Raw genomic sequence first — 72,089 nt, forward strand, 5'->3', positions numbered from 1 at the left:
GAGATGTGCTGTGAGCATAAAAGAGACACCAGACTTTGAAGACTTAGTCCAAGAAATGAATATATAATATCTCATTAACAGTCATTTTACATGGATTTACTGTAGAAATGACAAGACTAGGGAGACATTGAGTTCAGTGAAACATATTATTGTTGTTCATTTCACCTGTTTCTTCGTACCTTTTTAATATGGCTCCTGGAAATTTTTAAATTTCATATGCTGCTTGCATTATACTTCTGTTGGGGAGCCCTGTACTAGAGGTTTATAAGCTAGTATTAAATAAATATGTGTATTAATATGATATCTTGTATTGATGAGTGCTTTGAGTGAAAATGTATCAGGGCAAGAAAATGGAGTAAGCTGGGAGGAAGGACCTCTGGCAGTATTTCCTAGAGGTTGTTCATGGAAGACCTTTCTGAAGAAGTAATATTTGATTTTCCAAAGAAGTACATAAATTCTGATTTCTCGAACAACTGCTTACAGCCCATTCTTTCATTGTATTTTCAGCCAAAGAACTGAATGAATACTCATAGGGAAACTGAAAGAACAAAAACGGTTGAACTAGTGTGTACCTTCTTCTGTGATAGATTTCTAGACTTAGGAGCCAGGAATAATGATTTCCCCTTGCTAAACAGTCAGCACAGATGAGAGTACAATCTTATTTAAGCACAAGTAATAAAGATCTTACAAATAGATTTTCCCTTCCCTGTAGCTATTTGCAATCACATCATCCATTGTTATTTAATTCTGATAAAACAAAATCCATGTCTGCTGATGAAGGTGGGGGACAGGCAACCAAAGCGTCATGTCCCTCAAGGGCCTAGTTCAATTCCAAACAATCATTGTTTCCTGTATCTACAGAATAAATGCAGAACAGTGGAAATTCTGTTGAAAGAGGGCAGAGACACCTTTAAAATCTCCCGTAGTAAGAGTGTTGCTATTACTGGAAAAGGGTAATTTGAGCAGCTTTCAATTGTATAGTATAAAAACTGAAGCCCAGATTAGAGAGCTTTGCCCAGGGGAAATGAAAGTAAACAAAAATGCTAGCAGTGGAACTGCTAAAACTATAAAATGTGGTTGAACTTTGATCATTAGGAAGCCCTTAAAATGTCAGGTGTGCACAGTCCGAGAGAGCTGTTTATTAGTTGATGAATTCCATCATACACAGTTGCCACGGGTTCACTGCATTTTAATTAAACTTGACAATGGACGCTACATTGGATTGATATTAGAACAATGAGATTTTGTACAGGACTCAAGGGCTGTATTTAGTGGATTCAAATCCAATAAAATAAATCATTTCAATGTTTTTGTTTTCATAGTGAGGGAACCCTAGGTATACCACAGATCATATTGTGTTGTGGACACCAAACCCCACACACTAAAACCTTGATGGAGACCAGATCCCTCAACTGTGGGAATTAAGACTGTGCCTACCACTTAAGAAAGAGTTCTACTGTGTTTGTTTTATTTCTAGATTTTGGCTGTACATGAATCAAAGGCTCTGTCTGTTCTTATCCCCCCAAAGAAAAGAAAACAAAAAGGAAAGAGAGGACAAAGAGTGTTTCCTTTGTTTTCTAAAATGATTTCCAGTTTTTCCAAGTGATTTTTAAAAATAGAAGCGTGGCCGGTGGCTTCATGGTCAGCTTCTGAGACTGACTCATGTGTATGACACGTTATTTGGGGAGCCATTATCTGAGGGAGCCCTGGGAAAGAATTTTGTTCTAGTCACTAATATGTTATGCTTTTAAAAATGAGGTTGTAGCCAGAGTTCTCAGATATCCTTGAGTAAGAAGGATGATTTGGGTTATTATTTCTGTTTGTTGGCACTTCAAAACTGAAAAGCAGTTGGAATGACCCGTGGCGGGACAGCTCTGTGTGTCTGAGGACATGTTTGGAAAAGCAGAAGTGACTCCTTCCGTCTCCCACACCACACACTCACATCCATCTCCTCTCCACTCCCCCATGATTTTGTGTCTGCAGAAGTGCACAGATAGGAGATCAGCTTGCCCGTCGAAATAACAATACCAGTGAAGAAAACCCCAAAGGGCCCAGAAACTAACATTCAAACAAGAAGGTCATATCAAAATTTCATTAGAAAGGAAATAGGTCCTTATGACAAACAAAACAGAAACTGTTGGAAGATGCAGAGGATAATGTGCTGAGCAAGAACGCGATTCACCAGGCTCCTTGCTTCCTTAATTTCCAGCTGTAGAAATATGCCAAGGGAAAAAAAACAAACAAAAATCTCCCCTTGTCCTAGTAAGTGTAGGAAAGAGGGCTATTTTGAATCCAAAGCCAAGGCTGTAGGGGCTGGGGGGGTCGGGTGGGGGGGAATGTGGGCACTCCCTAACAACAGAAAGACTTTTGCAGTATCCGGTCCCAGACTATAAACATTCAGAACCTCCTCGCCAAACACATAATAAAATTTTCCTCTCTCTCTCTCTCTCTCTCTCTCTCTCTCTCTCTCTCTCTCTCTCTCTCTCTCTCCCTGTAGTTTGTACTATTCACATGTAAATCACGAGGAATATTAGCATGGTCTTCGACTTAAAGAATGTTGAATTTTTTCCAGAAGTATCCACAGCTTTGCTCTGAGAAGAAAGTATCTTTTAGGAGATATTGTAGTAATCAGGAAATGCATGAGTTCATTTCAGCAACTGTTAGACTTGACACAAGAATGTGAAAAGCGATCCACTGGTAGGGATCCCAAGAACTATCACCCAGGAAAAGCCTGTTTCAACAAAGAGAAAAGGAACAAGCGCAGCGTTCTTAACCAAAAACGCGCAAAAGGGTCTTGCGTAATAAATCATGAATCTATTCCAAAAGTCAAACAATGTTTGCTCCAAAAGGTGACACGCTGAAATTTTCCTCCAACTGGTTTAGATCAAGAAGCAAATTTTCTCTCTTTCACTTGTTAAGTAAACACCGACTATAAATCTCTTTTAAGAGATGAATCATTTAGCCTCTGCTTCTGACACGGATTAGGTCATTTGTTTGTTTCTGGGATATAGTCTACCCTTGACTACAACTGGGCTCCACAATTTGTTCAAACGTTTTCTGGCAATTTCTGATTTGTTCAGACAAAGACCAGAAGCTTAAATCCCACTGAATTAACCGGTTGGGTTATTACCAAGGTGGAACAGAGCCAGGAGGCTGAGAACATACACATTATGTGCTGTTGGGACATAACGTCTGTTTTCCTAAGGACAGTATCATTTCTAGAACTCTCACCCACCAGTTAATGCAATGAACTGGAAATGTTCTTTTCCTGGTGTTGTTGTTGTTTGTTTGTTTGTTTGTTTGTGTTTAACAGCAGGAACAGAAGAGATTGGTAATTAACGTGAGCCATTCTTTTGCCTCTTGGAACATACCAGGAAACAAAAAATAACCATCCTCTTTCTTACAACATTGGCATCTCTTACAGTAACCAATAAGCCGAAAAGAAAAGAAAGAGAGAGAGGGAGGGAGGGAGGGAAAGAGGGAGGAGGGGAACAACAAGAAAACCAATATGATGCTCCACATTTACAGAATAAAAAATGCAGAGACAACATCTGGCTGGATCATTCTAAAAAATCCGAAGTCACCCAAATGGCTTCCATATTCAATTAAGAAGAGGACACTTAAATTATACCTCTGGTTTGCATGACAATTACAGTTTACCTAGGACTTTCACATATATTATTAATTGGTTTGTCTGATATCATTAATCATCTTCTGTATTGGAGGAAGCCCAGGATTAAAGAGATGAAGTCATTTAAGAAAGAGCAGACAAGAATGCACCAAAATAAAAAAATTTAAAAATTAAAACAAAAAAAGAATGCACCAAAATAGACCTTGGTATTTCAGTCTTAGTTTACAGGTTTTATCATGACACCAGAAGGTTTTCATCTTTTCTGGTTCTGCTGTGACATTCATAGAGAGCGCAGTTTCACAGGCGTCTCCTAATTTTTATGAACCCTGTCACAAAATTATTTTGTGAGAATTAAAGCAAAGCACTAAATCGTAACCATTACAGTGGTCCGTGATACAGGAATGAATCCTAACTGTTGGTCCATCTCCTTCTATTCTGCTCAGAAAACACGTGGGAATGGGTGGTAGGCCTGTTTGCCCACCCAACTTCCCTTCCCATAGATAGCTACTCTCGCTCCATAGAATGGTTTTCAGTGGGGGCCATTCTGTCTGCCAGCGGACATTTGGCAACATCTGGAGACATTCTTGGTTGTCACAATGGGTGGAGAGGAGAGTTAGTACTGGAACCTAATGGGAAGAGACCAGGAATATTGCTCAACATCTTACAAAGCACAGGACACCTCCACTGCAAAGATTATACAGCCTAGAATATTAGTGCTGCCGAGGATGAGAAATCCTGCTCCATCGGAATCCTGCTCAAGTTACATGGCCCTGTGGGCCCGACCTTCTCCTGACCCACATCAAGGATGGGCATGGGAGCCAAGCCTGGCCGACTGGAATCCCCTCCCCACAATGCTTTTGCCAGAGATATTGGGAAAGTGTTCTCCATTTCTCTCTGAGATCAAAACCTTAAGGCCAACAAAAACTTGATCCTGCCAAGCTGAGAATGAAGACAGGGAGAGGCAAGCAGACTAAGAGGGAGAGAGAAAAAGAGGGGGGGGGGGGGGGGAGAGAGAGAGAGAGAGAGAGAGAGAGAGAGAGAGAGACTCTCTGAAGACTTTGAATCAGGTCCTGCCTCCCTACATCTTAAGCTTTGAGCCAAGTGAGCCTATAAATTCCATTTATGTAAGGGGATTTGTTTTAAGGGTTTTGCTTAAGCTCCTTTGAGTTGGACTTCCACAATTTGCACACAAGCGTATTGGCTAATACAGAAGCTGGTGGGTGAGGGCGATATTATTACAAGAATACCTTAAATACTTTCCAACTAATATTTTTTGAAGAAAATCATTCATGAATGCCAGTAATTTAGCTGCTATTAGTAACAAATAACACAGTGGCCTATTAGTCAAAAGTAAAGTCTCTTCCGTGTATTTTTAAAATAAGGGATTACCGGAATCACCAATTTACTGTTTTTAGCTGAACAGGGAAGAGACAAAGCTAAGGTATGGAAACTCAGGGACCAAATCAAAGATCTACTACTTGAAATAATGAGTTACACATGCCAATGGTAGATCTCAAATGTCAAGGCATTCACTTGACAGGTAATGTTACTTGCCATAGGAGATCCATCTGAGTCTGTGACTCACCTTGAATATTAGCAGTTCAGATGTTAGCAGGGAACTCTTCCAGGCAGTATCTCAAGGACTCTTCTCTGGGATGGGTAAGAGGCATCGCAAACTCAACAGGTGTGTGTGGGGAGGTGGGAGAGGGGCGGAGAACCCAGGAGAAGCAGGACTGACTGTCTGAGTTGATGCAATGGAGCTGAGAGGCCAGGGAGACTGAGACATCTAGAGTTCAGGGGCTGGGTACCCGAGAGAAGAGTGCTGCAGAGAGAACTCCGGCAAAGGGCCCAGGTGAGTATTCATTGGCACACACACACACAGAAGAACCTTACTGAGGCTGTGGAAAGAAACATCACTGAGTTAGAGTGAAACTCACTGGAGCTCACACAGCCAGACTGGGCAACCTCACAATTCCTGGGGCACTGAGCCCAGCATGCAGGAGGGTTTTGCCTCAGTAGTAGCGAATAATTAGCCCTAGATGCTAAATGCTGCTCTCATCCCACCTAACAGATCTTAAAAGCAAGACCTGAAAGGATCAAACTGTTTCTGGGTAATTTAACTGTATCCCAGAACAAAGCTTGAGCATATTCATAGAAACATAAAAACATCCTGCACCCAATAAGGGAAAACACACATGTGACAAACAATTAAAAAAAAAAAAAAATTACTCGGCATGAAAAGATGGAGGAAAGTACGACGCAGCCGAGACCTATTTAGCGGAACTGCCCAGGCAGCCCACAGAACTATGAGAAATAATAAACCATTGATGTTTTAAACCACAAGTTTGGGGTGGTTTGTTAAACAATAACTAACTGGGGTGGGGGGGTGGGGGGAAACATCATTTCTCACTTGGATGTTGTATTAGCCTCCAAACTGGTTTTCCTGATTCCATTCTTACCCCCATAATTATCTCAATAGTAGAGTAAGTTTTGTAGTCTAAGGCCAGTCGTGCAAATCCTGTGCTCCCAATCTTGCTGTGGCGCCCCGTTTCCCTCCCAGTAAATGCAAAGCCCCGCCGACAACCTACAAGGTCCTCTGTGACCTGCCTCTCCACGTGCCCACACCCCCTACCCCACAGCCACCTGTCTAACCTCATCTCCCCACTCCTCCTCTTGACCCTTTGGCTCCCACCTTTTGGGTTTCATTCCCATTCCTCAAACATGACCCCCACAGGCCCGAGCCTCAGGGCCTTTGCCCTCGCTGAGGTCTCTTCCTGGGAATCTCTTCCCACACGTGGCTAGCCACTCCCCTCTAAAAGTCTCCCTTCTTTGGAAACCTCCTCCAACTGCCTGTAGAAAAGAGGGCCTCCCACCGCCACTTGCTGGCGCTCCCTGCCCGCTTACCCACCTCATTGCGTTAGGTAGCACCATACCCATCTGATAGGCAATATGCTTTTCTTATTCATTTGTTTGTCCCCGAGGGCAGGGGCTTTATTGATTTTGATTCCTGCTATCTCCCCAGCACCCACAATAGTCTGTGACTTGTAGCAGGTCGTCCATCAAAATATTTGTTGAATGGAATGAATGAAGAATGACGATGAAATGAATGTACGGTTGATTACTAAGTACAGACCAAGATAATGCCAAGTGTAAGTGTTCTTCCATGGAGGTCTGTACTAAGAGAAGTTAGAAGGATGATATTCTTGTAAACGTTCTTAGCCTCCAACTACATCTCATCGGCTCTTGGAAATGTTTGAATTTCTTGTTGTTAGAATTGTGTCTTCTTGCATCTGTATCAATAACCCTCCTTAACTGCTCAGAGCTACTTTTACCAGCAGCTGATGACTAGGAGGGCTGCTGTCCCAAGGCTATAGGTGAGGTTCCATTTGCTAAGTTTGAATCTGAAAAAGAAAAAAAAGGAAGGAAGGGAGGGAGGGAGGAAGGAAGGAAGGAAGGAAGGAAGGAAGGAAAATACAATGCCCACAAAATAAAACAAAACAAAACAGAAACTTGAGACTGAACTACAAGGGAGTATGAAAGGAGTTTCTGGGGTGTTGGAATATTCTATGTCTACCTGGTCGTTGGTCGCTCAGGCTTGTTCATGGTGTGAAAATCCATTGAACTAGTATACGTTTATGATATACACACATTTTCAAATGTATATATGCATAATAGAAAGTTAAAATAATATAAAAGTAGTTATCTCAATCACCTACTTCTTAATTAAAAAGACTAGAGACTGTGATTGGTGTTTTTAAGAGGCTATAGCAATGGGCTGGCTAGTACCCATCACTGAATACCTGAATCTCATCTCTCCCATGGAGTGTCCACCATGCGCTCGGTGTTGTGGTGGGGTCAGGGAGCCTCAAGGCAGGAATCAGCAACTGTCTTCACCCTCCAAGCAGTTCCCATGGGGTCAGGGCCAAGCGAGCAACACACTCGAGGGAGCCAGAGATGACACTGAAAATAACAAAAAATTAAAAACTTGAATTTTCACAAAGCTTGTCCCCAAACACTGTTTCCTTTGGTAAATAGATGTTTTTAAATGCCAAACTGAACTGCGATGAATAGCGACAAATGGAAATATTCCATCTAAATATTCCACCATGGAGAAATAAGATAGCCCCACCGTAAACTAGAATACTAGATAGCCCTGAGAACTGGGGTAGGATACGTCTGTTTAATAGCATAAAAGATGATCAGAATGTATTTGACCAAAATGGTGGGGAAATGGTGTGTACAACATGGTGCCATCCACATGCAGAGAACCATTCTAAAGAATATGGACCACCGTGTTACTAGGATTACCTCTGGGTGATGACAACAGTATGGCTTTTCTTTTCCAGAGCTCAGCTCTGAAGTCGGCATCTTCCTTACCCCCTTCAGTAGGTTTTACTCTTGAGCACATTTGCTCATTCACCCATTCAAAGATGGAAACACCACTGACGCCCATGGAAGATGCTGGGATCCTCCAAGCCAGGATTGTGCTTGGATCCTCACCCCTTCTTCGGTGCGTGCACACACATCCACTCAACCATTTCGGGTCCCTTTGCTCATCCTGGCCCACGCACTGTCACATATGCACGCGTGAGCCCTCCTCCACTTCCACAAGACTTTCTTGATGTCTGCCTACTGAGTCCCTGGGTACCAATTTCAGTATCCCACAGCACATCAAATATTTGAAAAGGAAAATAAGGCACCTGTTTGCACACCTTTTAAAATAAAAATGGTGATGAGAGCTTCAGAAGACATCTGTGGGCTGAGCGGGCATCGTGGTTGAAACTCTGAATTCTGTGCGCTGGCAACTGCGTGAAACACTTGTAGGATCTGGGTACCATATGGGGAGACCAAGTGCACTATGAACCAGTAATATCCTTCCTGTTTCCCCAGATCCTTTCTGGCATGAACTCCAGTGGCATTGCCAGCACTCGTGATGCAGAGTGAGTAATTGTAACGGTGGGCATTTGCATAGCTCTTGGGAGAGTGTACAAAGCTGGTGGTCTAAGATAATCCAATTCAATCCTTTACTCAGATGCTCCCTTCCCAACCCTTCTCATGGAATATGAAGACACACCCATGCTACCCTTGGGTGCAATACTAAGTGAAATCCACCCAGATTTGCTCATGGACTTCAGTTAGTGCATAGTGAACACATCTGAGGCCAGGCACTCGTGTCAGACTTTGGGGATATAGTTTGACTCACAAAACATGGCTGGCTGCCCACATGTGGTTCATAGACTATGGTGGGAACAGATAACCAGGCAGAACAATGAAGTGCGTGAGTTGACTATAGAGGAACAGGGAGCAGGGACAGACTTCCAGGGAGGTGGCTGGGGAGGGTTCCCAGGGAAAGTGAAACTGAATTCCATGGTATCACTGGGCTCCACAAGGAAAGTAGGCTGGGCTATTCAAAGACCTGAAAACAGACAGGAGTACAGAGAGAGGGAATATATATAGAGAGAAGACAGAGGGAAAAGGAACCATCTAGAACATGTGGACAGTGAAGGAGAGAGTGAGGGCCGTGAGAGCCACTGAGACTTTCATCCAAGACAGGAAGTGGTCCCTGATGTCCCAGAAAGGCCACTCAAGCTATAGGGTGGGGAATGGACTGGAGAGCGGCAGAACCAGATCAAACAGGGTGTCCACGGTGATGGAATAGTTGGGGTTAAGTATGTATATTCAAATATATGTCAACGTAAAGGCCACTTGTTAACAGTAGACTGCATTGCAGTTGACTTTTGTTGTTCTCTTTTTTAACTTGAATCAGATTTGGGGTTGTTGTTTTTTTATAATAAACAAGAATTATTTATAGAATTGGGGACAATTTTTGGACTATTTTTAGTATGACTGGGAGCAGGTATAGGACCTTGTTGAGAAGAGTGATAGGCCCTAAAGGACAACCTTCCTCCTTGGTTATGGAATGATAGTTATGTTCTCGGAAGTTTAAAGGGGCCCACGGACTTGCGCACAGACCTAAGAATAACTACCAATGGTCCTGCCCGCCACAGGCATTGTATATTAACACAATTTCCCTCGGCAGTTCTGCTGCATTGTTCTTCCCGTTTACCCATGAAGAACGTGAAGCTCAGAAAAGTCAGATCCATTTGGCCAAGTGTTAGACAAGCCTTCATTATACCACAAATTCCTGTTGATAACCACCTGACATTTCTCTCGTTCTGTTGTCTTTCGTCACCTGTGGCTTCCCCACAGCTTCTAGTCTCCATCTGCATGTGAGTGGGTCTGTGTTTGTGTTCCCGTGTTTGGGGAATGACGGGGCCTCCCTCTTATTCTCTTCATGGCTCATTAGGATTTAGAATTTCAGTAGCATAGAGAGGCAGAGTTCTAGGAATATGAGTTTGAATCCCAGCACTGCCTCCAACTTGCTGTGTGAACTGGGAAAAGCCTCTGAGCCTCAGTTTCCCCATCTGTAAAATGGGGTTGGTGAAAGTATCAGCCACATAGCATTCTTGGGAGGACTGCCGGCTATCCCAACGTATATAGCACTCAGCGGGTACTTAGCTCGCATAAATGTCATCTAGTAGTAGTATTTCTTATTCCCCGGAAGAAAGAACTCCAAGGAAAAGTTTGATAACAGGCTAATTGAAATGAAGAGTTCATTTGACCCAGGAATTCCAAGATTAGGAAACTGTGGATATCCTCAAACAGGCACAATATCCAACAAGGATGACCGGAGGACTAGACTGGTGATTAAAATATAGGAAGTTTTCCACACGGATTGGTTAACAGCCATTTCCCCAAGCTGGTCAGTGCTTCTCTGCCACCCAGGCTGCCTTGGCGTCTCTCCCTAAAAACCTCTGGGGCTTCCCAGGATCCAGCAACTAAAGGGTTAACACGGGCTTCCCAGGCAACGCCCAGGGCTCCCATCCACTGCCTGCTGCCTTCTGATTGGTGGAAGCCTCTGGCCAGACACAACTAAGCACTTAGAAGCTGCATAAACACACACACACACACACACACACACACACACACACACAGGCTCAAGGATGTATTTCATTTGCTTCTTTGCATGTTTTTTTTTTTAATGGCACAAATCTAGAAGCAACTTAAATGCTTCCTGATAGGAGACTCGTTAAATACATTGTGACATGTCCCTCCTATCGAATATCATGCAGCCTTATAAAAAAGAATGAGTCGGCTCTAATGTGTAGAGATTAAAGGTAGTGGGATATATCGGTGCATGACCAAAGCAGGCCACCTACGCGTGTACGTAGTATCATACCACTTGTGCAAAAGCAAGTGAACAGACATGTATGGGTGCATATATCTATGTAAAACATGCAATGCACTTCGAATGACTGTACGTAACATTTACTTATATAATTTATCATTATTTAGAAAAAGTAAATATCAACAGATCTTCCAATTTGGTGCTACGCATATGTGAAAAATTTAAATACATCCCAAACACGCACATGGGCTTACAGACTTTATATATGTATCAATTATTTATGTGCAGAACATTTCTCTCCATTAGAAACTGTTAGCAATTTTTAGTTCTGGGGTTCAGACAACTTTTAGGTCTCACTGTACACTTCTGTCCTGTTTAAAATTTTGGCCATGACCTATTATTATTACATTACTGCTGCTTTTGTTTTGAGAGGAACAGATTGAACAAACTGTAGTGTGTTCAGGGTTAATCGCCCTCCCTGGGCAGCTTGCTGCCACTGCCTGCAATCCTGCAATTAGGCTAATTAAGCACTCTGTTCACAAGTTGGATGGATTCGTAATTGGCAGTAGACACCTGAGCTCTCAAAGGTAGAAGCTGGAAGGCTTCTGGAGAGGTGGAAGCACCAGTTGAGGGGAGGTGCTCATTGCAGGGCCTTATCTAAATGCATTCTCTTTCCAGACTTCAGAGAAGATTTGGAACAAACTTGCCTCCTTGTGCATTCAAAGGATAGGGACCATGGGGAAGTCAGTACAGAAAAGAGATGAAAAACCAAGTGGGAGCTCTTTTTAAAGGGGGAGTTTCTCCATTCAATGAGTTAAAAAAAAGGGGGGGGAGTGGGGGTATTGATTCAGTGTCATTGAATAAATATTACTGGGTTCTTTCAGGGTAAGAAGACCTGCGCCAAACCCTGGGGATAGAAAGATGAGCCTTTGAGGAGCGTTAAACTGATGAATGAGTTTGTTGAACTGGTACAAGCTGTTTTAATATTTACTGAGCGCCTACTATGTCCAAGTGCTGATCTAAGGCTTTTTCTCATTCATTCATTCACCTACAGCTGCCAAGACATACATTACCATATTTCACTGAGTCTAGGACATACATTTTAGGCCTTCTAAGTAAAATGACCAGAATTAGCAAATAAAATACAGGACTCTGATTAAATTTGAACTCCAGATCAACAAGGACCAGACCAATCAGATTCAGATTTGGCCGGAAGCATAGGGGGCGGGCTCAACACAGGAAAGGTGGCACCCGCCTGCCCCGTGGCGTGCGAGAGTGACCCCTTCACAGGAAAAATGCCCACTGTCCTCCAGTCCTCCCTCCAAGCCACACACCTCAGTCTGCCCCCCACCCCTGCGTGCCTCTGGTGCCCCCCAAGTTGCTGACCCTCCACCGGAGCCCAAGGTGAGTGCCTGCGAGTGAGTGAGTCTGTGTACCGGCCATTTAAGAGGACGCCGGGGTTTCCTGCAGCCTTCTGTCCCACCAGGATGGTTTTTCACAGCCAGATGTTGTGGGGATCCTCTTCCCGGCACCAGTGCTCTGGGCTGGGAAGGCTGGTGTGGGGCGGGAGTCTCTCGCTCTTCAGGGGGACCCTCTGCATCCGAGATACCCCTCCTGGTTCTCAATTGTTACCCAGAGGTTTGGGGCCGGCCCGTTTCGCGTCTCCTCTCCTCCTACCCGTCTCGTCATGGCTTCTTCTCTATATCTTTAGTTATAAAACTTCTGTCCAGTCAGACTTTAGATGGTTCTCCAGGTCGATTGTTCTATAATTTAGTTGTCATTTAATGTGTTCACAGAAGGAAGCAGGCACAGTGTTTACCTACTCCGCCATCTTGAATCCTGTGTTCTTTGCTTTTAAGATAACTTAGTCAGTTGCAAGTTTATATAACTTTTTTATTATTAAATTTTTCTTTTTTTAAATTGGGGGACAGTGTGTATCTCCAGGGCCCATCAGCTCCAAGTCAAGTCGTTGTCCTTCAATCTAGTTGTGGAGGGCGCAGCTCAGCTCCAAGTCCAGTCGCCATTTTCAATCTCAGTTGCAGGGGACGCAGCCCACCATCCCATGCGGGAATTGAACTGGCAACCTTGTTGTTACGAGCACACGTTCTAACCAACTGAGCCATCCGGCCGACCCTAACTTAATTATTAATAGTGGCTGTGTTTAATAACTGGCTCACAAAATTCCTGAAAATGTTAATGGCCGACTCTCACAAGCCTATGCGAGCCAGCTCCATCTTACCCCAGCCCCTCCCAGGCTGAGCCCACGTTTTTCCACCTCCTGTTTGCCTAGTGAGTGTTTAGCCATCCTTCAGGTCTCAGCCAAACAGTATTTGGTCAGGGGGTTCTCAGTGCAGCCACCACAGGCCCTGGCACACGTGTGTAAGCTAATCATATATGAGATTATTGTTTTATTGTTGTCTTGACCCTTTGCAAGCTCAGCTCTGTGGAAGCGGGGTTCTGGTCTGTTTTGTCCCCTGTGCCACTCACAGGGCCTGGTACACAGTAGGTGCCCAATTAATGTTTGCTTAAGGATGCATGCGTGAATGAGATATTCCCACTAAGGCTTTCCCTGCCTCTTACATGTACAAGTTTGGGTGATTTGTAAAGAAACTATATACAATGTTGTGACCAAAGAATGAATCATTTATTAACTCAATGGCCCACTTTCCAGCTCTTTGCAGGAGCGCAGTCTTTTTCTGTGACGCCCTTCTCAGAATTGTTTTTCAATGTATAGAAAAGAGCATAAACTTGCAAAGAAAACCAATTGTATTAAAATGCAGTTATCAACAAAAAATTGTTTGACAGATGTGGAATATTGTGATAAATGTGCTTTTTTATTCACACATTAAATGACAAGAGCCAATGGGAAGCTTAACAACTGTAAGTTTGACATGGCAGCCACTATAAATGATCTCTCAAATTATCTATAACTCTGATGTGATTTGAAAACATCTGGTTTCCATTTCCATTGGTGACAAAGTTTCCAGTACTGCTAATCCTGCTGCGGTTTGCCTCCATTCAAAATGAGAAAAATGATCAAGTTCAGGAGTGTGTGTGGATGTGTATGTATCTATTTATCCTAAATTCTATCCAGGGATCACTTGGGAAAGATCCATGGACTCCAGGTTCAGGATTCCTGCAGAGAGATCAATTAGCCCAAGGGTTCAAGGAGATTCAAATCTAAAATCCCTACACAAGAAAGAGCCTGTACAGATCAAGGGCCAGGATTTGCTCTCAGGTGTTCCCAGATTCAGCTTCTTATGCCTGCCTCTTACAGGCTGTGTGACCTTGGACAATTTCCTTAACTACTCTGAGCGGGAGTGTTCTCATCTGTACAATGGGGCTAATGGCAGCCACCTCCAAAGAATAGTCTGTGGCTTAAATGACGTACTATTTCACTAGTTCACTTACGCCAGCTCTTTTTAACCTGGGAAGCTCCAAGGCTTTTAAGAGCATCTAACTGAGTCCATGGTGACTGAAGGAGGAAATCCTAGTCCTGTGACTACCGAAGCTTGAACACTGGACCGTGGGCACAGAGCAGAGGGCCCACTTATCTCAGCTGGATTCTTTGAAGAGGAGTTTGAGCTTCTGATCAGACAAACACTTTGATCAGAGATTCTAGAGCTTAACAGCCAAAGAGAAATGTCCGCAGGTGCTGAAGCCTTGCCGATGAGCTCCACCTTCCAGATTCTGCAACCTGATACAGATTGGGTGACCCTCTGACCCAGTTTTCCTCGGACTGCTGTGGTCAGTTCTTGCAGTTCACTGGTGATTATTCATAGCACCTTTTCACTCATAAAAGCCTCCCGGCTTGGATGCTGTAGTAGACGGTTTCTGTAGGTAAGGATCACCCTTCTCTCTTAGCTGCCAAGACCCCAGTGACGTTCTTTTGTGGGGACAGTTAACATGACACCTTTTTCTACTTGTCAGAATTCAGAAAAGAAACTTGGAGCCCCTGGAATTCTTGTCCTTTCCTTCCAAGGTTCTGGAATAATGGTTGCAGAGGGGCTTTGGAAGAAACAAACAAACAAAAAGCCTAGAATTAGAGTGACCAACCATCTAGGTTTGCCTGGGAGCAGATGTTTTCCAAAGTGCAGGGTTTTCACTGCTAAAACTGGGGCAATCCCAGGCAAATCAGGGCCGTTGGTCATGTTATCTGCAATCAAATCCTGACTCTACTGTTTACCATTTGTGTAACCTCAGACAAGTTATTTTTTTTCTCTTGGAGCCTCACTTTCCTGATGTCCCAATGGGGGAAAACACTATTTACCCCCTCAGTATTATTATAAGGATTAAGTAAGATAATGTTTAATTATAAGGATTAAGGGAAGTGATACATAATCACCCTCCAATGACTTCCATCCACTTAAAATAAAAGCCAAGGCCGTTATCATGGCTTACGATGTCCTTCACGTGCTGGCCTCGGGTTCACGCCCACTCAGACCACATATGTCCTGCCTCTCTTTTCCCTTTGCTGCGGGCACAGGCTTTCTTTCTGTTCCTTTCACACAAAGCTTCTTCCTCCTCTGGCCCTTTGCACTTGCTCTTCCCTCTGCCTGGCATGCTCTTCCCCAGACACACTCACCACAAAGGACATCTCCTCAGAGAGGCTTTCCCTGGTCACAGCACCTAAAATAGCTTCTCCCTCCCCCCACTTTCTCTGTTCCTTTACTCTGCTGTATTCTTCCCCCTCGCTCATTTGTCACTACCTGGCATTATATTATACCTCACTAGGTTTAATTGTCTATTGCCTGATTTCTCCATGAGTCTATTAACTCCCCGATGCAGGTATTTGATCTTGATCACTGACTCCATGTCCCCTGTACCTTGAACAGTTACCAACACGGTGCATGGGCCAGTCAGTATACTTTGAAACAAATGAAAACATCAGACACAGCTGCAGGGCCATCCCAGTTCGGGAGATGGCATTTGCCCTTGTGACCACTCTCCTGACGTGCTTTGGGGAAATATTAGAAAAGGTCTGTGGTACCTGGGTGCACTTCATGGGATACTCACCTGTTCATATGATACTCACCCAGCTTATCAACTTAACTGGCAGCTGCCATTTCCCTTAAAAATGAAAGACCCCCAGTTAAGCACCCTAGCCCTCTTCTGTTGCTGGAGTCCATTTCTGGAGTGCCAGTGGAAAGGCATCCTTTCTGAGGCAGAATGGCAGATAATTTTGAAAGTTGGGATTAATCTAAAATCACATTAACCAAGATACACTTGAAAATCCCTTGAGCCCAAATCTCCCCTGTGTTGCCTACATATGGCCTGGCGTATAGAGGTCTGGGATCCTTTTCATGCAAGTTCAAGTTTGAAGGTCCTCTGAGCTGGACTTAAACAAATGAGCACAAGGAGGCCGTCCATGCCAGTGTACTTACAGGTGTGGCATTCATATCTCCCTGTCCTTAAGACGACTGCCATGTCCCAGTGGGAGATGACAGATGGTGGAGAGCTTGGAACTGGCCTTCCTTACCATGGGGCTTATCTCCATGTGCTGTAATATTAAGTCTATGACTCTGATGTGGTTGATTTGTTTGCAGTGATGAGATTTCAGTGGGAGAGTGGGATTTGTTTGTGCCTGTGGAGTGTGTGTGTGTGTGTGTGTGTGTGTGTGTGTGTGTGGTGGTAGGGGGGTGGGGGATGGGTGGCTTTAAAGTCAGCCTACAAATTAAATGCACATATGATGCACTTCAAACTGGCTCTGCAACCACCGGTCTTTTCCAATTTTAAGGGTGTGGAAGCCCATCCTCGATGCCAAGTGCTGTGCTGGGTTCTAGAAAACGAAGAAGAATGGAATCATTCATTCCTCCAGTATGATAACCCACTATATCCCAGGGTCCAGAGGTGTGTACAGGAGTGAACAGCTCTGACACAGTTCCTTCCCTCAGGTCACTTACATTCCAGAGGTAAAAAGTTATGTCCTGGCTGGAGAGGATGTGGAGAAATTGGACCCTCACACGCTGCTGGTGGGTATGTAAAATGGTGCAACTACTTTAGAACACGGAGTGGCAGTTCCTTAAATGGGTAAGCATGGAGTTACCATGTGATCCAGAAATCAATCTTCAGAACAATGAAAGAAATTCAATTCCTGTTTTACAAATGAGGTGTCTTAAGGTTCAGAGATGCTGACTAAATTGACCATGTTTATACAGTAGTACATGGTAGAGGAAAAGGGGAAGATTGGTCCTAATAGAAATGTGTCAGTTAGGTACAGCTGCGTAACATATCACCCCAAAGCTCAATAACTTCAAACAATAGGCATTTATTAGTGTTTACGATTCTATGGGTTCAGTCAACTTGTTCTCTTCAAAGATGAATTCACGCTTCTGTAGTCAGCTGTGGGTGGAGTAGACTGAGTCGTCCTATGAATGGAGAGCGGGCTCTCTCACATGTTAGAAGGTCAGCTGGCAGGGGGCTGACCCCTGGTGGCTTTAGCTGAGACAGCTGAGCCCTGATCCACATGGTCTCTCATCCCCCCGCAGGCTCTGCCAGGCTTGTGCATATGGCAGTAGCAGGATTCCAACATATGCACAGAATAGGTAAGGCCTCTGGAGGCATGGGCGGGGAATGGCTTGCTGTTATTTCCACTGCATTTTATTGGTCAAAGGAAGACACAAATCTAATTGATATTCGAGAAGCGGCAAATAGACTCCATCTCTTGCTAGAAGGCCCTGCAAAGATGGCGTTGCAACGGGGATGGATATAGAGAGGGGTAGAGATATACAGTCTTTTTTTTTCAATCAATCTACCCAAACAAATTAATATACAAGCTATTGTGTTACTAAAAGACAGGAAATGAGACACACAATTTAAGCAGGAGCCTCAAAACTTTGGACGTTAGCAGTTTCTTCTACATACGTTAAACATACATCTACCCTATGACCCAGCAATTCCATTTCTAGGGATTTACCCAAGAGAAATAAACATCCATTGTCCCCCCCAAAAAAGAGTTATACAGATACGCCCATTGCAGCTTAACTCATAGTGGCTAAAAAGTGGACAAGAAATAATAAATGTCCATCAACAAATGGATGGATAAACAAAGGGCCCCTATCCATACTATGAACTACGGCCCAGGAGTAATTTAAAAATGAAATGAGGATACACACAACAGCATGACTGAATCTCAAAAACATGATCGTATTGAAAGAAGCCAGACACCAAACACCAAAGTGTACATTTTGTCTGGTTCCATCTGTATAAAGCTCTAGAACTGGCAAGCCTGGGCGTTGGTGATAGAAATCAAAACCACGGAGGAGGTGAGTTATTACTGGGAAGAAGCACGAGGGAGTGTGCTGGGGCGAGAAGGGCAGTGGTTACCAGGGTGTAGACATTTATCAAAACTCATAAAACCGTGCTTAAAATCTTCACCATTTATTGTATGCACAGTGGACCCCAATTATTAATCATCACAGTAATAACAAAGTTAGGCTTCCAAAGGCTTTCTTAGAAAGGTTTGGAGGAACTGGCAGGGTTTCCATGTGAGCGGTAGGCTCCATGAGTCACACCATTAGGGAAGCGAGAGATGGGGGCCCCGGGGGGCCATGGGGAAACCTGTACGCATTCGATGTGTTTTCACCTGATCCTGCTACTACACAAAGGAGGATAATTCATTTACATTTTCAAGAGGAAACATGCAAAAAATGTGCATGTAAATTCATTCCAGCTAGCGGGGGTTCTGGGGGCTTGCCTGGCGTGAGGCCAGCTTTATTTTCCCAGGAGTTTGCTGGCAGGAGGCTTGGACTCCGCCTTCCTGGAGTCAGATGGCAGGAAGGAGCGTCGGATCCATGGGGAGTCTTTCTGCAGGAGTCAGACCCCACGCAGAAAGTTGTGAATCAGGTTCCCGGTATTTATGCTGCTTAGAAGCCTGTGATGCCTCGCTTAGAACACCACTCAAAATCTTTCCAACTGTTTGATCAACGACACAAAGAAGGGTTCTGTGCTCAAATCAAATGGTTCCCATGAAAATGAACACAAATCCTGGGGTAGAGCCCTCAAGCCACCCCAAGGCTAAGTGGGCAAAGTGGGGATCATGGGACACAGATCTCTGGCTTTGGGGTTTTTTCTCTTTTTGGAATGCAACGTTTTCCTGTAAAGACAACATAGTCTGAGTCATTTTAAAACCCTGCAGAAGCCAGCTGTGGACATGTTTTAAGGAGAATTTGAATGTCTTGAGCGTCCTGTCTGCCTTGTTCCTACTCCATCCACACTCCAATCATGGTTTGCTCCATTTCACAGATGAGAAAACTGTGGCTCCTGATCTTGCTTTCTTTGCTTTCGAAGTTTAACAAAGTGAAGTTTTTGAGTTGCCTATAAGAAAACCATTCGTATTTTGTGTTCCCTTTTGCAAATAATCTAGAAAGAAAATCTTTCCATATTCTAACTGTAGCATTCCATTGGCGCCTGTGCTTGGGTTTACAATTTCTGGCCCCGGGCTCTGTTATTCTATTTGTGAGGTAAATAGAAAGAAAAGAGACTCAGGCTGAATGTGTGAAGGATGCATTTGCGCCCCAGGAAGGTTTTGTCTCTCTGGGTTTGGAAGGAGAAAAGTTGTGGGCGGGCTGAACACTGGGCGGCATCAGAAAGCACCCGGGTGAGTGCAAAGGTTTCGAGATTTCACTTCTGTGCTGTTGTTTCACCCACCATGTTGAATTGTTGCTGCTAATTTGGGTTTAACAGTTTTCAAACAGTTTTGTTTGCTTTGATCTCAGGGCTCTTGAAGAACTACAAGTGTGGGGAGTTTAAGACTTCTCTTCTGTGGTCTGCATTTATTTCGTGTACCTAAACAGATGTTAACAGAGTCTGCAAGATTTTTTTTCTTGGACATGGGACTGAATATTCCTCATATTTCAGAGAACCTGTCTTTCACCACCACTGCCCCACTATTTTTTATTATATGCGTGTATCTCTGCTATGTTTCATAAAGAAATTTCAAACTTAACTAGTAGTCAAAGAAACGGAAATAAAAATATATATAGTTTCCTCTGTGATATCTTTGTGTGTATATTAAGTTAAAAGCCCGGAGTTTCTTAGAAAAAATTTTTTTCCATAAATTGAGGTGAAATGTAAAACCAATTTGGCATGAGCATGCATCATAAGCCTTAAAAATTCGATAACCACTACACCAGCATCCCACTGCCAGGAAGTTATCCTGATTAAATAACGTGGAAGAGGAGGAAAGGGAGGGAGGGAGGGAGGGAGGGAAGGAAGGAGAAAGGAAGAAAGGCAGGAAGGAAGGAAAGAAAGAAGGAAAGAAAGGAAAAAATGCAACGAGGATGTCTGATAATTGGAGATTGTGTAAATATTCCCACCGGAACGTGATGTAGCCCTTTTAAATGATGCTAGTGAAGAATATTCTGCATCGCGATGGAAAACTGGTCCCAAATGTCAAAAAAATAAAATGTAATAAACATGTCCCATCTTTATTATAAACATAAAGGCTATATGTTTTTAAACGCATAGGAAAAAGACTACATGGATTCATAACAAAATGACAACATTGGTACCCTGTTTCCCCAAAAATAAGACCTAGCTGAACAATTAGCTCTAACGTGTCTTTTAGAGCTAAAATTAACATAAGACCCGGTCTTATATTATGTAAGACCTGGTCTTATATTACAGTAAAATAAGACCGGGTCTTATATTAATTTTTGCTCCAAAAGATGTGTTAGAACTGATTGTCCAGCTAGGTCTTATTTTCGAGGAAACACGGTACTTGCTAGGTGATGAGATTAACAGTGATTTTATTTTCTTCTTTTTATTTTTAGATTGTTTTAAATGCCCCCTGCTAATGAATATTCATTTTGGAAATCAATACAGTGAATGAACCCCAGCATTAAATAAGTTGGGGTGAACATCCCAGCTACATCGATTCTTCCGAGTGACTTTGAAGAAGGTATTGAATCTCCTGAAATCTCTGTCTCCTCATCGGTAAAATGGGGGTGACGTCGATGCCTATTTTAAAAAGGTGAGAGTATGAAATGAGATAACACGCATCAAGGGACATACCATTAAGACGAATCAGTCGTATGAGTTCAATAATTCTCATCCTTAATGAGAAAAGGATGATAAAAATGTTTTCTTTTAATTAGCCATATGTTTAAGCAAACATGTCTCAGGCTTCTAAGCGTGCTGATCAGACATTAAGCTTCCACTAGGAAGTTCTGCTAGTAGAGGAGAAAAAGAGAGAGAGAGAGAGAAAGAAATGTCCCCGTGTATTTTTACTGGCCCTGTAATCTCAGGCTCTTTCTCGGAGCTCTGAAAGTCATTGTTAAACCTTTATGAATCACAGACCAGTGGTTCTTTACCAGGGGCGATTCTTTCCCCCAGAAGACATTTGTCAATGTCTAGACATTTTTGGTTGTCACAACAAGGCATCTAGTGGGTAGAGATCATTGATGCTGCCAAACGTCCCCAATGTACAAGGATGTCCCCACCACAGAGAATGACGGGCCTGAAATGTCACTAGTGCTGAAGCTGAGAAACGCTGCGCGTGGTGTTATCATATGCCATCTGACCGCCGAAGGAGCGTGTGACAAAGTGAGCCTGCTGTCTTGCTACTTTTTGACCCACTTTATGTTTGTGTGTGGGACTGAAGTGAAAACATTTTAGAAACACATTCTCAGCCTTCCCCTCACCCCATCCCACAGAGACCGTTATTTTTCCTCCTCGACCCAGTAGATCTCAAGACCTATTGTGCACAAACTCTTAGGCTTGTTATCAAGGTTAAAAGATGAAGCCTGTGTCTATCTTCATCTTTGAAGATAAAGAAAGACAAACTCATAAGCAACTCCTTAAAACCCAGCGTGGTAAGGTGGGAGGCAGAATTTGGGAGTCTAACCAAGCACGAGTTCAAAACTCAGCTTCCTCGCCTATTCCCTAGGTCGTCTTGGATAAGATTTTTTTGCTTCTCCAAAGTTAGTTTCCTTATATGAAAAAAAAAAAAAATGAAACTAATACTACCTAGATTACAGGGTTATAAGAATTTGATATGAAAGATATATAAAGCCCTTAACCCAGGGACAGCTACGTGGTGAGATACGGTGAGCCCGCGGTAAAGGATGGCAATCACTGAAATTGAAATGAAAGTAAGGGAAGGAGAAGCACAGTTGACCATCATTTTATTAAGAGTTGGGGTTTGGGGTATTTACCTCAAAAGGCCTACCAAAGCCTCATACATTTGACCTGTAAGCCTGCAGCTCCCCGATTTCAGAGACAATAGACTCAATCAATCAAATCACAAGGAAGGTTACAAATACAAGTTGCTGGACAAACCTGTTTTGTAGAAAAACAAGTGGTAAGCCGTGATCCTAGGTGCCAAGAAAGGAATTCACAGGGCAGTGATTTGCCAAGAAGTAGTGTATCAGATCAGAAGGAAATGCCACTGGTTCGTCAGCATCAAAGCTCAGCTCCAAAACATCAAGCCAGTAATCATCTTTGCAACCTATAAACAGACACCCATTTCACAGTCTTAATATATAAAGAGAGCTTATAGGTGATTTTTAAAAGGCAACACTCCTAAGAAGAATTGGAAAATGCTGATACAGAAATGCAGTGATAACCAGCTGACGAGGAAGGCTGCTGCATTTATTACACCTCCAGTGGTGGGTGCATACCCTCGTCCATTTGGGCTGCACCCCCAGACTGTGCAGTTTTCAGCCAGCCTGGTCATACTTGGTGCCCCTGCTTATGAAACAACAACAATAATAGTAATTGAAACAACAACAAAAATATCCTAATATTTGGAGGGATTGTTAAAACAGCATTATTGACATGTAATTGATGTACAACAGACACACAATAAACTGTGCATATTTAAGGGGTATCATTTGCTATTTTCTGTCCTATGTATAAACCTATGGAACCATCACCACCAATCACTTTAGGGATCATTTCTTTTTTTTTTTTTTTTTTTTTGTAATTTCTCCCTTCTCCTCCCATCACCAGGGAACCAAGTCTGTTTTTTGTCATTATAGATTGCTGTATAAAATCTGAGTTTTATGTAAATGTAATCGTACAGTATATCCCCTTTCTTGTCTGGCACCGTTCAGCATAATGATTTGGGGATTCATTCATGTATCGCATGTATCAGTAGTTCATTCCTTTTTCTTACCAAGTTGTATGCCCTTCTACGAATGCACCATAATTTATTTATTCATTCATTTATCAATGGACATGTAGGTCTTCAGTTTGGGTCTATTGCAGTTAAAGCCACCGGAAACATTTGCTCACAGCCTTCACATGAACACGTGCAAGGTGTGATCAAAAGATACGGTGAATGTTTAAAAAAAATTTATTATAGTAGAAGACACATTGCCATTTATCCCCCACAAAATACCCCCTCTCACTTCGAATGCACTTACCCCATGGTACATGCCACTTTCTGAAGCAGTTCTGGAAGTCCTCTGTCATTACGGTCTTTACTTCGTCCTCCGTCATCCTCCATGTCACACATCGCTTCTCATACAGCAATTTCTGTCAAATAAAAATATTACGGTGTGTTCTCATCCACCTTATTCACCAGATTTGGCACCATGTGGCTTTTGGCTCTTCCCAAAGTCAAAACAATTCAGGACATCGAGGCAGCCAGGATAGCGCAACTCAAGACACTCACGAAAGTGGACTCCCAGATCTGCTTCAGAAAGTGGCCAGAACCATGGGATAAGTGTGTTTGAAGTGAGGGGGAGTATTTTGAGGGGGATTAATGACAATGTGTCTTTTACTGGAAAAAAATTGTTTTAACAGTCACCATATTGTTTGATCACACCTCTTATTTTCTTTTCTCTTGGATAAATATTAGGTTGGTGCAAAAGTAAATGCGGTTTAAAAGGTTAAAAATAATGGCAAAAACCGCAATTACTTTTGCACTAACCTAATACCTAGGCATGGAATGACTGGATCACAGGTTAGGTATAAGCTTAACATTTTAAGAAGCAGGCAAACTATCTTCCAAAGTGGTCATACCATTTTCACTTTTAACAGTGGTGTGTGAGCATTCCAGTTCTACCTTCCCACCAACCTTTGGTAAGGTCAGTATTTTAATTTTAGCCGGGAACACCATAGGTAATAAAGTAATAGAACAATGAGAATATTTTTAACTGGAAAACTGGCAGAAGAATATTTTCACTGTTAATAACCCGTGTTGGCAAGGCCACGAGAGGAAAGCCCTCCTGTATACTGATGGTAGAAATGTAAATTAGCGGAACTTTCTGGGAGCCAGTTTGGCAATATATATCAAATGCCTTGAAACTTTTATTTTATTTTATTTTATTGAGCAATTCCACTTGTGGGAATTTATCTTTAAAAACTAAGGTTGTGTGCAAATATATATACCACAGCCCTAGGCCCTATGTAGGGAGGTTGTGTATCCATGAGTCTCCTCCAGAAGCAATAAAATCATTGAACATCAGAGGGTGACAGCTGGAAGTCCACAGGCTACATCCACCCTTCAGACCTGATGTCTGTGACACTCAAAATGTTTTCAAATTATTTAAATTCTTTGCCAGTATTTCAAAATAAGGAGCTGTCACATAAAAATCTAATTTCCAGGCATTTCTGGAAAAATTAGAAACATAAGAACAAAAAGCTGGGTGATAGCCTTGCATCCTGGCCTAATTCATGGAATTGATCGCATAGCAGTACAAACTATGTGTTGGCTTGTCTCAGTCTAGTGTTCTGGGAGTGCCATTGAGGTACTCCAAGATCTATTCTTCCCCTTCCCATCCTGCTTCAATGCCAGACACAAAGAATAAATGTTTGGTGAAAAATGAATGGTTGGAAATTACAGTTGGTTTGAAGTGTATAATTATTTCAAGTGAAATCAACTGAAAGATGGAAGGGCCGTATTCCGTTGATAAAGGTGTCAGTGCGATTCAGTCTCTCCATCATCCGTGAGACTGTGAACTGGTCGTCTTCGGAGGACCTTTGGAAACACCCATCAGCATTGGAAAGCCACATTCTCTTTGGCCTGGCTAGGCCGCATAGTGGCAGTCTCAGACAGGTACATTGGCACGTGGGCATTTGTGAATAAGAATAATCATAGCAAAATGGGTTGTAGAAGCTGGAAACAATCTAAGTGTCTCTCAATAGGGGACTGAGTAAATAAATGGCCCATCTATACAGCAGGATAGTCTGTAGCTTGAAAAGACCTATTTGTGCAGATCCAGAACAAGCTCCATAGTGAAGTGAAAAAGACAAGATGAAGTGAAGCATGTGATGTATCTACCGTTTGTGCCTACAAGGGGTGGGGGTAGGGGTGCCCGTGTTTGTGTGTGCTTGCTTATGTTTGCTAACATATGCATACAGCAAGGTTTCTCAACCTCAGCACTATTGACATTTGGGGCCAGGTAATTCTTTGCTCTGGGGATGGAGGGGCTGTCCTGTGCGTTGCAAGATTCCTGGTCTCCACCCATTGGATGCCAGTAATATCCTTCTCTCAGTTGTGACAACCAAAACTGTTTCCAGATATTATCAAATATCCCCTAGGGTCAAAAACCACTCCCAGCTGAGAACCACTGACAAAACATCTCTGAAAGAACATACTAGAAACTTGTAACTGTGGTTTTCTCTGAAGATGGAAATGAAGACACCATGACCAAAAGAAGAAGGGAAACTGTATTTTCACCTCTTTGAACTTTTAACTTTTAAAACATAAATATTATAAAAACAGTTTCATTTACATTTTTTTGTCGGTGTCCAGATGCCTTCAAAAGAGAACCCGCTTAAGAAAATATGAAAAGTTCTAAGATACGTTGGCAAGGAATTCCCTTATCTCTTTTAGCCCATTTTTAAAAGTAACTGGATGGGCCATAGGATATGTGAGCTCATTCAGTTTGCCAAGTGGAAAAACTGATTCAAGAAAAGAAACAAGTCCTAAGGCCATTTGATTAGTGACTAACGTACAACTCACACCTGGATCTCCTGAGACCCAGTCTCAGCTGCCACTTTGGACACGTAGGTCTCCACTGTAGCAAGCAGACCTCTACAATGAATGAGAAACTCCACCCGGTGATGCCCAAGACTTTGAGGCAGAACTAGAGCTGTTCCCAGCAGCAAAGGTCCATCTTTGCTCCAAGACAGTTGAAATTGTGCTATGAGGCCTCCCGTCAGCCCTGAGACCTGACATGTGTCTAATTCCAGCTGAAAACAGCACATCTCATCTCTACCTTTTATCCACAGCAAGGACTATAGCCTCTGGGCGGTTGACCTGCTGATTAAGCTATTTGATGAATTTTCTCTCGGTTATAACTAATATTTATATGGCGCTATGGAAAGTTCTTCCGCCTACAGAAACCCTACCAGAAATCCACAAACAAACTACATACATGAGGAAATATCTTCAGAGAGATGCATTAACTTGCCCACCATCACACAGTTTGTCAAATGGCAGAGCCAGGTTTGGAAACCAAGACCAACTGAACCTTTGCTCTACACTTTCGCTGCGACAGTTGCCTATAGTCAAATGATATTTCCATGCCACTGACTGCAACGTTTGACTTTACCCCACGAGCTCAGTGTTCCAGAAAGGAAGATTAGGAAAGCAGATGTACATTTTTCTATATTTTTGTGTTTTTCAAGAATGAATAGCAATAGCAATTTTTTAGACTTTAAAGTAATTATTTATTTTAATAAAATGTAGCACCTTAACTGTATTAAAACTATAAATACTGCAATTATTTTTTGTGAATTTTTGACACATTTTGAAGAAAAAACTTGAAATCAATTAATGCAGTGAAAGGGTTAAGACCCTTTGTGGGAGCCTTACCCTCGCCAATAAGAATCCTATTAAAAATAAAAATAACTTCCCAACTAAGAAATTAAATTCTTAATTAAGAATACATACCAGGATCAAATATATGGTGATGGAAGGAGAACTGACTCTGGGTGGTGAACACACAATGGGATTTATAGATGATGTAATACAGAATTGTACACCTGAAATCTATGTAATTTTACTCACAATTGTCACCCCAATAAATTTTAAAAAATAAAAAAAAAATTTTTTTAAATAAATAAATAAATAAGAAAAAGAAAAAGAATACATACAGGGCGGCTGGATGGCTCAGCTGGTTAGAGCATGAGCTCTGAACAACAAGGTTGCCGGTTCAATTCCCACATGGGAAGGTGGGCTGCACCCCCTGCAACTAAAGATTGAGAAATGGCGACTGGACTTGGGGCTGCACTGTGCCCTCCACAACTAGATTGAAGGACAATGACTTGGAGCTGATGGGCCCTGGAGACACACACTGTCCCCCAATATTCCCCAATACAATTTTAAAAAAAAATTAAGAACACGTACTAGTGAATGAGATAAGACAGTAAAGCATGTAGCATCATGCCAGGCATATAATGAATGCTAAATATTAGATGTGTGTCAGAGATCATCAAATACAAAAAAAATATATAGTATAGCATTGAAGGTACCATAAGCTGGTACCATAAAGGGGAGACGCACCCCATCAGTCTGTATTGTTTGCCTGCACAGAGTTTTTGAAACATTTGGTTTCTGACATTTCAAAATTGAGGCGTTTCACAGGAATAACCCAGATGTATGGCGTTTGCTGGAAAATTGGCTCCTACGGGGCTGGAGTTACGGAGCCACAGCCCCATAAGGCAGCATGAGTCCTCTCTGGTTCCACACGCCCTTGTCTGATGTAAGACCGTTTCTCACCAGTGGTTAAGACAGAGAGCTCTGGAGTGAAATGATGAGTCTGGGTTCTTGGCATTGCTGCTTCCTCGCTGGGTGGCCTAGGGCAAATCATTTTACCTTTCTGATTCTCCTAGAACGGTGGTGATGCTTAAATAAAATAATCTGCATAAAAGCCTTTCACACAGTGCCTCACGCAGAGGCAGTTTTTGTTTGGTAAAGGGTAGCTCTTTCTGTCCTTCAGTGTGGCAGGCAGAATAACGGCCCCCTAAAAATGTCCACACCCCGATCCCCAGAATCTGTGAATATGGTACCTTACATGGCAAAAGGGACTTGGCAGGTGTGATTAAGGGAAGGATTTTTAAATGGGGACATTATTGTTGATGATCTGAGTGGATCCGCTGTAATCCCAGGGTCCTTGTAAGTGAAAGAGGAAGGCAGGAGGGTCCATGTCAGAGGAGATGTGACAATGGAAGCAGAGGTGGAAGTGATACACGTTGGTGGTGGAGGAAGGGGCCACCAGTCAATGCACGGAGCCTCCAGCAGCTGGAAACGGCAAGGAGGGACAGCCCTGCCAACACCTTGACCTTAGCCCAAGTGAAACCCACTTTGGATTTCTGACCTCCACAACCGTGAGATAATGAACTTGTTGTTCTAAGTCACTACGTTTGTGGCAATTTCTTACAGCAGTAATAGGAAATTAATGCGTGAGATTATTTCATCCTCACGACAGTTACATGAGGTATGCCTCTGTCCCACATTCGACGGAAGACACAGGCTTGGTAAAGCTTGAGAACATCATCCAAGCTCCCACAGCTGGAAAGCCTCAGGGCCCAGAGTCAATGCCAAGTCTTGCTGAAGCCCGAGTCCAAACTCTTGCCTGTGCCTCCCTGTGACATAGGGTCATTCCATTTCTACTTGAATCACCAGAGAGAGAAATATCCTTATTCCTTGAGGCGACTCTTTCAATGGCGGAGCAGGATTTGCCATTACGTCTTCCATATTCTGAACTACTTTCTGCTGCTCTCTGAAATAGTTTAGACGCTCTGAGTTACAAATGAAGAAACCCAGTTGAACTAGCAGAAGTCAAAAGGGGGAATGTATAACAAGAACACAAAGATATCTCATGAAGTCCGCGTCCAGGAAGACAGTCAGGCTTCAGGAAGAACTGAAACCAAAGCATGGGAAGCTGAGAAGAACACACCGAGGCAAGACCCTCTGCCTTCCACCTCTGTTTCTCTACATCCCTACCTCATTCTTTTCTCTCCATAGACTCTCAACTACGCGATTGTCACGCTGGCAAATGACTGCCCATGTGTCCCAAATTTCCACATTACAGATTCAGTCATTTGGACAGGAAGACTGGCAGTCCCCATGGCAAATTCCATATTCCCCAGGGAGAGAGTGTGACTGTTCTGGCTTCCAGCAGGTATCCGTCCCTTTTCTGGTCAGCTATCCACAGGGAGCCACGGTTGTGAAGAACAAATATGGCTTCCAGGGACTTGCCTCCCCTGAGACCTTGGACCCAGGGTGCACGGGAGAGACGTGGAAGAACTGTTGTGAGTACCTTGCGTTTATTTCCCCAAGGTTTGCCCCAAAAGCAACAGAGGTGGTACGGCAGCTTCCTCCACAGGGAAGGACTTCTGGGCTTTGGAAAGCTGTCTCTTCCTTTGTGCTCATCTCTTTTCCCAGGAAACATCCCGAGATTCTCAGTCATTCCTCATTATGACAGTTCCCAGATGACTCATCAACCTGCCTACTCCCCCACATTCCCCTTGGCCTGCATAACTTTGGCAACATCCCCACCCAGATTTGTAATTTTTATCCATAACTAACCTCCCTTCTCCAAATGTGGGCTGTCATAGCTCATTTAAATTGTTTTCTTGATTTACCTTCTTTGGACCCATAAGGCGCATATATACTTGACTCTGCCAATGCAGCCTAAGAGCATTTCCTTGGCAGCTGTGTACATCTGGCCCAAATTGAGCTTGTGGCCAACTAGGAACCCCAGATCTACTTCCCAGGAAGTGCTGTCTGGCCAAGTCTCCTTATTCCCAGACTTAAATAATTTATGCCAGAATCCACATGAATCCCTGGTACATATTTTATTTCTTCCAGTCCTTCATTGGATGCATGGAGACCACTGCGAAACGTGATCCTATCATACCCACTTTACATCTCCTAGAAATTTCATCCGTATACCTTAGTTTTTCAGTTCTGAACCAAAATGATATCCAGAATCGACCAAAAACAGTGCCCCGTGGCACTCCAGTGGGCACTTCCTAAGTTGCCACCGCTCTGTTAATCAACATCGAATATACTGCAAGTATTTTATGATCTCTTATTCCTGGAACAGGAAAGGTGGCTGCCCAAATTCCTCAAATCTTTTTGATGTTTCATTTTTATAAGGACAGAAAAGATCCACTATGATTATAATCTAGAACATCAAGAATATGGGAAAATCATTTAGATGAGTCATAATAACTATCAATGAGTAAGCACATAACAAGGATTATTGGATTTATTTCTCACATCAACCTAGAGATTCATACTCCCACTTCATAACTATGTAACCCAAATGACACAGACGTAAGCAGAGCTGAGATATGAATGCAGACTGTTGATTCATAGCCTAAGTACTTAATCTCAGCACCATGGGTGGGCAAATTTTTTTCTATAAAGGGCCAGACAGTAAATATTTTGGGGACCATACAGTTTCTGCCTTTGGAGAGTAAAAATAACTATAGATAGTACATAAGCAAATGAGTATGCCTATGTTCAAATAAAAGTTTATTTGCAAAGACAATGGGTGTGCCCCTTTTGACCTATGGCTTGTAGTTTGCAAACTACCATCCTCAAATTCTAGAATTCTTGTTCTAGGATGTTCTTCCTTCCAAAGCCACATGGCAAATCCTGCTGATCCTGAGTCCTGCTTATTCTTTCACAAGCATTAAAAAGAAGAGGAAGAAGAAGGAGAAAACAAGAATGGGGGGGGAGAGGAGAAAGAGGAGGAAGATTTTTCTCTCTGATAAGTTCAGGAAAATAATGCACGTTGCGTGTATTCATGTCAGCATTGTTTATAACAGACCAGAAAGAAACAACCCAAATATCCAGCCACAGAGAACTGGTTAAATACATGTGAATGTGATCGTAAATTGGGATATTTTACAGCTGTGAAAAAAAAGAAAAACGTTCTCTTTGCTCTAATGCAGAAATATATCAGGGGACGTTAAGTGAAAAAAAAGCAAGACGCCGAAGAGGAAGTATGAGACGCCAGAGTTCGTCTTGAGGAAGTGAAAGAAAGATTGAACAAGAAAATGTGCTTCACGTACAGAAGAAAACTCTGAAAGGACACCCAAGAAACTAATAAAAGGGACCTATGGAGGAATAATGGGTCAGAGAGAAACAAGAATACATCTTCTCACTACATTCCTTTTTGTATTGTTTTCTTTTCAAGCCACGTGACTGCATGAACTATGCAAAAGCTTGATCTTTTCAAAAAGCTATCCCAGTGTTGAGCACAATAATTATCTCTAAGAAGATGTTGCTACTAGATGTTTAAATAATATTTTTAGTTCTCTGCACTATGGAAAAATTTGGTGAAATAAGCTAAATAATGTGCTTAGAACGGTATCTCCTGCATAGAGTGGAGTGTAAATTGAGGCTATTTGTGGAAGCACATAGAAGTGAGCAACAAGGAAAGGACCCAGACAGCATTGTCATTGTATTATCTGCATATTAGTGTTGCCTAAAGTAATGAGATTGAACTTGGATTTCAGACCAACCTGGGGGGAATCCAGCTCTGACACTTGCTGGCTGTGTCACCCTGAGCAGGTCACATCAACTCCAGAGCCTCAGCAGCTCTGTGTAACGGGGATGAAAACACCTCCCATGCAGGGTTACTCATTCAGTCCTTCAACAAGTAATCAGTTAGCTCCTGATAATGTGCCAGGCACTGTTTTAGGCTGAGACAAGACCTTAAATTATAGACCAGTGTTTTCTTCTCAACAGGAGGCAATTTTGACCTCCAGAAGGCATTTGGTAACATCTGGAGACATTTTTAGCTGTCACGACTCAGGAGGGCAGATGAAGATGCCACAGTCCTCTCATAGGTAGAGAGAGACCCTGCGCTGCACAGGACGGCCCCACAGCAAAATGTTATCCAACCCAAATGTCAGTAGCGCCGAGTCTGAGAGCTTCGATTCTAGAAGGGGAATGAGAACAAAGTTAGAATAAACCAATAAAAGACAATTCAAAGTGTTGCTCAGTGTTCTGAAGCCAGAACAGCAGAGACTGGGACAGAATGGCCCAGCGCTTTTAGCTGGGGCAGAGGGGCGGGGTGTTAGGGGAGGCTCTCTTAAAAAGTCATTTTGGCTGCTCTGCGAACAACAACGGATGTGAAGGAGGGCAAGAAGGAAACAGGAGGGCAGTTAGGTGTGCCATAAAGATGAGAGAGGATAGGTGGGAGAGGGGAAGGGGTGACACTAGTGAAATGAGCTGAGATATATTTTGGGAGGCAGAACCTTCTAGGACTCTGTTGAGAAGAAAATTAATTGGAAAGCACCGGTCAAGTGAGCGGCATACAGGAGCGACCCATAAAACAGGATCACCAATAAGCAACAGGAGTTTTAATCCTTCCATTTGAAGATTAAAATTTAGTTAAAACCAAATTTACAAGGGCAGTTTAAAATATCCAGTTCTCCCCAATTGCCCAGGGTGGTGACGGATCAGCGTGAGCTGGCAATTTTGACTTCAAAAGTTCTGGGTGAAGAAAACCGAAAATGAACACCAGGGAAAAATAAGAAATTTTAAAATGCAATGATAATTCCAATCCGGGGAAGGTTGCCAGGGACCGTCAATGTACTGAAATTCTTCTATAGGAGGATATCGGAAAACTCGAGAACTGTTTCAAATAAGGAAAGAATGTTCTGAAAAACACGGGTCTCTACTTAGGAGTCTGATGCTGGTGTAAACAGCTGATCTCGTGCCACAGACAGTGGAAGATCCAAGTCAAACGAGGCATTAGCTGGAGTCCATGTCAGGCCACTTACAAGTGGCTGTTTAAAGATTTTTAAACATAGGGGATATTGTTTATGAAATGGAATCTGATCGCCCAAGCAAAAATGACACAAATTCTATGGCAACTGTGGAGATTAAAGAAGTGTTTTAAGGACAAAATCCCTTATCTACCACCCCTCTTGTAAATTTACTCAGCAAATAAGAGCTTTCAGAAGAAACATTAGGGGATAAAGACAAGGCACTTTCTGGAGAAAGACTTTCAAAATCCCACTTAGAAACTGATGCGTCAACACCACTAACACTATGGTATTAAAAGGCATAGTTGGGCATTATTATGTATTGTATAGAGTCTAAAAATAATAATAAGGTAATAATAAGAGCAGCTGCCCTTTACTGAGCTAAGTGTTTTATGTGCGTTAACTCTAATTCTCGAGTGGATTTGTCATCTTCCCTTTGTAGATGAAGGAAACGGAGTCCGGAGAGGTCGCCTGGACACACAGCTACTGAGTGGCTTCCAGGCTTCTGACCCTGGTAGGTCACTCTCCAAATCATGCTCATTGTCACATCGTGAGCAAAGAATCCAGTACCTCTTGGCATGCGGGGGAGAAAATACGTAGGTATCACTTTCAGAGACTAGTAACAACCAGGCTTAATTGAGCACCTGCTGTGTACCCACCTCCAAGGCTAAGTGGTTCACTTAGATCATCTCACTTGATGCTAATGATGACTCCCTGAGTCGATACTTCTATTATTTTCACTCTACAGCTAAGGGACGTAAGGCTCAGATAAGCTCAGTAACTTTTCCAAGGTCACACAGCCTAAGTAATAACACAGGACTTGACACTCCATGGTTGGCCGGTCAGACTGCAGAGCCTACAGGCTCAACCAATCCCCTGCAGTGAAGCCAATGGAAAAGGAACCACAGGCAGACAGGAAGTATGTTAGAAGGTTAGATGCAGTTCAAATATAGTCTCTTTGTATCCTGTGTTTGTTTCTTTCCACAGCAAGCATCAAAATGGTAGTTAAACTATTGCTCGTGGAATTATTTGCTCAGTGTATGTCTCCATTTAATTATTCGTTCAACCTTTGTCTGTCTGGCTTATTGTCTTGGGCCTGATACCTGTAACCGAGTCTGCATGTGCTCCATCTAGACCTTTTGTTTTGCTTTTTGCTTTTTTTCATTTGAGTCAGTGAAACAATCATTGGAACGGAGAATGGGAAGAGTGGAGAGTCAGAAAATTAGGGAACGAACACTCATTATCCCAAGCTAGACAGCCGGCACATTCATTTCTTTACCTTCCGAAATCTGATTTCATTCTTTCTACCAAAACTTTAATTCTAGCTCAACTGTGATCACTAGATCAAAAATCATTCTTTATGTCCCCCACCTCAGAGGGACACTAGAAAACCTCCATGCGACCACCACTCACACATGCAGCTCCAGCCTTGGCCATCGTTAGGATATTTAGGAAAAGCGCAAAATTGCGAACTTCCCCGTAAGTGACATGTGGGGAATGTCATTCCCTTTTTCAGTCCTTGGGATATAATTCTTGTTGGCTGGGGTGAGAGGGCGCTCTGTCACGGTCGCTGTCATGTTCTGATTCTTACTAACCCAGCTTGCCTCTCTGCTCCTTTCATTTCTGCAGCATCGCAAGTCACTTACCCTGAGAGTGACCATGTAGAGTGAACAAAGTCAACACATTGGAAGAAAGCTCCAGGAAGCCTACCTGGTCATGGGAGATGATACTGCCTAGTGGTCAAGTCTAGTTAGTAGGAAACAGACCTAGGATTTCATTCCTAACTGGCTGCCTAACTGGAAAGCTCATACTTCCTGCATCCGCCATGTTGAAATAACACATGGAGATGGAGTACATTCAAACCCAAACGAATGTACTTCTTGTGGTGGGGTGGCATTCTTGGATTTTCTAATCAAATACTTCAAAAATCTGGCTCTTCCACTTTAAAGACTTAGACAGCTTCCTGCATTTCTCCAAGCCTTGTCTGTATGGGAATATTAATAGGACCTCCTTAGCATGCTGGAGCCAAGATTAAATGAGATAAAGAGTAGAAAGCCTTCAGTACAATGGTTTAAAAAAAAGTGCTTGATAAATGATTGTTATTATCAATGTATTATTATTAACAACCATTCATTTATAGATAGAGGTTTCCAAACTTTACACAAAACAGAAATCTTCATTTTCCTCTCATGTTTTTTTCTTCCCCAAAAGGAAACAGAAATTTGCAGCCAAGACAAAAAAGATAGAGCTGCTCCAAGCTGGTACAATAGTTTACTTTTCAGGTCACCATGTTTATACTGGGGCCATACTGGTGTATCTGTTCATGCAGAAAGCAAAGAGAGTGCAGCACGGACATTCTAAACGGCTCACTGCATTTTCATTTTTTAAAGTGCATTTTATATCTCTTTCGTCAGCCCACTCTCCTCAGTGATCGTCTGTATTTTTCAGGTCCGTATTTTTCTGTATAAGTCCCACCCACCCCACTTTTTGTAAGCACGATGATTAAGTGGACAAAGACAAATTCAATTAAGCTGCAAGCTTTGGTGATCAGCAGCAATTTTTCTTGAGGAACTGAATTCAAACATCTCAGGGGTGGGGACGTGTGTGCAGCGCGCTTCTGAATGGAAAGGAGGGAGAACTCGGGTATAAATCACCCGACAAACTGAGCCCGCCTCTATTAATCTTTTATTCAGAAACAGACACTGTTTTAAGGGGAAATTAAAGGCAATCAATAACAGGCTTGCCTAGGCAGCTTCTGAGCTTGAGATGCAAATATTATTCCAAATTCTGGATTCCTAGGCGATCCCTCCATTGATATGTTAATAGCCTCCTCGTGTTTCTCTGACCCCAAATCCTGGCAGGGCAAGAAGCTATACTTACAGGAAACAAAAGGAAAGCACGTCGTAGGATAAACATTTGCTAAATGGACTTTGACTGTAAACCCCAACATATGATGTGTTAAGGGTGGAATTCTCTATGAGCCGGGTACTAGTGTGTTGCATGTTTAATATGTTTATATGTTTAAAGAGCTGCCATGACTGATTTTTTTTCTTATGTCACCTGACATTTCAGTTTCACACTCAGGGTGCACAAGAGAGCAAATATTTTGGTATTGTCATCCCAAAGAAAGGCAACCCTTGGCCACCGGAAATAAGCAAAACTCAGTTGCCTCCATATCAAAGGTGAGTGCAACCAAATGTGAGTCACCTGTTTATAAATTCAGAGTCAAAACCAAATTCAGAGAATATTTAGTTAGCACCTATTGTGTGTGAGAGATAGTGTGCTAGTTAACTGGTGATAGACAATTGAACATGTTTGACAAGGAGCTTACACTTTTAGGGGCAGATGGGAAATAAACAATTTTAAAAATAAAGATAAATCAGGGTGCAGTGAGCGCTATGAAAAACAAAACCAGATGATGAAAATGAGAATCACGAAGGGGGTTAGAAAAAGGCCTTGCTGAAGAAATCACTTATGTACAGAAATTCAAGGAAGCAGGGCCAGGGATGGGTAGTCTGCAGGACTGACATTCCAGGCAGAAGGACAGGAAGTGCAAAGGTCCTGAGGTAGGAAGGGGCTTGTGTTTGAGAATCAGAAAGTTGCCCAGTGTAGCTAGACTGTGGTGGATGAGATGATGTTTTCCCACCAAGCAGGAGCCAGATCACACAGGGCCTTGTAGTTATTAATGATTGGTGAAAAATTAAGTGTAATATTTTTTAAATTATATGTTCCTATCAGGAGCAGTATATATCTAATCTCTACTCCTGGATATATGAAAAGAATCTCAAAGATTGACCAAATAGACATATTTAAAGGATATGGGTATACTAATACTTATTAATTTACTACATTCTTAATATATATTAAATTCTAGAACCACATACATTAGCCTAGATATCTGTTCATCAAAGTTGATGTTTCTAGTTAATTTGTTTTTCAAGATCTAAATTCCAATAGCAGATGACCTAATGTATCATGTTTCTTATCTTTTCCATGAAAGGCGTTTGCAATATTTCCCAGGAGCATCTTTCCAAGCGAATTAATCATCTACAATGTGAGGCTAAATCTTTTATAAAACTGACTTTCCGGTCAAAGTATATCTTTTTTTTAAAGTTTCCTACAACATACAATTGGTGCAATAGCTAGCGTCTGAGATGAACCCCGACCGTCTGGATGGCATTCCCATCCTTGAGTAATCCCCTCCCCATCATATCAGGATTGGTCTGTGTGACCAATAGAACACACCGGAAGTGATAGGATGTCACTTCCGAGATTAGGTTTTCAAGGGGATGGCAGCAAACCACAGGCATCACCAAAGTTTCTGCCACCTTTTTGAACTGAAGGTATTTCCTCAGATTTCCTGAGTGGCCTGTCTGTAGCAGGTGACAATAGAAAATAAGGACCCTATCAATAGAGAAAGTGCCCTAAAATTCCTGGATTATTCGAAGGCAAGAGGATCCTGGAGATGGAGATGGACTTACCTTTCTTCTGCTCTGGTTATGGATGGTTTTATAATTCTAAATAATGTCAGTGTCAAAGAAGCAGGATAGCAGAATAAGTAAGCAAGTTAACTGCTGTACTCTATTCCCTAGCTCTGTGACTGTGGCGAGTTACTCTGGAAGCGTCAGTTTCCTTACCTATAAAACGGGAACAAAATAACACCTATTTCATGTGGTTATTTTATCATTACATGCATTGTTTTTTGGAAAGCACGTAGCACTGTGTTTGGCACGTGGTTTGTGCTATACATGTTTTTGCAAATGTTAAGAGCCCATGATAAGGGAATGCTTCTGGCACTGTGCTGAATTAGGTACTAGGACAATTCCCATTTACAGATGAAGAAACTGAGGCCTGAGGATGTGAAACAGCTTAGCCACTTACGTGGCTCGTGGGGGGTGGAGCTGAGAGTCAAGGCCATCGTTTCTCATCTAGGAAACTTTGTTAGTTGTGATTATATTATATGTATTATAGTTGGGTCCAAAGATATTTTGATCTATACATTCACTCATAGAAAAACTAGTTTTCCAGGATATTTTATAAAAACTTTTGTAGTAATAGATAAGAGTGTTCTGTTCATCTGGATACAAGTCTTTCTTTCCTCTCCTTCCTTCCTTCCTTCCTTCCTTCCTTCCTTCCTTCCTTCCTTCCTTCCTTCTCCTCTCTCTCTTTTTCTCTCTCTTTCCCCAGCAATAAAGGTGTATACTTTAATTAATAACTTTTTTAAACAATACATTTTCAATGTACCACCATGTGTTTTGTCACCAAGGGACAGTTAACAATGTCTGGAGACTTTTTGGTTATCACAACTTTTTCTGTGTGTGTGTGTGTGTGTGTGTGTGTGTGTGTGTGTGTGTGTGTCTGGCATCTAATATGTGGGGGCCAGAGACGCTGCTAAGTATCCTATAGTGCATAGGACAGTCCCCACCACAAAGGATTATCTGTCCCAGAATGTCAGTAGAAACCCTGCCATAGCTCAAAGCCTCCTTTGTAAGGGGCAGGTTCTCTGCAAGGCATCCTGCGATGGCTTCTCCCATTGTGGAACTGTGGACCTTGATCTGTCCTCTCTAATCCCTCCTGAGGTCCTGCAGAGATGTGCTATGGGACAGCAGCACTGGGACCACAGACTAAAGACTGGAAAGAGTGTGATGGGAAAAGAAACAAATAATGTATGTTTATTGAAGCCTCATTCACACCAGGCTCTGAGCTAACTTCTTTACATCAATTTAATCAATTATTAATCGATTTATCAATTACTTTCATGACAATCCTATGAAGTAGGTACTATGTTATGCCCATTTTACAGATGAGGAAATTGAGACTCAGGAAGGTTAAGTAACTCTCCCAAAGTCACACAGCAAGGAATTGGGAGTTTGGGAATTCTAACTCAGGCTGCCTGAACTCTTAATTTTCTCTTGATGAATGTTCTGTGAAAATCCCCACATATCGCTCCCTGAAGAGCAATTAAAATGGGCTTCTCTTTGCCCCTCATAGTGATCAATTTGGGTCCAATGTGCTTTAACTATCAGGACTGCCAATGTGTTCTGATTATTCTATTCATATTATTAACCAATTGCATTAATTCCAGGAAGTGCCTGTGCATAAATTTTGTTACAAAATATTGAATCATTGGCCAGGCTGTTTATTTCCCCTTACACCAAGTTTTTTGTTGATGGGCCAAAGCCATTAGTCCATGAAGAATCCCCACTGTGGAGGCACGACAGTAAAATCTTGATTCACTGGAAACCGATTGCATAAAGCCCACCTTCTTTTTTTTCTTCTATTTTTGACCCCTGAGCCCCATTTTTAGAAATCATGTAAATCATAGGAAAATAATCTAATATTCAGAATTTATTTTTAATCCACTACCAAGGAAGCACCGCTTCGGGGAAGTCTAGAGGTTAGTGTAAGTTCCGCTCAAATTGTTGCAAGTTTGCAAGTTCACTGGAATACCACATGGGTCAGTGGGTCCAGAGTTGCCACCCAGATCAGACCACTAGTTATTCTGAAGGGAGTCAATTATATTCAGATACTTACTAAGAAAGGAAAGATTCGAAAATACTTAAAGGTTTTCAGCCACAAAAGAGGATGGGAAGTAGGTTTTCTGCATCTCCTTGAGCTCTGTAACAAACGCCAGCCACCACAAGTCCCCACAAAACCCTGAGCGAGATGATTAACTGAGCAATTTTCTTTTTTGGAATGGTATTTAAATTAAAACCCACCAGGATCTGCCCCCTCCCTACCTCTTCACCCTCTGTGCCCCCCTGGCATAGCTTGACCTGGTCACAGCCGTGGTCACATGGCATTTTTCTCTGTCCCTGAAATATGCCACACTCCTTCCTGCTTCAGGCTTTTTGCACTTTCTCTTCTCTCAACCTACAGGGTTTTTTCCAAGGTTGCTGACCCTTTCTCATCCCTGAGATCTCTGCCTGGCCTACCTGCCATGAGAGGGGCCACCTACCCATCCACCTGTCACACTTGCCATCATCATCCAGCTAACCTTCCTTCATGGCATTTGTCAGTTCCATACCTCATCCACACGTCCACGGGATGTCTTCAAGATCATACAGAGTACTGTCATGTGGTTAGAAGATGAACTTGAAAATCCTATGGCTGACCTGCAAATCCTACTGGCCACTTAATTGCTGTGGGAACTTTTAAAAGATACTTAATCTTTTGGGTTCTAGGAAGCATTAAATGAGTTAATATGTAAAGAGCTTAGGACACCACCCAGTATATAATAAGTACTATATCAAGGTTGTCATGTATGGATAAATGCACTTATTTTATTAATTGTAATTATAATTCATATAACATTTTATTCAATTCTGTGTTGATTTATAAATTGATGAAATTTTACTTATTAGTGCTTTATTAGCTGCTTTACTAGAAAAGAAGTGCCCTGAGAACACAGCACCTGGCATGCAGTAGGTACCCGTTAATTATTTGTTGAATGAATGAATGATTCAATGAATGAATGAATGAATGAATGATTGAATGAAATGTCGTGCTTCTTTTTATTAAGTGTGTTAATAATAAGCCCAACAGGGGATAAGAGAATCCAAACAGAGAGGTTTTACAGAATCTGAATGGAAAATCCTGAAGGATGATATTTTAGTGGGCTAGCTGGAAAGGTCAGAAAGTCGGGTGCCTCTGTCAGGTGACGCTCGCAGTCCCAGGGAGCTCACCATGATGGACGCACAGAAGCTTGCACTGCTTGTGCGGCCGGCAGGCTGCTCTTGGAGGCAGACCCACTCGCCGAATGACCCAGCATCCCACGGAAGCTGGCCTCGTTGCCTACTCCCTGGAGAATCAGCAAGTCATAACCTACGTCCTTTCATTTCCGAGCCTGCATTTATTTGGGTTGGAAGAGAACTTTGCAAACAAACTTAAAATGTGAAACATAAGACTTCAAGGGGAAGCTAAAAATAGCTAACTGGGATTATTCTTCCACTCTATGGCTATTAGCAGTATTTATACTGGTCAACCTTCGGAGGGAAGGAGGACGAAATCATGCTCTTTCTCAAAGGAACGCAGGAGGGCTTGCGGTGGCAGATGGCTCGTGAGCCCACGCTCTGGCACACATCATATTTAATAACCTCTGTTTATCCAGAACATTCCCGTTTTCTTACCACTGACCTGGGCAGACAGCCGTTTTGAGACATTTGTTTAGTTTTACCTTTTTACAATTTTCCCACATTTTGCCTGATGAAACATTTCAAGTCTCAATGCAAAGCACTCACCTGGGTGGAGTGAAGACCCTGGTTCCTGGGTCCAGCATAACTGTCTCTTCCTGTTGCACAATAATATTCACCATTTACGTGCTTCCCGGGCGTGACAGCCTCAGTGCTGCCATTCATTCTCATTTTTCTCTAACAACAAGTGGACGGCCTACGCTTTTACAAACTACGTTATCGGTAGAGAAATGAGGCTCAGTGCCTTGATCGGGTCCACAAAGCTAGCGAGTGGGAGAGCCAGAGTTCAATGTCGGGTGTGCTTGACTCCAAATCCTGCACTCTTAAATCACTGCACGATGGAAGTTCTAGAAGTGAAGCTTTGGGCTAACTTTTCTGTTTATTCCTCAAATATAGACTGAGCAACCACTCTGCACCAGGAGCTGGATCTAGCAGTTAACAGAAAAGCCCCTGCTGTCATGAACCTTACACGCCAGAGAAGGACACAGGCAGGAAGCGAAAATACATGGCGGTGTGTGTTCTTTCCATTGGTCGAAAGTGCTATGAAGAAGAGTAAAGCAGGGTAAGGAGATGGTGGGGCAGGGAGGGGAGAGTCACTTACACTCTAGAGAGGCCAGCCCGGGAAGCCTTTCTGATAAGGAAACAAAATAAAGGGTGGAAGAAGGTAAACGTCTGTCTGGGAGAAAGCATTGCAGGCAGAGGGAGCAGCACTCGTAGGACGACCTCTGGCCTGGTAAAACAGCCGCAAAGTAGGGGGAAGGGGGAGGAGATGAACTTAGAGAGGTAGTTCTATTATGTAAAGGTATATTTATTTTTAAAAGGGACCCATTCTCCTGAGCGCATCCTACAAAAGCATCAGTTAGAATCCCTTAGGGTGTAAGTAGCAGAAAATTTCAACTCAAAATAGCCAAACAACAAAAAATGTTATCATCTCACATTAAAAAAAAAATCTGGAAGGAAAGTAACTCCAACCAATTGAGCAGCTCAGTGGCCTCTTGAACAACATGGGTTTGTTTCCATCTTTCCATTAGGCCAAACCCAGCCTATTAGCTTTGTCCTACGAGGCTCGCTCCCCTCATGTTTGCAGCATCACTGCATAGCTCCAGCCAACACATCGTCACATAACAATATCCAGAGGCAGAAAAATAACTCTTCAGTTCCTGGAAAGAACCTTTTCCTTAAGACCCTTGGGTACCGCTTCCCTCAAATCTCCTTGCCCAAAATGATGTCATGTATCAACACATAAATTAATCATTGGGAAGAGGAAATCGGTCACCCTGAAAAGCTCAAACTCATCACACACAGCCCACCTCCTGGAGCTGATACACATATTCTCTGAAGCATGTGCCACTCTGAGGAAGACAGACACATGTTAGGGAGAAGGGAATTGCCATATGATAGTTGGTAGACACTGCTAGCTGCTCATCAAATATCCTTTCTTATTCACAGGACCCTAGAATTAATTAGGGAGCCATTAAGCCCAACTCCAAAAAACGTTTGATTTCCCCAGCTCCCTTGCAGAATTTTTTTTCTTGATAAAAAAGCAAATATTCTGCCAGCATGCATATCTGTTACCACCTTCTCCTCTTCTTCCCATATGGACATGTCCCCATTCTTGCAATGGAGCAGCCATGATGGAATCATGAAGCTGAGACCCATATGTGAAGGGTGGCGGAGCAGAAAGGCAAAAGGAGTTTGGGTCCTTGATGATTTTCTTGGACTACTCCAGCAGCCCTGGAATCTAAGACTTCTGATTTCCATGTGATGGAAAAAAGTTTCAAAATCTTACTAGTTAACCCATCATTTAATAGTCCTTGCTACTTGTTGTTAGGCAACCAGTAGTATCTGTTACATCGAGGAGCCTGGATGTTTCATATGAGGAAAGCTTGAAGTGGCCTTTTCTAATGCAGCGAGCTCAGCAGAGCTCGGGGAAATCTCCTTCTCGCTGCACAAAAGTATATAGTGCAATTGCATCATTCATGCCTTTGACTTACCAAATAAGCAGAGGGAGAGAGAAATCCCTTTACCGGCTTTCATAAACCTTCCAAGTCCAAACTAGACCTTGGCCTTTGGTGCATCTGGAGAAAAGGAAGCCAAAGCCAAAATGCTATGAGAAACAAGAAACGTTCATGCTTGACTTTTGAGCTTCCAAGAATCCTACTCCTGGCAATTAAGCAGTTAACGATGCCACGTGATCCTCTGTCCTTGAGCTTCTTCCTAGCGACAGAAACTTAAGTGCACATCTGAAACTAAACTTTATACTCATCTAGTGGTTGAGGAAAAAAGATTGCATCCTCTAAGAAGGCAGAACAGACAACACAGCTCAACCATTGAACATGGACTTACTGAGTGTGGTTTCTTGGGAGGTTAACCTTAGAGAATTTACGAGATTCTGAAAATGCTAATGCTCCCCAAGTCTACATTCTATTGAATCATCATCAATTAACTAGGCCAGTGACCATCTTTTTGAGCACTTACTGTTTGCCACGGATGGTGTAACACATTTGATGTGCATTTTTCTCATTTACGCCTCACAAGTCTATGAGAGAGGAGCTGTTAGTATCCCCAGCTTACAGATGAGAAAACTAATGCAGAGAATGGCTAAGAAATGTTGCCACGGTCACACAGCTTTTAAGTAGCAACTCTAGGAGGCACATGCAGGCCATCTGATCCCCACACTAACAGGTGTAACCTCACGCATATCCGTGGGCCCATTCACACTCAGCGAAAGGCAGTCTGAAGGCACTTCCCCAATTTAGTGGTATTGACTCTGTGTTTTTCAATATGGCGCTCTCAAGACAGCAGTCCAAGGAAATGAGTTCGTTGAGAACATAGCTTAATTGTACAAGTTATTCAAGCACCAACCTCGTCGATGATTAGAATTGGTGACATTGCTTATAAAACACCAATGCCTCTTCTGTGATAGACAGTGCATAGCATTTCAAAATGAGTTTCTAAATCGTCCCTCGCGGTCTCCAAGGGAGTTCATGATCCAACGAGGGGCGCAATCTGTCTCCTGTTTGATTTTGCCTCCTTAGTGCTTCCCATGTGGCAAGTAAATTCAGTGTTTAAGCCTCACTACAAGCCCCTGAGGTCAGCAGCAGCACTTTTCAATGGAGACAGAGAGACTCAAAGTCATGAAGGAGGCAGCCGAAAGTCCCAAAACTAACGTGTGTGGGAGCCATGGCTCCACCACAAACACCAAGATTGGCTTTACATGACGCACCTAGCCTATAGAACCGAGTGTCAGCTGAAATGTGGCTCTTCCTCCAATTACCATGTGGGGGCCCTGAAGATCGCTTATCAAGCCAACCGCCCAAAGAGGCAGTTTCTGCCCCAGTGGGGCACCTTTTTGTAGTTCACACCAAGGTTCCACGGGGGCTAGTGTTAGTGAGGTCCAGCTACAACCGAGTTAATTGACACCCAAACCTGTGTTCATAATCATTACCAGGGCAAGGGTGGGGACTGAGATTTTTCTTCATTACCAGCCTTGGACCAGTTTCTCAGCATCACTGTACTTCAGTTTTCTCCACTATAAAGTGGGGATAATAATAGCATGTACCTTACAGGGTTGACCATTAAATGAATTCATATTTACAAACTACGTGTAACAGTGTCTGACATATAGCTATAAGTGAACTATGATTGTTATTGGTTATTAGTTTTATTATCATTGTTATTTTTACATAATTTTGTCCATACCTGAAACCTACTGCTGGCCCACTACCACCACTAAATTCCTGATTTCCGTGGTCTGCATTTGGACCAGGTTGCTTTTATTTGTCCTTCCTTAAGCAAAAACCAGTATAGTAGACCATCCACTTAGCACAGCTAGATACTGCCTTTTGAGTTTCCATTGTGATGAAAAAAGTTTAGGATAAAGGTCTACCCTTAAGATAATTTAGCCTAAGAGTTAAGCAGGGAAATGAGATTCAATCCATTCTTTTGTTTCCTGCTCTCTTTTAGACCTGCTGTGTCATAGTTGTTTTCCACTGTGTGATTCAGTCTTCCTTTCTGTAAGTGAAGGTGCACACCCCTCCAGTAAAAGGGAACCTGCGATTGTCTAGGATTATTATCTATGTCGGCAGAATCATGTCGCCACCCATTCATGGCCATCTAGTGTGGTCCTCTAAGATCAACAGCTGTACAGTCACCTCGGGCAATAAACAAAGTAAAAATAGACAGGTTCCTGGCGGGGCTTGCAAATAAATGCTACTGGTGTGTAGCTGATGACAAAGATAAAATTAGTCTCTTCCCCTAAGTCTTGAAGTAGGTATTTGGGGTGAGTCATGCTTCAGTAAACCTCGTCTTTGGATTTTATTGTACTCCTAGGATTTTCCCAGAACCTTTAGTACAAGATGAATCCTACAGATGCCTACCCTCCGCCTACATAAAACCTGATAGAAACTATACCTCATTCATTGAAGAGATTGAGCATGAGAGACGGGGAATGCTCACCGCCCTCTGGCCAATTGTTTACATGCATGAGGTAAGCTTCTGTGCCTTTCTTTCATACTCTGTCACATGAAGGTTGCTTACTCTGATAGCCTCCAGGTTGCTAAGATGAGCAAATAAGAAATAATATGATAACAGTGCGTTGAAAAAGGCAGTAATGAAATCTAACATTTGCACCAAGCTTTCAAAGGACCTTTTCTTTATCTCACTTGATCAATGAAAACAAAATTTCTTGCGTGATCTTTATTTAATAGAAACATATAAACGTGGGCAGAAATAGACTTCTTCTAACGCAGTTCTGTAAGTCTGATAACCCTCAGGGATGCTGACAAACTTTTGCCAACCAGAGGTGTGTCCTAGAACGTTAAAAATCCAAGCCTTGAGAAAAGAATGTGCCCGCTTCACAAATCGTAATCAAGGTCTGCTGGGGAATAAATAAGAATAAATGACCTAGAATTGATTCATTCTGGATTATTGATTCTTGCAGTGCATGCAGTTAAAGCTCCGGTCATTAAGTTACTGTTCTCCTAAGAAAGGCCGGTTGCAGGTTCCTAGCTGGGAGAGCATCTAAGCACATGGCTTGCCGGCAGCTGCCATTTTGTTGATTTGTGGCGTCTGTGCAAATAGAGACGGATGCAGGACAATGCAGGATGAGGGAGCCTGTTCCTCAGTTTCACCATCATCACCCTCCCCAGGCGCCTCCTGTACTTCTTATTTTCTATTGAACCTGATGTGTAAAGCATAAGTTAAACAAAAGTAACAGACAACCTAGTGGAACTTCAGCTGGAAGAGCATCAGATGGTAAGAAGGCAACCAGACTGTTTTACTGTAGATTAACCAAAAACCAAAATAGTTTTGTCAGAAGGATCCTCCAGGACTGTATCCCTGTCTTCGTCTCTGGTAAGGGCTGGTTTCTTAATGTGATTTTTCTCTTTAATATTCAAAGTTATGACTCGATGCTTTAATCTGATAGGACTTGTATTTTAAAGAATAGACCATAAAGACTATCAGTCATGTGGGTGTTTCCTATTTCTTAAAATATAAGTAAATAAATAAAAAACAGAAGAGGAAGCATACAAGAAGTGTTAACTTTAAAGAGCCTACGACCGAAGGAGATTGAAACAGAGACAGAGACAGGATCGAGCATTTTCCTTTTGTTCAACAGGGAAGCTTCAATAACTGTTTTAAGTAATAATCTATCTTGTTGGGGGCGGGGTAGAATTCTGTCGGCTTCCAAACAAGATTTAACGAGGAATGCCCCAAACCAGGAAGTTCTTTTGCGTCTGGAGTCTCCCAGTGCTTGGAAGCTAACGGGCTTTTTGTTTATTATGAAGCTGATTCGCTGAAGGGGGGAGTTGATATTTGTTGTTGCAAGTTCATTGTATTTGTTTTTATTTGTTTTTCGATTACACAAGCCAAGGAAGAATACTGAAGCATACATGATTGAAAATAGGAAGTTGCCCCTGTCTCTCTGACACACGAACCTTCCTCCACCCCCGCCTAATTCTCATTTACTTCCTGTGTTAATGGTGACTGTATTCTTATCCTTTTTCTGTGTTTTTACACACACGTGCACACACACACAGAGGCAAGCATACAGTATTCACCCATCTGCAACTGTGTTTTAATCAACAATATCAGCCCTTAGCCAACCTGTAGCCCATCTCACTCCTCTGAACCTTTTTGAAGACATTCTTGCCCACTTAAAACCACGTCGATTTTCCACTGCCTTCTAGAAGCAACTTGGTATCTTCGCAAAGAAGCTTTCTGCCACATGAAAGGAGGCTCACGTTCCCTCCTGACTGGAGGAAATTATGCCTTCATGGTTCCAGAAACATGATTACTGTACCCCATCGCCCTATTCTAGACTCATACCCAACAGACAAATTACACTTTTCCTGTTTGCTGTGGCTTTGAGTTTTCAGGACCAGAGCAGCTCGCAAAGCCAGCGAGAGAAAAATGACAATCATTTTTTACAAGGGGCTGTGCCCTGATGGAGGCAGAGGCTTAACCACAATGACAAAATGCCCAGCTCAATCCTGCCTGGCTGGAAAAGTGTCTGTTTTCTTTCCCCTGCTTGGTTCCTAGTGGGTTCTGTCACCTGATTCATAAAGATGAGATTGGTGAAAACAACAGGCGGCCACAAAGCTTCAGGAAATATAATCATACAGAGCCCCTCTGAGGGGTGCAGGGGTGTGTGTGTGTGTGTGTGTGTGTGTGTGTGTGTGTGTGTGTGTGTGTGTGTGTGTGTGTGTGTGTGTGTGCGCGCGCGCGCGCGTACATACATGTTTTGCATGCATCTTTATAGCCAGAACACTTGGCCTGGAAAGAGGAGAGGCAGGAATCTCCCCAGCAGCGGGCAAACCAGCCCAGGGGAGGGAACAAGGCCCAGACAGCTTCACTTACCCCTTAATTCATCCAGTCAACGAGCTCCAGCCACCTCTTCTATGAGAGCCTGGTGGTTAGAGACCGGTCCCAGGGATAAGATTCCTGGATTCATATGTGGGCTCTGCCACTCACTGAAGCTGTTATTTAGTCTCTCTATCCCTCAGCTTTCAAATGAGGAAAAACACACATCCGGATCTCTTGTCCAAACCCTTCTAGCCGAAGATGCTTTGGAATTCAGAATTTTCCAATTTTAGAAATGTGATGCGGTGCTTAGGCCATACTGGAATGCTCTCCTGAGAGTACAGGACACATTCAAAGAATCAAGTAATAAAATAAATGCCCAAGCTGAGCATGCTAGATATTAGAAAGAAATCAAACAAACAAACAAACAAACAAACAAAAGGAACAGGCTGCCTAGTGGAGGACACCCGGGGAGCGCAGGCAGGAGCGGCCTTGCAGAAGGGGGCAGGGCACGCTCCTTAGGAGGGATATAGGAACCAGCCATTGAAGAAAAGCTGCAGGAAGAGGGCTCCTGGCTCAAGGAGGAGACGGCAGGGTGCAGAGAAATAGGAAATGGTGATGGATGGGATTCAGGGTGCAGACGAGGGGGTGTGGAGGCCATGGGAGGGGCTTCCTGGTGGTCTCGTCCAGTATCTCTTGATCTCAGCACTTCTGACAATTTGGGCTAGCTAATTCTGTCACGGTGGGGCACGCGTGGGGTGGGATGGAGAGGGCTTCCCTGGGCACGGTAGGATGTGAACAATACCTCTGGCCTCTACCCACTGGGTGCCAGTTGCACCCTCCCCACATTGTGACAGCCAAAAAGCATTTCCAAATATCACCAATGTGCTGGGGGGGGGAAGGGGGGGACAGGAAAGTGCAGAATCCTCCCCGTACCCGCCCAGTTGAGAAGCACTCGTTAGCTGGGCTACTCTCATTCCCTGACTCCCCGCAGATCCAACGCTGGGTCCTAGCAACACGAAGCTCACCTGTGCTCATCTCTGTCAGATGCTGAGCTACAGGCCTTACAGGTGTGACCCTCAAAACAGTCCCCCTGCTCAGCCTCCGTGAGGCCAGGTCCAGCAGGTCTTTTTAGCCAGGCATGGAGTTTGGGCTTGATCCTAACAGTAACGGGAAGCTCCAAAGCCATTACACTGACTACACTTTAGAGAACGCGCAAGGCAATCCCTGAGGCTTTAGAACCAAGGTTCAAAACAGGGCCCAGCACAGGTGGGTGCTCAGTTCACCTTTGTTAAATAAAGGGTGAAGGTGGAAAAACCAGTTAGGACTAAAGGAACCCAGATTAGGGGAAATCGTGAATCCAAATGCAACAAGAGAAACAAAAAGGGAAAGAGAGAAGCTGGAAGTGTAACCGTATAGACATTGGAAAAGTATGGGAAGACCTGAAGAGTTCTCAAGAGGTATTCCTGAGACCAGGGCTTGTCCCATGTGGTCGGGGGACCAGTAACATCAGCATCCAGTGGGAGCTTGTTATAAATGAAGAGTTCTGGGCCCACTCCACACCTGCTGAGTCAAAATGCCATGGTCTGCTCCCTCCTTCCACAGAACAAGGCTTCACGCTGCTAACGGTCAGCAGTACTTAAATCTTTACAACTGCCTTCAGTGCTGGGTCTTATTATTCCCATTTCACAGATGAGGAGACTGAGGCTCGGGGGGGTTTGAATCACTGATCCCAGATCATGCACTTTCTAAGTTCTAGAACAAAGTTTCAGACTCAAGCCTTCAGAATCCCAAGCCCATCCTCTCAATCACAATTTTTTCTTGCTTTGCAGGACATAACAGGAAATCGTTTCCCTTCTGTAAAAGCTCCAGGAAAGGAGGCGTGACATTGACCTAAGCCAGCAGTCCTCAAACGTTTTGTTTTCAGGACCTCTGCACACTCTTCGGAATCACTGATGACCCCAAAGAGCTTGTATTGATGAGAGTTAGATCTGTCTATAGTTACGTATTCAAAATTAAATCTGAGAAATGTTTGAAACGTTTATTTATTAATCCATTGATAAAGGAACAATAACAAACCTCTTGCATGTTCACATTAACATATTTTTATGAAAAACAACTATCTTGCCTCCACAAGTTTAGTGAGTAGAGGGACTTTATTTTTTATTTATTTTTTTAAATTTTATTGGGGAAGACTGGGGAACAGTGTGTTTCTCCAGGACACATCAGCTTCAAGTCAAGTCGTTGTCCTTCAATCTAGTTGTGGAGGGCGCAGCTCAGCTCCAAGTCCAGTTGCTGTTTTCAATCTTAGTTGCAGGGGGCACAGCCCACCATCCCATGCGGGAATTGAACTGGCAACCTTGTTGTTGAGAGCTTGCACTCTAACCAACTGAGCCATCTGGCCGCCCCAAGGGGCTTTATTTTTGCAAATGCGTTTAACTTTCAGCTTCATAGAAAACAGCTAGAATCATATATGTGCTTTTCATTGAGATGGTTTCAATATCGCACATCATGCAACAACCTCTGGGAAACTCACTATATTCGTGAGTTTCACGTTCACTACATTCACGAAAAAATGAGCAGGAAAAAAGCAAATAGCATGTCTATGTCCCTGTAAAATAGTTTGCCATGATGAATACTTTGAAAGGGTCTCAGGGACCCCCAGAAGGCCTCACTACTGCCCGAGGTCATGTACCAAGGTTGGCAAAACCCATCCGGGAATACTGGGACAGAATAAAGAATAGACATGCTCTCAATCCTGCAGGGAGCCTGGACTTTTATAGCAAAATCTCCAAAGTTTGTTGCCTATGGGACATCAAAAGTCTGTATCTCTCATTGGAAATGCTTCTTTAAATGTTGGTCATTGTATTAGTTTCTTAGGGCTGCCATAACAAATGACCACACACCAAGTAGCTTGTAACAGCAGAAATTTGTTCTCTCACACTTCTGGAAGCTAGAAGTTCAAAATCAAGATGTCCACAGGATTGGTTCTTTCTGGAAGCTCGGAGGGAGAGACTGTCCCATGCCTCTTTCCCCGCTCCTGGTGGCTGCCAGCCATGCTTGGCTTTCCTTGGCTGGTGATCACACCACTCCGGTCTCTACCTTCATCTTCACATGGCGTTTTCCTCTTGTTTCTTTCTGTCCACATTTCCCTCTCCTTATAAGGGTGTCAGTGGTGGGAATAGGGCCCACCCTAATCCAGTACGACCACATCTCAACTTGATGACATCAGCTAAGACCTTGTCTGGAGAAGCGGCCTCTGATTGGCAGGTCCTAGGTCACCGTCCACACCCTAGTTGCAAATGGGACTGGAAATCCACTTTTTTTTAAAAAAAATGTATTAAAATACAGCTAACATACAACGTCATATTAGTTTCAGGTGTACACCATAGTTATTCAACATTTATATCCCTAAAGAAGTGATCACCGTAAGTCCAGCACCCATCTGACACCGTACCAGCTATCACAATATTATTGACTATATTCCCCATGCTCTACATTACATCCCCACGACTTATTTGTTTTATACCTGGAAATTTGAACCTCTTATTCCCCTTCACCTTCTTCCCCCCTTGTTAAATTTTTCACTTACATTGACCAGTCAGTGACTACCTGGTAGGAGCTACAAAGTGATCCACAGTTGGCCGCTGCCTGTGCTGGACCTGGAGGCATGTGGGAGAGGCCACGCTGTGAACTAAAGATGGCTGCCACCCATACTGAGCCTGGGGCAGCTCCGCAAAAAGCCAGGGCATCTGGAGGCCTGCTGCTGGTTGCCGGCGCCAGTAAGGTTCAGCCACCGATAAAGCCTACAGCGGTAGGGAGTTGAGTGTGGCAGGGTCTCAGTGAGTCAGCAGGGCAGAGCTATGGAGCTCACCTGGCCAGTCAGATTCAGATTTGGCCTGTGGGGGCGGGCTCAACACAGGAATGATGGGGTCTGCCTGTGGGCTGCTTGGGAGTGGGGCCCTACACAGGGAAACGGCCGACTGTCCTCCAGACCTCCCTCCCTGAGGCCACACACCTCAGTCTGCCCTCCGTATGCCTCTGACACCCAAGTCCTGTCCCTCCGCTGGAGCCCAAGGTGAGTGCTTGCACGTAACAGAGTCTGTGCATGGGCTGTTTAAGAGGACGTCTGGGTTTTCTGAAGCCTTCCGTCCCACCTGGATGGTGAGACTCCCACTGTTTTTCACAGCCAGATGTTGTGGGGACTCCTTTTCTGGGTACCAGTTCTCTGTGCTGTGGAGCCTGGTGTGAGGCTGGGTCCCTTGCTCCACCATGGGGAATCTCTGTGGCTGAGACATCCCTCCCAATTTTCATCTGCCACACGGAGGTTTGAGGCCAGCCAGTTTCGAGTCTCTGCCCCTCCTACCAGTCTCAATGCAGCTTCTTATTTGTATCCTTAGTTATAAAACTTGTTTAGCTAGACTTCCAATGGTCCTCCAGGTTGATTGAGCTACAATATAATTGTAATTTTGATGTGCTCATGGGATGAGGCAAAAACAGCGTGTATCTACTCCGCCATCTTGGATCGTTCCCCACTAGCCTTTGTTTTAAAGTCTATTTTGTCAGTTATAAGTACTGCTACTCCATATTTTTGTGTGTGTTTTTCATTTCCATCTTTATGAAATATCATATGTTTTTCCATCCCTTTACACTCCGTCTGTGTGTGTCTTTCTATCTGAAATGAGTCTCTTGTAGGCAACATATGTAAGGGTCTTGCTTTCTTACCCATTCAGCTATGCTATGTCTTTTGGGTGGAGCATTTAATCCATTTACTTTAAAAGTAATTTTTCATAGATATGTAGCTATTGCCATTTTATTATTCACATTTTTTATCTTTTTCTTTTCTTTTTTTTTTCCATCTTAAAGAACTCCCTCCAACATTCCTTGTATACTAGTTTGGTGTAGATGAACTCCTTTAGCTTTTCCTTGTCTGGGAAGCTCTTTATCTGTCCTTCCATTCTAAATGATAGCTTTGCTGCATAGAATAATCTCGTTTGTAAATCCTTGCTTTCCATCATGTTGAATATTTTATGCTAATCCCTTCTGGCCTGCAAAGTTTCTGTTGAAAAATCAGCTGACCATCTTATGGGAGCTCCCTTATAAGTTACTAGTTGCCTTTCTCTTGTTGCTTTAAGAACTCTCTTTGTCTTTAACATTTGCCATTCTAATTATAATGTGTCTTGGTGTGGGTCTATTTGGATTCGTCTAGCTTGGGACTCTCTGCACTTCCTAGACTTGTATGTCTATTTCCTTCTCCAGGTTAGGAAAGTTTTCAGTCATTATTTCTTCAAATAGGTTCTCAATCTCTTGCTTTCTGTTTTCTCATTCTGGTACCCCTATTATGCAAATGTTAATTTTATTACACTTGATGCTATCCCAGTGGTCTCTTAAACTATCCTCATTCTTTTGGATACTTTTTTCTTTTTGCTGTTCTGATTAGATGTTTTCTGCTACTTTTTCCCCCCAAATTATTGATTCGATCCTCTGCTTCATCTTGTCTACTGGTGATCCCTTCTAGTACATTCTTCATTTCAATTATTGTATTCTTCACTTCTGACTGGTTCTTTTTTATGATTTCTATGTCCCTTTTTATGCTTGCTATCTCTTTGTTGAAGTTCTCACTAAGTTCCTTGAACATCCTTATAACCATTGTTTTGAACTCTGTATCTGGTAGTTTGCTTGCCTCCATTTTGTTCAGTTCTTTTTCTGGAGTTTTCTCCTGTTCTTTCATTTGGAATGTATTTCTTTGTTTCTTCATTTTGGCTGCCTCTCTGTGTTTGTTTCTATGTATTTGGTAGATCTGTTATGTCTCCAAGTCTTGGCCGGGTGGTCTTATGTAGTAGGTGCCCTGTGGGGCCCTGGCACAGCCTCCCTGGTCACCTGCACTGGGTGTTCCAGGAGTGTGCCTTGTGTGGGTTGCGTGTGCCCTCCTGTTAGAGTTGAGCCTTCGTTGCTATTGGCATGTCAGTGGATGCAATTGACCCTCAGTCTGATTGGCTATGTGGTTTGGCCATGTCCACAGCTTATAGGCTGCTGTGTGGGGGGCTTATCCCACTAAGTGGGATTCATCCCAATGGGCTCTGGTGCCTATTGAGACAGCCCTTTGGGTGTGCTGCTTATGGGGCTCATTGAGCAGTGTTCTGCTGTATGTTGGTTCTGGAGCCTCTTGCAAGGTGCTCTGATGCAGGCCCAGGTCACCAACTGCCTGTGACTGGCCAGGGACTACCTGGTAAGAACTACAAAGCAATCTGTGGTTGTTCACTGCCTATGCTACCCCAAGAGTTGTGTGGGAGAGGCCATGCTATGAACCAAGGACCTCTGCCACCAGTACTGGGCCTGGGGTAGCTCTGCAAAATGCCAGGACATCCCAAGGTCTGCTGCCACCTGCTGGCTCCCTTAAGGTTCAGGTTCAGCCACTGATAAAGCCTCATGCAGTATGCAAATTGGGTAAGGCAGGGTCTCAGGGAGTCACTAGAGTGGGAAGAGTTGTGGTCACCAGGTTAATGTAAATTTGGGTTTGGTGCCAGTGCTGAGCTTGAAGCTACTCAGCAAAAGTCTCAGAGCACACCGATGCCAGTCCGCCAGGGGTCTTTCAGACTTTGATAGTGTTCCAAGAAAAAGTGCAATTTGGGTGAGCAGGGCTGGCGGCTCTTGGAGAAAATGCCTCTGCTGTTGGGTGGGATGGGGTCCCAGTGAGTCAGCAGGGTGAGCTGTGCAGCTCACCAGACCAGTCAGATTCAGATTTGGCTGTAAGCGCAGGAGGAGGGCTCAGCACAGGAAAGATGGCACCAGCCTGCTGGCTACATGGGAGTAGGACTCCTTACAGGGAAAATACGGACTGTCCTCCAGCCCTCATCCTGAAACTATGCACCTCAATATGCCCCCCCAATGTCTCTGACAGCCCCAAGTTACTGTCCCTCCTCTGGAGCCCAAGATGAGTATCTGGGAGTGAGAGAGTCTGTACATGGGCCCTGTAAGAGGATGCCTGGGTTTCCCACCGCCTTCTGTTCCACCCTGATGATCGGAATCCCCACTATTTTATACAGCCAGAAGTTTTGGGGACTCCTCTTCCTGGTACCAGTACTCTGGGCCGGGGAGGCTGGTGTGGGGCTAGGATCCCTCACTCCTCGCGGGGGAACCTCTGCAGCCAAGATATCCCTCCTTGTTTTCAACCGCCACACAGAGGTTTGGGGTTAGCCAGTTTCGCGTCTCCACCCATCCTACAAGTCTCAACGTGGCTTCTTTTTTATATCCTTTAGTTGTAAAACTTCTGTTCAGCCAGACTTCAGATGATTCTCCAGGTTGATTGTTCTATAATTTAGTTGTAATTTTAATTTGTTCATGGAAAGAAGCAGGCATAGTGTTTATCTGCTCTGCCATCTTGGATCTCCCTCCTTGAAATCCATTTTTGACCTTTGCAATTTGTCTGGTGAAAAGTGGGCTTTGCTTTCTACCAAGAATCACGAGGGAGCAACTCCCCAAGTTTAGGATTCTGATGGTAAGTGACTGGAAAAAAGGACAAACACCCACTCTAATTGGTGAACACATAATCTCAGAACTTTCTCTGCTGAATGCCTAAGAGCAAGAACTAGCTTTTGGATCTAACTCAGTTTACACTGACCAAAGACTGTGTTTAAATATTTTCCCAGCTTTCTCATTTAAATGTAAAACTTGAACCTCTGATAGGTGTGCTTAACTTTCCAGAAAAATACTAAGATAAAAGATTTACCCAAATGCCTGGAGTATATTAATTTAGTGTGGGTGGCACTATTATGTAGCTGTGCTTATCACAGGCTTTGCTACTGTCTTTGGGGAAATACTTCAGCTCTCTGAGCCTGGATCTTATCTGAAAATCAGGCGAAGGACAATAGGAGAAAATCCTGGGCTGTTTGTCATACCCAGCTTCCATAATCATCATGATTATTATATTATTATCCTCCTTTAATACATGAAGCCACTTCTTGACACCTCCTGAGGGCAAAACTTACAGCATCGTATTCTACCTGAGGGGACACGTTGAGTTGTGCTACAGCCATAAGCGGCAGACTCGATTTGAACCCACCTTCAGTGACAGCATAGCCATGGGTGTGTTTTTTTGCCCCATCTGTGCTTCGGTCTCCTTATCTGTACCTCTCCCTTGTAGAGTTAGAAGGTGACATAAGGCACAGGAAGCCAGAGGGCTAAGTTAGGTCACAAAACAAAGACTGGTATTACTTTACTTCTTATGAGTTCTCTGAATGGTAGAAACAGCACACATTGTTTTTTTGCGTACTCACTCTCTGCCAGGATTCTAAACATATCACCTCTTTTCCTGCAACAAGCCCTATCGTAGACATAGGTGGTGACCTCTCAGTTACACAGTCCATACTTTAAAATAGTTGGCCAATGCAGATGAAAATCTGCGTATAACTTTTGACTCACCCAAAACTTAACTACTAATAGCCTACTGGTGACTAGAAGCTTTGCCAACAATATAAACAGTTGATTAACTCATTTTTGTATATGTATTACATACTGTATTCTTACAAGAAAGTAAGCTACAGAAAAGAAAAGGTTATTAAGAAAATCATAACGAAGAGAAAATTACATTTACAATACTGTATGTATTTATTGGAAAAAATCCACATATTCAAACCTGTGTTGTTCAAGTGTCAACTATACTTCCAAATAATCAGTATGATAAACCATCTATGCAGTTAGTGTAAACTCAACTTTAGGAGTGATCAGTTAATTGGTGATCAGAAATGCATCATTTGGGGATAGTTAGCAAACACTATGGCAGAAAGGGCCGTACTCTAGCAATAGCTATGATGAATTCTTGCAATTCAGAAGTAGACTTTTCATTGGTGAAGCAGGTAACTAATTAGCATAATGATATTAGGAATTGATTTGCATTGGTGAAATTAAAGGTATTCAAGATATGCAGATTGACTAGAATGCATTATAGGATGTAACAATCCCTCCTTCCCCTATATCCTTCCCCCCTTCTCCTCTCATTGATCCTGTGTCCAGCCGCTGGTTTAGGAGGTTCTCATTGTGTCACGTTGACCAGAGAGCACAGAATCCTGTTTGTGGAATGTTGTTCTGCCTGCCTTGTGTGAGCCTTTTATTTAGGGTGTGGCCAAAACACCTGAAAGAATGGAGTGCTGGGACCTTATAGAGCTTCCAGAACAGATTGTATGAACTGTTCTATACGGGCTTTGTTAATGAATGTTTGGCTATCAGAATAGCAGAATTTGGACTGAGATTAGATTTTATAATAACCTGTAGCTAGGTCGTGGGGCAATAACTAACTCTCACTTCTGCCAAAAATAACCTAAGGATTGTTCCCTGCTGAATTGGCTAGGATCACAACAGCGTACCTGGTACCCAACAGCCATCACCCATGGCTTTCTTCCTCAGCAAACCCCTATTGCTTCTGTTTTTAGTCAGAAACATATTCAGAGATGAACTCAGGACGAGGAAACAAACCATGATTGGTCTAAGCCAGGGGTGAGCAAACTATGGCCCATAGGTGCAATCTGGCCCACCGCCTGTTTCTGTAAATAAAGTTTTATTGGAACACAGCCACGCCAACTCATTTATGTGTTGTCTGTGACTGCTGTGGAGGTACTGCCAGAACACAGCTGAGTCAGTGCCATAGAAACTCTATGGACCGCAAACCCTAAACTACTTACTATGTGGCCCTTCACAGAGAAAGTTTGTCACCCTCTGGTATAAAATAATGCTAGTCAAAGTATGTTGTATAAAACAGAATGTAGGCATCATCTGGGAGCTCATCAGACATGCAAACTCTCAGGCCTCAGCCCAGACCTGCCCCAGAATCAGAATATCTAGGGAGTAAAACTTCCCACAAAGGGGGGAAAAAAGTCCATGACTGACTTAAACCAAATATCCTTCATCCCTTCAAACAGGGTGCATTGCTGCCACACTAAATGCAGGTTCTATTAGTTAGGGAAGAAGAAGAAGAAATAATTGGTGGGTAGGGGACCCCAGTTGCCCTTAGGGTTCATTCTCCTTTGGTTGCAGATTTTTGCATATATAAATAAAGTTTCAAATGCCAGGAGTTTGTATGTTACTATAAGGGGTGATGGAACAGAAGTTGACCCCATCTTGTCCTCTGGCTCAAGCCGGTCTGGCAAGAGTCTTTGAAGGCACATCATGAAGGCTGTCCTTTGCACCCAGCATCACTTATGTGAGCACCCAACTTTTATTTACTCCATTAGACAAAATCACAGAAAAAAAAGATCTCCCAGGATTTTGTTTTCTTTTGTTGTTGTTGTTGTTGTTGTTGTTGTTTGGAAGCTTTTTCTTGTGTCTGGGTTTCCCACTTACGTTTTTAGGATTTCTGGCAGGCTTTGTCTCTCATTCTTTGTGGTGATTGTCAAATGCCCACATGTTATTTACACCTCCCATTCTCTCTGGGATTTCTAATCCTTCCTTTTCTTATTACCAGCATTTCTTCCTAGACCTCCCCTCTTTTTTTTCCTAGCCAGCAGGAGAGCTCCCCAGGCCTCAAGATAGACAGCAAACAAGATTGTGAATTTCAATGACAAATACAGCAGGTGACATATTTTCCAGCCCCACATCATTTTTAACTTGGGGACGGTAACTTCAGTTTTTCTGCCCTGAATACTGGCAGGCCCAGTTCCTCTTTCGATTTGGCCTTGTTGCATCTCTTCCTGAATTAAATTTTTCAATTAGCTTGCTTGTTACAAGGCGTATGGAGCTGCCCTCCTCTTTAACTCAAATTTCCTTCTTCCCAGGCGAAACAGGAATCTGCTATGCACACTGCAAGACAGAACAAAAAGACCTCACTAGCTGAGCAAAAAGATTCAATCCTATACATGATTTCACCAGGTTTCCAACTGTATAATGAAATCAGACTCCTCCCCAGGGAGGGGGGGTGGGTTCCTTTCCCAACCTACTGCACACACGAAATCCCACCCACTTCTTTCCCAGGACACACTTCATTCTAAATCCCCAATGTCTTCACTCCTGCACACACAAAAGAGCAGGAAGCTGCACCTAAGTTGTAAGAGTGAGCTGCACTCTTTCTCTGAGCCCACGATGAGAGGAGTAAATGGGAAGGAATTATTCAGTAGAGCGCATGCATTTGTAACAAGCAGTGTGGGATGCTACACAACCATCTTGGCATGGCTGACCCCTGGGTGGGGGTGGAGGGTGGAGAAACATGACTTTTTTTTTTTTTTCCATGACCCTCTCACTCTCAAGCTGGAGAAAAGATTAAATCTACAGAAAGGGGCACGTGTTCATAATAGGTCTTTAATGGGTTAGTAATACTCTGTTTAAACCTTCATCTTAAAAAGAAAAAAAAGTTAATTCAATCAATTCTCCTTCGGATTAAAGCCTTTGAGGACAGGTGTGGAGTAAAGGAGTTGCTTTCAGCAAGGGGCGAGTGTGTTTGAGCAAAGAACCCAAGTGTGTGCAGTGCACGAGAGGGTTTTTTGCAGCACTGTTTGTGGAAGCAAAGACTCAATCCACCCACAGTGCATTCAAAAGGACAAGTGCGATACATTGAGGAATACCACTCAAAGAAATACTATGCCACCATCTAAAATGTCAGTTTTTTTTCTCTCCAAGAGATGTAAGTGAAAAATACAAGATGAAAGACAAAGAAGGGAGGGTTTGATATACATGTATTCCCATCTATGTGTAGACAATTTCTGGATGATACACTAAAAACTAACAGTGCTTGTCTAGGGGAAGAGGGAGACTCACCGTTCCCCACAAGCCCTTTGATTTGAATTCCTCCCTGCCAAGAGCACTTCTTACATTTTTCTCAAAGATGTATAGCTAATTTAAAAAAAAAAATAAATGCATACATAGAAAATAACCCACGACAGTTGTTTTAAGTGAAAAAAAACCAAGTTGTATAATAATGTCTATAAGTAGGATTCCCGTGGTATATTTAAAACTAAGTGTATATGTGTGTGTTTATCAATATGAGAATATTTACAGGAAATGTCTGGAAGGGTATATGTCTCACTGTCAGAAGTGGATATTGGCTATCTCCAGAGCTAGTGGAGTGAGGAAAGGGAACGCGAAACTTTGACTTTTACCTTAATTTTATACTGTTTGAATCTTTTGGAGAGATTATGTATTGCTTCTATTTTAAATTCCAAAAACTAACATGAGAAAATAAGAGAAGGAAATGGTCAAACACTGACCCACAAGCCATGAAAAAACGTGGGTCGTCTTTCCAGGAAAATCAAACTCCCAAGAACCTTCAAGGTCAATTTCTGCTTCTGCCTCCAACTAGTAGGATATTGTACGTTATTAGGTACACTGGAGTTTTCCCCTTCCCCTAATCGCTGTTCGCTGCGACTGCTCCAAATTGCTTTCCGAGGTGGCCCAGTTGGTGTCTTTGTTCCAGCCAGCCGCCAGGAGAAGCCTCTGCCTTCGGGGAGAAGGAAATGCAGCGCCACGGAGAAGGCCAGGCTGTTGTAAGCAGGAGTCATACTTGTATTTACTTTCCTGCCTTGCGCTGCTGAGATGGGCTCCATTAACAAGAACAGAGTTTCTTGATGATCTAAGCCTGACGCGAATGTGCTGTAAATCCGCTTTTCAATCATACTTGATCCCACGGAGATACCCTCTCCCTTCCCAATTAGCTCTAGGAAGACCTCTGTTACATTTTCTTCTGCCTTAGGCATGTGCTAAAACGAGGTAGGAAAAGACACACTTGAAAGAGGAGAGTTTTAAAAAGTCTTTATGTGAGTCCTAGTTTCCAGGCGTTTACACCACTGCAACCCACCCACTGACAGAAACGTGTTGTGCAAAGAGGCATGATCTGTTTTCTGGGATGGATAAGACACACGAGGTCAAAGCGCAGCCCTAATCATTTCTGCATGTGCGTTTTTAGGGCAAGGAAATGCCGGGACGAAGTTTCAACAACTTCACTAACTTCCAGCAGTTCCGGGTTTTTCTCTCGTCTGGGGCAGCTTTTTCTTGCTTCGCCGAGGTTCTGTTTGAAACGCCCCTGCTCGCTCCCCCACACCAGTCGTTTGGAAATCTTCAACCTTTAATTTGTGACCTTATCAATTATTTTATTCGGCAGGGAGGGGTCAAGTTTGGAAGCCAAATGTATGCAAATAAGGATTGTGACAGAATAACCTATGATTTGAAATAGGAAGGGGGGGGGGTTGGGATGGGTCACGCCCCGTCGTCCTCCTAGGCAGCTGGAGTTTCTTGTTAAGTTGGATCCCTTGAAATTATAATGGCTGCGTTTGCAGGTATTTCTGAGATATCATTTAGACCCCTTTAAATTTAAATGAAATATTAAAATAAAGGGGGACTCCACTGTCTCTCAAGATGAAAAAGGATCTACCCGGCTATTGTCTGAACTCCTCAGTGCCTGATTGACTAGTAGAAAACGCATCTCCATGGGAACAGATAAATGTCTGCTTTTCATGCCGCGAAATAGCCAGCTCAGCCCGCGGAGCCTCACTAACCTAGCACTTTATTTGGGCGGCTGTAAGCCACCTCTCCCTTTTCATGTTCAGCCAAATTATCTGCCAGAATATCTTTTCAAGTCTAGGGGAAGGAAAAAAAAAAAAAAAGGAGTTTCCTCCCTCCCCCACCCCCGTCTGCATGGAGTTAATTACTGTATTTTCATCTGGGAGGGTGGGAAAAATACACGCTGAGCTGGAATAGCACACAAAACAACGCTAGCATGTTGTATCTGCCTGTTGTCTATTAGCTGTTGGTAATTTTTCTTAAAGGTATGGGCACTCGGCTGCAGTATTGGGGTAATGGCAGGGAGGCGGCGCCTGGGACTGGCTGTTCGGATTGTTTGTTCGTGGTTGTGTTGCTGTTGGGCTGTGTGACCTTAGGCAAATGGGCAGCAGCTCTGTTTTCATATTGTGATCTGAGATGTGGCGGTAAGGGGAAGGCTAGGACTGCTGGAGAGTCTCAGGTATCTGCCTCCCCTCCCCCTAAAACCCCAACATCTGCCATTTTAACTCCCTGCTCACTGCTCCAGTGCTCTGTGCCAGCAGAATTGGAGAACGGCTCTCAGGAGAGCTGGGGCTTTCTCAGGTGATTCCAGACACTTGTGCTTCTGCTCCTGGTTAAAAATACCACCGGAAGCAGCATTTTCTGATGAGATTGCAGCACTTCCAGTCCAGTTTCTGAAGCAGAGGGAAAAAACAAATGAAAAGGGGAAAAAATGGAGGTGAAATACACACAGACACGCTTTTTTTTTTTTTTTTTTTTAACACAAAAGGTTGAAGTCTTAGGGGAAAATGTCTTAGCCTGTTTGGTTCTAAAACCCGGCACAAGAATATGTGTGGGTTCTTTATTTTATTGGAATCCATTCACCCGGTCCCATTATTCTGTCCTTTGTCTTTTAAGCAATTGGTGCCTTTGTCTCTCTCCTCTTCCTCGGCACCTCCACCCATCCACCCACCCAAAAAATCTGAGCAGGAAACGTTTCAAGACCGGTGAACACAATCCAGGTGAAAGAAACCTGCAGTTTATGCAGCAGTGGCGTCTCAATTCCAGCTCTTCCGTGCATGTCGTTCCTAAATATCAAAAGCCCAGTGGTCTTTATCTGGACCAGCTGCTTCTGATGTCGGGATGGAATGTGGCACGTCAAGTGTGTGAACACTGCCTCTATTGTATCCAAACAGGCTGACTGAAGCCTGGGTAATTGGCATGTAACCTTCCCTATGAATAGTGCAGACAGATATGCGAATTAGCCGCATCCCTCCGACATATGCCATGCATTAGCTAAAGGGGCTTCCAATCCTCCAAACAGCTCTGCTAACTACTACACAATAATTAGTGGAACTTTATAACTTTGGGGGGAATCAGTAAAAACTGACAAGCTCCCCACTGCCTCTGAATAAATGCCTCTGTGATAGTATTTAAGTCCAGCACTGAGAACTGTTGTCATCAATAATTGGGGGGGGGGGGGTCGAGGGCTTGGGGGTTTTGGAGTGTGTGTGTGAGTGTTGCTGGTGCTGAGTTTCTGGGGGAGATTGGTAAATCTGGGGGGTCTTTATTTAGCTTCTATACTCATAAAGGTGTTGAATAGCTATGTACACTTATCATGTCCTGTTTGACGCTCTTGTAAAGGAATATACCCTGAATGAGGTATATTGAAACCCTAAATGAGGCTATTTAGGACTGTAGACTTCTAACTATGTAATCTCACATCAATTCCTAAGATGAGAGGAAGTACTACCGAGGGCTGATGGTTAAGAAAGGAATCTGCAGCTGGACTGCCTGTGTTTGAAGAAGGCTCTCCCATGTATTAGCTTGTGACCTGGGGCAACTTGTTCAAGCTCTCTGTGCCTCAGTGTTGATACCTGAAAAATGGGAGAATAATAATTCCTATCCCACTGGAACTTTGTAAGGGTTAAATAAGTTGTATTTGTACAATGTTCAGAACAGTAGAATATGAATAAGCCCTTTTTCATTTAATATATATGCACTGAGTGTTTTTTAAACTACAGGTTGTAACCTACCAATAGGTGGGGCGAGCAATTAGTATATCCCAATAACTTTTTTTATAGAATGGAATAGAATGGAGTGCGTGACACATAAGAAGGATAAAACCTGTCTTATGAAACTGTTTGCTATTATATAAGTGTATGTGTTTATGCACGCGTGCATGTACGTGCGCACATTCTGTGTGTGTACATACTGGATCTCAGTGTTAAAATATATTTCTTGTAGTGGGTCAAGTGTTAAAAAAATTGTGAAAACCTGCAGTCGAATAACTTAAAACCTGGAAACAATCTAAATGCACCAATAGGAGATTGGTTCAATAAATTAAGCTACGTATGTGCATACAGTGGTTTATCAGGTAGGTAGTCATGAATAAGAAGAGGTCAAGTTCCATGGGATGATTTGGCCTGGACACGCAGAGATATTGTTATATAAAAATAAAAAGCATTGCAGATTGTATTTATTACAACCCTATTTATATACAGTCATGAACCACATAACTAAGGGTCGTGATGGACCACATATACGACAGTGGTCCCATAAGATTATAATGGAGCTGAAAAATTCCTACTGCCTCGTGACATAGCCGTCGTAATGTCATAGCACAAAGGTCGCAAAAGTCAACAAGGCTGTGGCTGGGATGGCAAATCACCTTAACCTGGGTCTGGATAAGGGTGACATGGGGGGAGCTTCTAGATGTGGTTCCTGAGGAGTTGACTAATGAGCAGTTGTTGGAACTGGAACAGGCACGCATAGCTGAAGAAAATGCAAGAGAAAAGGAAACTGCAGGAGAAGAATAAAGAAGAACTCCCTAGAACATTCACAGTGAAGGGTTTAGCAGAAGCTTTTCCAGACCTCAACGCGCTCCTTACAACGTTTGAAAACATGGACCCCCAACACCGAAAGGTTCTCATCAACATGGAGGGATGTTTATGGTGTGTTTTCTGCTTACCAGCAAATCTATGATGGAAAAAAAGAAACCAACCAAGCAAGACACCATGGATGTACTTGTGAAAAGAGGGCTATCTCCTTAGGCAGGTCCTTTAGGGAGTGTTCCAGAAGAAGGCTTTGTTATCACTGCGGGCTTCTCCACATTTTCTCAAACACTTGTTATCTCCATCTTTCTTTATTATAGCCAGCGCAGTGGGTCTGATTCATTTTTTTAATTTGCTTTCTGACATGGTTTTAATTTTTTGTGGTTCTCCCTGTGAGTTCCTCATGAAAGCTGTAGTATACAGGTCCTCAGAAAAATGCACATATGCATATAAAAAAATTGGCCTATGATGTCAAGGGTTTCATAGACTGCTCCAGAAACAATCTATAGACAGAGGGCGCCAAAAAAAATGTATACACATTTTAAGAAAGGAAAACTGTATTAAAATTGTAATACTCAATATATACCAATAACAAAAGATAAATACAAGTCACGTGTGACTTCTGCAATTATAAGAGGTGCTCAAAGTAGTTCCCATCAGCGTCCAGACACTTCTGATTACGGCCAACTACTGCTTGAGCAACATTGACCAAAGTGTCCACTTGTATACATTTTGTTGGCACCCCCGGTATTATCTAGGGGGTCTGTGGACCCCAGGTTGAGATCAGAAGATCCCAGTTAAAAAAAAAAATTGGCTGATTCAGACACAGCTGTACAGAGATGCCACTCTCAGGGTGACCAGTTAGCGAAGAACAAGGTGGTACAGAGTCTCAGGTGAAGGACTCAGGCTCTGGAATCTTACTGTAGGTTCTTATCTAGGTGTAGCCTTAGTTGAATCATTTATCCTCTTTAAAACTCATTAATAAGTTTCCTCATCTATATAAGGAGGATAAGAGAACCTCCCTCAAGCTGGTGTTGTTGAAAGGGTTAAATGAAATAATGCACGCTGAAATAATGAACAGGTCCCATTCAAATAAGTTTTCTTTGGCCCACAGAATGTTTTTATAAATGGGGAAATTTCTTCTTTTAAGATATATATTATCCGTTTCCAATAGCGATTAGAAGGTATGGTAACACTAAGATCATATGACAGGCAGCTGACCACCTCAGTGCTGTGTAGCTCACCGCAGTCCCCACCCATCCCTACTGCCTCAGACTTGGTCCACTTCACTCGTATCTTGCTCTTGTTGGCAATTGAGTTTGTCAGTCAGGATCCCAGCAGAAAACAGTTACCTTCCTGAAATAGGGTCACTATCTAAGGACACTTGAACAAAGAGAGGATTTCAAAGATGCGAGCCTGGCTAAGATAAAGGAACAAGAGATAGTGAACACCCTGAGTAGCATCAGCAGGGAGCCATTGCTGCATCCAGGCCAGAAAACCCAAAGGTGGGATGAGGTTGCCAGAACCTGGAGAAAGCAGTTGTGGGAGAAAGTCACCCAAAGAAAACTACTGCCTTTAGAAGAAGTAAGAGCCAAACTGGGGCAAGGAGGGAGCTTAGGGGGGAAAAATACCTCAACCTCACTTTCCTCCTTTTGCCGGTCTCCTCAAGGCGCCTTCCGTTGGCCACACCCAAGTGGAAACCAGAGAGTAGGAGAGACTGTTAATACATTCTACAAAGGCAGCCACAGAGCAGGGAGGAGACAGTTGGAGAGTAGATTGGGAGGGGAAAACGAAAACTATTTAACATACCACCTTTGATTTTTAAATTCTTCCTCTTATTATTATTGGCTACTAATAGCATATACTTTTTTTAAATGCCCTCTTATTACTCATATTTTAGATCCCAGGTTCTCTATATTTTTAGACTGTTTCCACCCAACAATGTAGAACTAAACCCCTTCTTTGTTTTTCCCCAGTGCATCCCATTCATATTTCTACCACCCACCCCACACTTCTTTTATACATACATATTTAATTGTTTTCCAGGTTACCTCTGCCTACTAAAGACAGGAAATGTCTCACTCATCTCGGAACTCCCAGACCTAATACTCTGCCAGACATACAATAACTATTAAAAGCCCAGAGATTGTGGGTAGATTTCCATGAATTGTTCTAGTGATGAAATGGAGGCCTGAAAAGTGAGGGATGGGAAAGGAATGTCATCACCAACTGCTCTTATCTACATCCTTATTTCAAAGAAGTAAATGGTCATTCACCAGATCAACAAAATAATAATAGTGACAATAATATTAACTAATATATCTTGAGCATTTACTATGTGCCAGTCACTTTATGCATGCATTATCATATTTAAGTCTTTCAACAATATCATGAGTCATGTAACATTATTATCCCCATTTTGCAGGGGAGGAAACTGAGGCCTAGAGAGAGAAATTAGCCAAGGTCAGTATTGGCCACCAGATCTGATAGATTCAGAGTCTTTAATCATAAATATGCTTCTTTATAGTTTACATAGCCTTGACTTACTATCATTTCTAGTATTTGTATGCTGAGCTATACATCTGTTATCTGTATCAACATATATCAGAATTTTGGTTATGCAGCAAGCAGAGACCTGATTTAAACAGCAGCTTAAGCATAGAAGAGTTGTTTCTTCCATGTAACAAGAAGTCCAAAGGTCAGCTACTGCTGGCTTGGCTTCACTGGCTGACGGATATAAAAGCTGAGGTTTTAGACATGTTCTTGAACTTGGCCTCTCAATCACAAAACGGCCACTTGAGCTCCAACAAATATTTTCATGTTTTAGGCAGGAAAAAAGAGAAAGGTAAAAAGCAAAATAGCACCTGCTATCTAAATAAGGCCTCTTCACAGAGCATTCCCAGAAATCTCAGCTATATTTTCTGTTTCACTTCAAGAATCACCCCTATCGGAGAGAGAGATTCGGATATAGACATATAACTGGGAACATTGCTGGTCCCAATAGCATGGAGGCTCTGTTTAAAGAAAAGGAGAGGTTAAATGGTGGAGAGGTAATTAACATTCTCTGACACACGTCACACATCTGTTATATCTATCTATTCATATCTATATCTTTAAATATTTATGCTTTACTCCAGGGGTTGACAAACTAGGCCCACGGCTTGCTTTTGTAAATAAAACTTTATTGGAAAGCAGCCATGCTCATTAGTTTACCTATCGTCTTGTGGCTGCTTTCACACCACCAGGGCAGAGTTGAGTAATTGCGACAGAGGCCATCTGGCCCACAAAGCCCAAAATAGTTAATATCAGGCCCTTTACAGAAAACGTTTGCCAACCGTTTTACAATCTCCCTTTTTATCTTTGGAAAAAACACATTGTACCTCACTGTGACTCATTCACTGAGATGAGAATAGGCCCAAATATAAAAGGTAAACCAGTAAGCAGTCCTCTGTCATGATTTCAGTGTCTCTTGGTCGCTTCTGCCACAGCTGCAATTAACAAAGACCAGTCAAGGAACAGCTGAGATTGATGAGGTGTTTCCCCTGGCATCTGATGCAAGGTCTGAGCAATTCGATGTCATCTTCCAGCATCTCTCACGACAATGGCAGTCATTTTCACTGAGGAATAAACATAGTCTTTGCCTCCAGATGCCCACAGACGTTCCAGCAGACTCACATGCAGGGACAATCTAAAATTATCCAGCTCTGTACACTGTGGAAATAGCCTCATTCAAAAGCAACTCCATATTTGTTGGGATAATTACAAGTTTGATAAATGCAAATTATCTGAGGGATAATTTCTGTGAAGAATTATGTACAAGTCTGGAGTACTGGTTAAAGAATATTTCATAGCAAATCTCTATAGATTGAGACAAATCAAAAATATTTATGTACCTATACATGCATAAAAGTCTGTATGCCATTCTTTCATTCGGTTCCCAATGCAAGGCAGACGTATTTTTTCCAATGGATTTGCTCCTGAGTAACTTTCATAATTCAAAACATTTCTGTTTGCCAACTTACTGGCATTGGCACGTTGCTATACCATATACAATTTACAATTCACTCCACCTGCTCGCTCCAAAATGGTGTTTCTGACAAATTTGTGATTTGAAAGGAAATTCACAACTTATCAAATTTCATCATTCTAAATATTTTATGTATCATATTTTAAATCCCTACCATTCAAATTTTCATGTTGATCACACTGTATTTAACTTGAATTTATGGACCCCAGAAAAAGAGAGGATACAAATACCAGTCTGAAATGCTTTGGGTCGAACTACCTGTCCATATATCCCAGGATTTCTCAAACATGGCACTTTTGGCATTTGGGGCTGGAAAAGTCTTTGTTGCAGTTGGGGTGGGGGAGGGGCTGTCCTGTGCATTGTAGGATGTTTAGTGGCATCCCTGGACTTTACCCACTAGAAGCCATCAGCACTCCCCACCCTATTGTGATGGTCAAAAATGTCTCCAGACATTGTCAAATGGGAGGTAAAATCATTCCTGTTTGAGAGTCACTGCTATAGTACGTTCCAGAGCACTTGTTCTGGACACAGATCCAACATCTCTACTATTTACTAGCTCGGGAACTCAGGATATTTAATCCCTCTGTTTCCTTTCTGGAACATGCTCATAGTAGCAGTTTTATCTCATAAGGTTGTTGTAGAACGCAAGTTAACAAAACATGGCGGGTATTATAGTTTTATTATCAGCATATCTTTTGGTAGCAGAGCTTTGTAGCAGACTTCTGAACGGTGGAGACAATTACCCCTTGATATAAAAAGCTTGTGAGCTGATGAAATAAAGTCTGTTTTTCCAAGAGAAATGAAAAAAAGAAAATTCTATTTCCCAGGCCACTGAAAATATTTTTAAGAACCTTTTTTAAAGGCAGAAAGCAAACAAGCCCTCTTCTCTCACTGGCAGACAGAGGGAAGGGGTAAGAAAATGTCTGCCTTCAAGGCCAGTCCAGCCTGAAGGGCAATGTGAGAGCTTTAAGGGAAATACACAACCTCCTTCTACGGACCCCAGAATGATGGGCGAGTGTCCTGACCACTGCTGATGCCAACATGAGCTCTGCTGGTACGTGGGTGGAATAGACGTGTTGGCTCCTGAAAGAAAGAACCAAGCAGATGGCTACCAGCCCCAATTATTTTCAAGTCATTTCTCAGGTGTGTAGATTCTGTTGGTACCATCGTCAGCCTCTCCTCTTTGGTGAGGTTCTAATGGCCAGATGGTCTATTTGAAGCTGCCGTCTTGTCTCTGTTGTGCTGGAGAATGGAGACTTTCCGTGAACGTAGCATTTCCAAGAACAAATGCCAGCACTCAAGAATGTTATCTCACCTCTCAAGGCCTGAATGGGAAAATTCGGCTGAGATTTGCTTTTCCTTTTCCTGAAAATGTGTGCCTAGCTCCTAGGAATTTCCTCTTCAGCTGTACTCCTACACATGTCAATGAACTAGTGCACAAGGCTATTTATTGCGGCACTGTTTGGAAGAACAAAGGAGTAGAAATGATTTAAATGGTCATCCAAGTGTGACCGGTTAGCTCAGTTGGTTAGAGCATGCTGCTGATAACCCCAAGGTTGCCGGTTCGATCCCTGCATGGGTCACTGTGAGCTGTGCCCTCTAAAAAAAAAAAAGCTCATCCAAAGAGGCTGGTTACCTACATTAATTAAATGGAATACTATGCAGCAATAAAAAAGAATGAGGAAGTACTTCACAGATATGAAGCAATCTCTAGCACTGTGAAACAAAATCAAGCAGAAATGTACACAGCACACCTGGCAGAGATTACTTGTTATTCTTAGAATACTCTGGAAAGATACACAAGATAGATTTTCTATGAGGGAGAGACCTGGGTCACTTGAGACAGCCTTTAGAAAGAGATGCAACAACCTTTTATAGCTTGTAAACTTGGTATCATGGCAGGGTATTGATATTTTAAATAAATAGGGTACTTAAAAGTTTAAATAATACCCTCCCAAACAAACTGTATAAATATCATAATATTAATGCATCTTGACAGAGGGTGGGAAACCATCTAAACTGTACTTTTTTTCTTTCATATTTTTATATTAAAGTAATTTGAGAGCTACAGAAGAGCTGCACAGATACCACCAAGAGGTCCCACGTAGCCTTCACCCAACTCCCCATCATTAGTGTATCAGTGTATGGTCTTCCAGAACCATACGCCTTTGACTAAAATGAAGATATTTGACATTGATGCCTCACTTTTCATTAAACCACAGACTTTATTCTGATGTCACCAGCTTCTTTACCAATGTCCCTCTTCTGTTCCAGGATCCTATCCAGGTTGTCACATGGCCCTCAGTCTTCTTGTCTCTTTACTGTCTTCCAATGGGTGACAAACACTACTGTTTTATCATTGGCTCCATTCTCAGCCAATAGGGAGAGCTGGCGGGAAAGGAAATGCTTCGATGTTGAAGCAGCTAGGACATTCGTTCTTGCCTAGGCACTGCCACCACACCTGGGACTACCACCCTGCTGCTCTTTCTGGGGGGCTGTGGGGGTCTTCCCTGGGCTCTCAGCACAGCTGGGTCCTTCTCCACGTTCCCAACTTTGATGAAGCTTTTCAGAGATGTCTTCTATGTCTACCCTGTCAAAATTGGTCATCCACGCATCCAAGTTTCATACCAAATACAGGGGTTCTCTCAACACTTCTTAGTGCCATGGACCATTTGACAGATATCAATCCCTTCTCAGGATCATGCTTTACAATACAGAACGTAAACTACGTGAGATGACAAAGGAAGCCAAGCATACTGAAATACAGTTATAAAAATGTTTAAAACACACACATTTGTAGTTTATAACAAAATAATACGTCTAAAATATAGGCAAGAGGTTAGTGAGAATAAAGATGTCACATTGGTCCCATCTAAGTTCACAGATCCCCTAAATCTCTTCTTGGGGTCGGAAGTCTGTGAACCCCAAGTTGAGAATCTCTGCACTAAAAGCAATCACTTTGTCTCATTTTTTCTTAACACAAATTACTTGCAAATTGTCTTGTTTATAGTTAAACCTAGAGGGGTTCCGAGCCTAGTCCAAGTTTACACAGCTAGATGGGGAGCAAGTAGATGGTTCCTTTCTAACATGCACACACTAGTAAGAATGCTGCAACATAATACGTTTTTGAGTTGGCAGAGGGCATTCGTCTAGTCACCTTCGACCTCAGACAAAGCCAGTGGCTGGGTGAAGTGCCCTGGGGCCCACTTCTCTTTCCAGGCTGCTCCCTGGGGCTTTGCGAATGCCTCCAGGCGTCAGGCTTGTCCCTCTGCTGGCTGCAGCCGGTGTGGACAGAAGTATCTGAGGATCTTGGGCACAGGAGAGAGAGAGAGAGAGGTTCTCCAAGTCATTAACATGGGGCCTGAAGCAGGCAGTCAGCTGAGCCAGCAGACACCACGAGGCAATGTTTTCACGTAAAACAATCCGCAGCAAGTGGATGAGGTCAATTTGTTTTGAAATGAGACGGCGTGTCATGCCCTGTCCTCACCGAAGCCTTACTCACCTTTGTTAACAAGTGTGAGTCAGAGCTGGCTCCGGACCTTCAGGATCCGTGTGTCAGATCAAGTCCCAGGAAGGGCAAAGCCAAGAAACAGTGACTTGCCACCTGGGTTGTTCCAAGATGCTCAATAGCTCAAAAGCTTGGCTCACGCCACTGACGACACGTACGCATGTGCTGGATTTTGTCCAGATGACTCTGAGGCAGGGCTTCCTGCTCTTTCTACCCACTGTATAGACATGTTTCTCAAACTAGGTTGTGCCCTCAGCTGGGGTGCAGGTGGGGAAGGTAGTAGACAGTCAGAGGTTACGCAGCCAGTTGTCTCTTGACCATTCAACACGTTTTTACTGAGCACCTACTGACTGAATGCCAGGCACTCTTCTAAGCACTGGAATACAGCCACAGCCAACCCGTGCTCTGCTGGCACTTTGCATGATCAACCCTGAGACCGTTAATGAGCGCACTGACATCTAAGGTACAAGATGATGATAATGCTTACGAGAAAAAGAAAGCAGAGTGGCGGGCTGGAGAGGGACCCTTTCAGACAGAGGGGACAGGAAAGACCTCTAGGACAAAGGAAGTGCAGTTGTTCCAGAACATAAACCCTCAATGTTTGGGGTGAGAATGGAGTCCAGGACACTCACTTTTGAAAGGGAGGTGGCTCAGATAGTTGGACGCCCATTGGACGGAGTGAAATGCTCCACCTCCCTCGCTCCATCTTGGTGGAGCCTGCTGTGTTTGTGTAGGTGGACACGACAGGCTCAGCATTAG

General features: G+C 43.0%; 3 long non-coding RNA genes across 5 annotated transcripts in view; 2 read left to right on the forward strand and 1 right to left on the reverse strand.

Annotated features, from left to right (window-relative positions):
- The window catches only part of LOC141568208 (uncharacterized), a 14,124-nt gene extending 13,823 nt beyond the window's left edge, over nucleotides 1-301 (forward strand). For both annotated transcript variants that reach the window (XR_012491254.1, XR_012491255.1), the window contains one exon: nucleotides 1-301. This exon is cut by the window's left edge and continues 683 nt beyond it. This is a non-coding gene — a long non-coding RNA (uncharacterized LOC141568208).
- A 20,255-nt stretch (nucleotides 302-20,556) lies between these two features.
- Nucleotides 20,557-47,767, reverse strand: LOC141568246 (uncharacterized). Its single transcript, XR_012491331.1, has 4 exons — nucleotides 47,561-47,767; nucleotides 23,189-23,300; nucleotides 22,101-22,269; nucleotides 20,557-20,780 (listed from the first exon to the last, which is right to left on the reverse strand). It is a non-coding gene; the product is annotated as an uncharacterized LOC141568246 (long non-coding RNA).
- Nucleotides 35,574-49,545, forward strand: LOC141568244 (uncharacterized). Of its 2 annotated transcripts, XR_012491330.1 has the most exons (4): nucleotides 35,574-35,689; nucleotides 41,096-41,261; nucleotides 45,032-45,188; nucleotides 49,336-49,545. It is a non-coding gene; the product is annotated as an uncharacterized LOC141568244 (long non-coding RNA). The 2 variants fall into 2 exon arrangements; XR_012491329.1 differs by lacking the exons at nucleotides 35,574-35,689; nucleotides 41,096-41,261 and having other exon boundaries at nucleotides 44,939-45,188.
- Nucleotides 49,546-72,089: the final 22,544 nt, after the last annotated feature.

This window comes from Rhinolophus sinicus, linkage group LG13, assembly GCF_036562045.2.
Source record: "Rhinolophus sinicus isolate RSC01 linkage group LG13, ASM3656204v1, whole genome shotgun sequence".
Lineage (NCBI taxonomy): Eukaryota > Metazoa > Chordata > Mammalia > Chiroptera > Rhinolophidae > Rhinolophus > Rhinolophus sinicus.